Below are 65,262 nucleotides of genomic sequence, written 5' to 3'. Positions count from 1 at the left end.
ATTTTCCTGATTAAGGATAAAATAGCAATATTTTAGTTCTTAAGCAATAGTTAAAGGGTCAGAAATCCAAATCAGTTGGGAAAAAGGTATATTTTTCGGAAAGAAATACGCTTTCGAATCTAATTTTGCAATTTAAATTATCGTCTGCACAGTCTATTTAAAGCTAGGTTCTCGAATCATTAAGTTGAGTCTTTATGCGTAAAAATTCTATCATTAGGTCAAAAGTTAATCAGGGTGCTCACTTTTACGTACCATTTTTTCCCCTTTGGAAAAAGACGGTGGATGCTTTCCAGTTGAAGAAAAAGAGGAAATATAAAGATATGAAGATTGGTTGGGGGTTTCAGGTACAAGTAACAAAACGCTTTACTCTAAAAAGCGCCAAAAAAAAAGATAGTACTACCTCCTCTTAGTACTTAGTCACATGGTTCAAAAGTAAAAAGTTACAGACTGAGGAAAGGGAAAAAATAAGAGATTTCAAAAGGTATTATTTTAAGCGGGAATTTTATTCCAAGCAGTACCAGTTTGGAAGATCTCCATTACCTTTAGTTTTATTTATGTTCCATCACTTCAGGGTAGTTTTGGCTACGAGTCTGAATTTTTCCTGGCTGCTTGCATTCATGAAGCTACAATGATCAACAAAAAGGCTGTAATTAACAAAGATATTCGATTTACCCTCCAGTTAGGTAAGTATAAATTCGCCTTAGTTGTGCAGTTGTTGTAAATCTCCGGCTGTCATAGGACCAATACTCGAGAATATTTTATTTTATAATCAGCGTTGAACAGCCCACTAAATTTTGAGTTTACGGCTAGCAATGGTCAACTCTGTAGTTTTATAATTTTGATTCAAACCAGAAGACTAGATATTTCCTGGATCAAACATTGGAACAACTTCGTCTTTTCATTAGGATGCTAGAGATCTATTCCATGAACCACCGGTGCTCCTGTGAATGTTTGGTACATGTAAAATCGGGCTAAATATGAATGCGTCCAAAAATGAGTGGACTGTTCAACACTGGTTACAAAGCCTAGCATTATTTGAGATGACATGTAAAAAAATAATGATATTGAAGCCATTTGACCATTTTGCCTAGATAGGGATTATTTTGAACAAGATAGTACTAGTAGAAGCTTTGTTTTGAATTTAAGGTACATGAACTGTAATTATTTTTCTTTTTGTCAAAACCGCTTCAAAGAATTCCTTTAAAAAATCACTAATTTAGCAAAGTTTTTCCTCGTAGGTAAAAATTGTGACTATAAACGAACAATTCTCAATTTATTATTATTTTTTTGAAAGAACTGCATAATAGAATTATTTTTTAGTTACTAAAATTCAAATAAGAAATACATTTCATTTGAAAATACTATGAATTTTCTTAAGGTTGAAATTTTGTGCCATTTTGATTGATTTTTTTCTTTTTTTGAATTTTTGTGTCAGACTTGCACTTGCTAGAGATGAATCAAGCGTAGCCTCTTGTGAATAACTGTTACGAACTCATAACCAGTTTTATATATAGCACGTTATTCGCTAAACGCGTTATTTCATAAAACGGAAACAAAACCTTCGAAAAGTAGACTTAAGTGGACGCTATAACGGGGGAGATACTTTTCATGGCAAATTCTCTTTTAACTACTTTAGCAATTTAAAATTAAGTATAAAAAAAGATAAATCAGATAAACCCAGAGTAAACAACGAAGTTTCACATGCTATGCATTACGTTTTTCAAAATATTTAAATGCATGCAAATTATGTCTTTTATTATTCAAGTTTACACAGTGAGGAATTCTGGCATTATTTGCTTCCGATACTTTGAAGAAAAAAAAGATATTTTTTCAGCATTTAAAAATTCATAATTTACATTGAGTCTACTTTAACTCACTCTTTTGTATTTTTAATGCATAACTTAAAAGCCATTAGCATATTTGAATAATAAAAGAATTATATTAAAAAAAAAGAGACAGAAGGTATTTATTGATATTAATTTCTAACCCTTAACACGTTGCATTTGAGTCCTTTTATTGTGTGTTTCAGGAAACTATGGCAGGAACGTATGTGATGTAGGAGAAATTGCTAGTCACTGCTGTGATTCTCAAAAACCGATGTCCATCGACAAGTATATTAAATACAATCTGCTTTTCTCTTTTTTTTCCAGCTGGCATTAAAACGATATACAGAGTGTCCCTAAATTTGTGAAAAAGTTGTCAATATTTTGTGTTAGAAATATTGCGCCAATTGTGAAATATCAGCAAAAAAAGGACATAGTTTCAGTTGAAAGTTCAGGTTTGAGGCAGCCCACAAATGTCATGTTTGGAGGTGAGGGAGGGGTTTCTTTAAAATGTGACAGTTTCAGACAAGGGAGAGGGAAGGGTTCTATATTTTGGTTAAAATGAAAATATTTAAATCACCAAATAATTTTTTTTTACATAATTTCTTACATTCACCCTCATATTTTTCATCAAAATAAATACACATCTATATTGTTATGCTCACAAATTTAAATAAAAAAACGTAGCTCAAGTTTAAAAATAAAATGTAAGTATTATCTAGAACATGTAAATAAAAGTATTATCTGGAACATGTGTTTTATTTCTGAGCTGCTAGAATATGTTTATAGGATATTGAGCGACATGCGGTGAAGTGTGACATTTGGTGAAAAGGGGATGAGGAGGTGGTCAAAAATATTGGGGAAAAAATGTGACATCATTCAAGGAAGGCCTCTTAATGTATATGTTACCGTTATAGTGTATAATTCAGTTATTTAATAGAATAATTCTAGAAGTATTCTATGAATTAACTAGACAAGTCAGTTAAAGTGTATAATAGGTGAAAGATGTTTACTTTACGTAGTTATTCTATGAAATGACTAATGATAGACCATTAAAGTGAAAAATAAGCAATTTCAAAGTTATTTCATGAATTAATTGATCATAAATAACTAAAATGCCTAGAATACCTTCTTTTTTCTCATTTTTTTTCTCTCAGAGGGTGTACTAACATAAATACACCGTCCAAATTCAACGTCTAAAAGCAACGTAATGAAGCGTACACACGTCATTGCAACACACGTCATTGCAACACACGTCATTGCAAAGCAGCACTAAGCGGTTCAAAACTTACTAAAAGCAGGTAGAACCGGTTTAAAGTACTTTCGAGTGCCATATTTCGTATTTTAACAATCAAGTAATCATTATTTCATTATTCTAAGGTACACCTAGTTAAATTGTAGAATTACATAATTTTATATACTTTAATTGTTTAATGTCTAGTTATTTCGTTAAATACCAAGTAATTCTATGAAATAACGGATTTCACACTTTAACAGTAACATATACATTGAAATGAACAACATACTAAAAAAGTTTCAATAATTTGCATCACTTGTATAACTCATTTGTTTGTAAATGGGACTAGTGAATTAATACCTCTTAATCATAAATTCCTTTTTAACAACGGCACATTAAGAGCTGTCATTGGAAAATACTTTGAACCCATCACTTCAAAACGTCAGCATGCATTCAACGTAAAAGAGATAAGTCACGTGATCCTCGATTCATTAATCGAATTCGTAAAGGATAGTTTAATAAAACTTAACATGCGATAATTGCATATTTCTGCTTAAGCGTAATTTTATTTTGACAGGAAATACATGTATTTGCCATTTGACGTTTGTAAGCCATTCCTTTCTATGGAAATAACCTGGCCTGACAACAGCAGAAGATTGTATGCGTCCAACATTCTTCTCAAGATTGTGCAGCGAATAGTAAGTAATCACTTTTCTGATACATTTTCTGATACTTATTTACTCACTTACTTACTTTACTTACTTACTTACTTACTCATTCATTTACTTACTCACTTACTTACTTACTCACTCACTCACTTACTTACTTACTCACTCACTCACTCACTTACTTACTCACTTACTTACTTACTTACTCACTATAATAATTCGCACATAATATATCTATCTATCTATCTATAATAATTCGCACATAATATATCCATCTATCCATCTATAATAATTCGCACATAATATATCTATCTATAATAATTCGCTTATTTACTTACTTACATATGGCAGCATCATGATAAGCTATCATTTTCATTATCATGTAGGTTATTTAAAAATGAACTTGTACAAACAACGAACCAAAATAAATAAATAAAAACTTTCTCTAAATTAAAGATTCCGTTTCCTGATAACCTTTTGCTCACGGCTGGTACAACTGATGGTCCAGAATAGGTGTTATCATGCACCGTAGGCAAAATATTAAAAAGAACTTTTGTGCATTTCTTAGAAATAATTATCATGAGAAGAGCAGAAATACTCGAAAGTGTTTATCTTCCCCTCTTTATCGCGAGATTATGACATAATTGGGGGTCGTCTAACATTTCCCTCAAAATAATTCTTACTGCAAAAAAGTAAGCATTTAAGATATTGGACGGATTTGTTGCTCTTCTACAATATTAAAATGCTAAAATAAGGCATCGTGATTTAACTTCATTGTTGCCTGCATCATGGCTTCGATCTGTTATGATATGCACACAATAATTGTTTATCGTTATCTCATATTTATTCAGGAGAGAATTTTTAGTGAAAAAAATCACGATTTCTAGGTGGGCAGAATGATATTTCTGTATTCTGCACTGTCAACTAATTTTAATTCCAGAAATTTATGAACCATCGATCTAAAAACAATACCACATGACAATTTGATGTAAAAATGTTATTTTGGGGGGAAAGTTTAGATTATCATCACTATATTGACCCATACTCTAGGGGTAGAAACTGGTCATACTAGTAATATCTTTTAGGCCAGTGACTAAAAGATATTACTAATCCGTTTACTTGTCTTTATTAGAATTTTTGTTAAAATGAAGTTTATTTAAATGAAAAAGTACAATATTAAAAATCTTTAATGCTCTCAATTATAAAGAAACATGTTATTTTGTGGCAATAACACAGATCAAAGAAGAAAACTCATAGCTGCCAACTCTTCCGGTTTTCCCGGAAGATTTTATTTTCATATTTAAAGTGCTAGCGAAATTCATGTTATTTCACTAAACTTTTTGAATTATAATAATAATTTTAAATCAGTTTGACCACCACTACATATAAATAATTACAACAAATATATAAAAGCATATTATTCCTTATGATAGCGAATATCAACCTGATTAAAATCTAAATATATTTTTGAGGAAGATAGTTTTTCGATAATTGTTTTACTACCACTTGGAAAATTCATTCTCGAAAATAGTGAATGTTGGCAGATATGGAAAACTGAAGAAAAAAAAATCTAATCATCATACTATGTATTAACATCGATTGCTGCATTGTTGGTCCACTGAACAACTGTTAATTGTTTGATAGTGGTCCAACTCAAATGTTAGTGGCCTTTAATATTATTAATTTTGAACGTCGCAAGCTCTTTATTTTATTATCAAAGGTTTACTGTTAATTTTCTTGTGTTCTATAGAACTTAAAAGTTTTTCACCTCCTCTTCTCACTTCACTAAAGTCGAAAGATAAAATGGTTTTTGATGCCTTTTATTCTATATTAATTGAAATAATCCTCGTTAATGATTCGTCAGATTTTGATATTATTTTTTCTTTCTTATTTGAATATTAATTTGCAACCACTTTGGCGTAAGTTGTTAGTTTTCAATCTTTGAGAAGGATTCTTAAAATGCATAAAAGAAGGTGTGGTTATTTTAGATATATTTACTGTATATTATTATTAATTTTTTAAATTCTAATTCTTAAGTAATATTCCCCGCAGACAGAATTAACAGAAAATGCAAAAGCTGATCAAAGGAGTCTTGATCTGAATGATTTGGCAGAAATGACTAAGTGAGTATTGAGATTCATCTAAACTTACAAAATATTACAAAAAAAAAAATGCGATAACATGGTAGTATTTATTTAAAAAAGTTTGAACATACACTCCTTTATTATTTTCATTTCTATTTTCTAATTTGATAACTTAAATATGAAATGTTTCCAATAATTCTACGTCTAGACATTGTGAAACGTTTTTGAAAATGAAATTTTTAGGAAATAAATAAAAGAATTGGAAAAATTGAAGATTTAGGATTTACCTCGATGCAAAATAAGCTTTTATTGTCGATTTAAAATACAGTACAAATTCTAACAATGACATTGAAAATCATAGCGAAAAGGTGATGCACTTTACTAAATACAAGTGATACTACAGCGTAATAGAAAAATCAACGTAAGTGAGGAAAAACTCAAAATTGTGATTTTTATATATTTTTACATTTTTCTATAATAAGCTACATATTGCAATTTTTTCTTATAAAAAAAATTACTTTATCAATTTTTGGAAATTTTATTTTAGTGTTCATAGTATTAGCAAGGGAACGAAAATAGTTGTTAAGCCACTTTCTCGAAATCTATCGGGAAGCATTTAGGTTTGTTTTCTGAAATTCATGGCAGAATGCAGGTTGATTGAAGTTAAATTGACGGTATTAAAAGATTACTGACTCTGGACCTACAGAAAGGATTCGAAGGAAACTTCAAATGTTATGTAGACCATGCGGTTGAGATTTCCGTGAGGAAAAAGATTTTGTCAGTGTAGAGCGTTATACCACTAAAAGCATATACAAATATGTATTAAAAATAATGAGTTAGCATGGTTACTAGATCCGAACCCTCCTCACTGGGGTTTTTCTTGAAGATCGCGAAAATCAAGGACGTATAAGGAAATATTCGTTTGCCATGATATAACTGTACATACGTATGGAAATATTGTATGCTGTATTCGACAACTTCTTTCCTCTGAATTGAATGAATCAAAACGCACGTCTGGCAGCCCGTATTCTTCTATGGGAAAGTGATTTCCAAACAGAAATTTCATCGGCCACAGGAACATTTGGAGAAGATTCAACTTTTGGAGCAAGGACATGCGTATTGTTGCAAAATAGCACTCGCCTCCAAGCAGTGAATTGCACATTAAAAAAAAAACTCTCTGCCCAAGTACCATTGTGAGGTATTTTACAATCTCCCCTATATACCCGATGCTGATCTCTTCAACTCCCACCTATTCTTGCACATGAAGAAATACTTGTCAAGGCATGAATTTCCCACAGATGACGACACTCAGGTTGCATAAACACATTGGCTCCATTTTCAGACGCCAGGCTTCTATGATACAAGTCTATAAAAATTATCCCCGGGTATAGTAAGAGCTGCAATTCTGGTGGCTCTTATATTGTGAATTAGCTGCCCTATCTATTCCAGACCACCATGTTTCGTTTCTTTTTATTTGTTAAGATAAACTCAAACTTACTTACTAGATGCTCTTCATATCAGTTACATTCGATCTTCGAATGTTCTTCAATCATTTTTCTACCACCTTCCTTTTTTGGGAAGTGCCTTCAGTTTAATGTTTATTTCCTTTTCATAGTCTATACCAGTGGTTTTCAAACTTTTTTCAGTCTTAGAAATTGGAATTGCGTCCCGTAGCATTAAACTTCGTCTCGCAGCTATGCATTGTATTGAGTAAGTTGAACGACATAATAGCATTAATAATGGAAGGCTACTTCGCCTGCAGAAACTCTAAATATCGCTGTCTAATTTTTATTTTCGGACAAATTTTTCATCAATGACAGTACAAAGATATATGAAAAAGAAGCCAAAGCAAATACTGCTTATATTCAAAAGCATAGAATATAGTTTTTACTACATACACTATAGTGAAAGACAACGTGAATACTGCCCAAATTAAGCACAACGGACATGGTATATAGTTTCGGTTCACTAGACAAAAGACTTCCTCAGTGTCTGAACACCACATGACATTAAGAAAGTAAAGAAATAAACACGTGCAAAGTAGTTTAACCAAAATGTTTTCCTCCTTTTTGATTGGTTAAATCACTTTGAACGTGATTCACAATAGTTCTAGAGAAATCGAATTTCAAAGAAGTCGCATTTTTAAAACTTGATTTCTCAGAAACTATTCAACCAGTTTGACTCAATTTTTGTATTTTGCCATGCAAAATGACGTAAAAATTGTATACCTTACAAGTCAAAATTTTCTCGACTATTTATTAATGAAATAATAAATATTTACTAAAACTAATTGTTTACTTGTAATTATCTTTGAATAAACGAGTTCTATAATTGTGTGCAAAATTTTTTCAATTCGCTTAAAAAATTCTCGAGGTATGGCGAAATACGCTAAAAGTAAAATTAACAATAAGGGGTTCAAACTTTGGATCGCTCTTCTGAGCTAACTATGGGGACCATATTTCCCAGATTGCGGCTCTTCCTAATATTTTGAGGGTCAGAAATCCGAATCCAGCTAAAAAAGGTATGTTTATTCGGTGAAAGTGCGTTTTTGTGCCTGAATTCGTAACTTAAATTGTCGTCTTCACTACTTAATTGACATATTTAAGGTCAAGCCCTCGAACCATTAGCAATGGGTCCTAGAACTTAAAGATTCGATCATTAGATTTAAATTATTCATGGTGGTACCTTTTTTTTGCGCACTGCACATATGCACAATGTCTGTATGTCCAAGGCTTGTGTGCATACGTGCAATCTAAATATGCACCACAATGCAATACAGTACAATATACACAACACAATCATCAAATTTCAACTGTAGCAGCTCTAAGCAATATCTTTCAACGCATGTGCTGATTGTTTGATATTAGTAACTTGATTTCTTTTTATATCGACAAATAAATAACGGTATGTTAATTTAAGCGTTAAGAAAAAATGTCGTTTTTCCTGCAAAGATACTATTTTTACTTGAACGAGTACCTAAGTATAGCTCGTTCACCAGGAGTTGACACTTGGCTCCGCCTTCATCACGTGGTATGCGACGATACTATTTCGCTATTTTTGGGAGAAGGTTGTGAGCGATCCTGAACAAGGTTGCTATTTGGCGATCATATGGCAAAAACATTTATTTCCCAAACTTTATCTGCATTTTTTAACATTAAATATTTCATAAATTTGATGATATTTCTTTCTTTTGATTGAATAGTATGTCCTTTTTGAGACACATTTTCTGGGAAAACAGCAGTTTTTAAATATAAAATATATTTAATTAGATAGAGAAACGAAAGGTATAATAGCAGATGATAAAGCGAAGTAAGTGACTGAAAAAGAATTCACTGTTTGTGTTTGGCGCGCATTAAGGGTTGTCTCAATTTCAATCGCGGAGATGTTTCTCTTCTTACTCCGCGCTGAAATGCACTCTGCGTCCGAGTAGGTGGAGCCAAGTGCCAACTCCTGGTGCATGAACTATAGGTAATGTGTAGAAGGAAATTTGGAGATCAGCAAGGGAATACCAGAAACGAAACAATTTTTGTAATTTTAATGAATCTCCCTAGTTAATTTGTACCTTAACTAGATTATCTGTTTAATAACAAATTTCTACACTTTAGCCCTAATATATGTGGTTTTATGTCGTTCTAATTTTAGAGATTGTTTAAAAATTTTGAAGGAGTACGAAGAGATGTATTCAGCTACTACAGAATTGGATAAAGAACGATTTCGAACTTATGAAAGTGATATTGTAGTAAGTACTCATATTTTCCTACTTTTTATTGAAAAAAGTATTTAATGCTTACGTTTGCTGGCAATGTTTTCATTCACCCATTGTCTGAAATATGATTATATCAAAACTGGAATAGATTCTGATCATTTTCTAAAACTTTTCATTCCTAAGAGCTATTCAACTATTCCCACTTATGTTGTGCACTATATACGAGTAGAATACATATGAAATAAAAAAAAATTACACGGTTGCCATCTTATACAGTATTTTTAAATGGATATATTAAACATAGGTAAGAAGGCTAGAATCGACTATGCTGCGCTTAACAAAAACGATATTTTACATAGCTCAAACAGATAATACGAAGCAATTAAAAAGGAGCCCCGAAAAAAACAAACAAACATGGAAGATCAGTGGGATACCAGAGAGGCAACACATGTATTGCCGAATAATTTAAGCATATATTTTAGTTACTTATTTATTTATTTTAAGCTTCTAAGTTTCCATATAATTTTAACAGCACTAAACCTAATGAGTATTACTTAACCAAATTTTCGGGTAGCACCAGTTTTTCAAACTGATCTAAAATGTAGGCTCCATGCAATTGCTGCTTCCACGGCGATTTAATTTAAGAATGTTTGAAAAAAAAGTTTTGTTTATTTCTATAGGAATCCTTCAAGTATATTTGTGGGACATCTTCAAGTGAGGAGACACCGGAAGGGATTATGAATGAGTTGGATCTTTTAAAAGAAAAGCTTAAATTATTGGCAGAAAATGTAAGTCACTTTCTATTATTTTATTAATGATTTATATTGTAAGAAGTTCAAAAGAAAAATATTGTAAATTAAAAAAAAAAATTTTTTTTTTCGCTTTTACCAAAAGTATCAATTTTTTAAAAATTGAACAAACGTTTTTTTTTTTTTTTTTTTTTTAACAAAGCTGCACAATTTTTTTTTCTTTTGAGTTGCGTGATTATATATTTTGCATTTTATTTTATCAGGTGCTTTTCTTCTTTTGAGTTACTTTAAGGAAGCGATTTTTATCTGATTTTGTAATTTAAGTAATAACTTGTACCCTGATAGCAAAATATTCGGAGTGAATTTGCAGTCAACGCAATCTGCATGATCTCAACTCAGTCAGACAGATTATTATTGTAAAAATTCAGCTTTATCAGCATTCAATAAAATTTGAAAACCTAAGATCCTTAAAAATCATACATAAGAAATTTAAGATGTTTAAACTTACGCTGAATTTTATGCAATGATTTAAAAGAAATAAAATGGAAAAAATTCAAGTACGGAAAAGCCTGTAATCAATTAACAGAAAAAAAAATTCTTGGCATTTTGTTTGTGACGGTATTCTCTTCATTCAGCCCTTTTTCACTTTTATTAGAAGCAAGTTTAAAGATGTTCTTTTTCAAAATAAAGTCTTACGAGGGTTGCTATTTATATTTCTGGCCTAATAATGAAAAAACAAATATGTAGGATCGAAATTGGTTTTATTGTTTTTCAAAATATTCTCCATGATGATCAATACACTTTTGCATGCGTTTGAACCAATTTTCAAAGCACTTTTTCCAGTCCGATTGAGGTAACTCCAAAACATGCGTTTTGAATGCATCAACCGCTTCTTCGGGGGTCGAAAATCGTTGTCCACGTAATTTATTTTTGATGTGTGGGAATAAGAAGAAGTCATTGGGTGCCAAATCAGGGCTGTACGGCGGATGACCCATCAGTTCGATCTTTCGCTCCGTCAGAAATGCCTTTGTTTGAGTCGATGTGTGAGAGCTCGCATTATCATGATGAAGAATGATTCGCCTGTTCTGCTTTTTTCGAATTTCTCTGATGACTTCTGGCAAACAAATGGTCGTGTACCATTCAGAATTGACCGTCCTGCTTTGCTCTAACGCCACTGTTGCCACATGACCGTTAATGCCGCAGAAACAGGCAATCATTTGTTTCGATGTGCTTCTTCCTCGAACAACTTTTGTTGGTTTTGCCTCGTCTTGGAAGACCCATACAGTTGATTGCCAATTTGTTTCCTGCTCATATGCATAGATCCATGATTCGTCACCTGTGTAGATGTTATACACAGCCTTTGATGTACCTTGAACGTATTTTTCCAACATTTCCTTGCACCAATCGACACGAGCCTTTTTTTGAGCGTTTGTCAGATTATGCGGGATCCAACGCGAAAAAAATCTTTTTACGCTCAAATGTTCATGCAATATTTTATTGATGCTAGTCATACTAATGTCCAAAGACGCCTCTATCTCACGGTATGTCACATGACGATCTTGCTTTATCAGTTCACGCACAGCATTGATCTTTTCTGGCACAACAACGGATTTTGGACGACCTGCACGGGATTCGTTCTGAATCGAACATCGACCACGATTAAATTCGTTATACCAATTTTTTACAGTGCTGTAGGATGGCGCTTTATTGCTGAATAAAGAATTAAGTTTATCGAAGCACTCTTGTCTTGACAATCACGTCGAAAGTTATGAAAAATAATGGCACGAAAATGTTCACCATTCAATTCCATTTTTTGAAAGAGAAGAACTTTTCAATTTACTGTCAACAACACAAATGAAGCTATAATGGTAAATCGTCCGCTGAATTTATGTTTAAAAATATCAAACTTTCGATTAAAATCGTCTGCGGTCGCCTAGCAACACTTACTGTTGCCAAGGCCAGAAATATAAATAGCAACCCTCGTAATAACTTTCCAACTTTTGTTTTCTTTTTATAATTAAAAACTATTAGGATAAATAATCTGCAGATGTTGTAATAATCTTCAGCGCCCGCTGCCGTGCTAGAGGGCTTCTGCTACAGCGGTTATCACTAACACAACAATAATTTGGCTTAAGTAGAAATAACTGGCTTATGTGCAACTCATTCAAATTTTTAAATAGTCTGAATAATGCACTTATCAGTTATAGGGGCTAAGTTGGCGACTGCTTTTCGAGTTGTCGCCAAAACAAACATAACTTCTATATGCCGATAAGTATGAATTTGAGTATTGTGGTGTATCTTCAAAAGTAACCGATAATTATCAATTCACCGATCTATTTTCACATTGACTAATATATTCGTTACTAATAATAATAATTCGTAATACTAATAATTCGCTTCTAATAATAAAGTTTTTTTTAATCAAAACTTACTATAATATTGTATTCAATAAAATTTGTTTTGTATAATATTCGAGAAATTATCTTTTTGAAAATTTAAATATTCGATAATGATCGCTATATTGTCATATTCAATATGCCTTGTTATCTTTAATGATCGTGAAATCATCGTAGTTGATATGCTTATGCGTTATTATTGGTAACTGGTTATCTATGTAAACCAGAATCTGGCGTTTTTCCTGTTAGCAAACTTGGCTTCATGGTCCCAACCTGTTCAAGTACTCTGTATAGTTATTTGTAGGACAAGATACGAAGGTTTTACTTCTGGGAAACAATGATATGCGTCGCGATTGCATAGTTGAAGATTTAAGCAATTGGTCTCAATACCTTTCCTGTTATTGGCTTACGAGGGACTTCTCTGAGTAGAGAGATATCTTTCCTTTTGCAAGTTCGTATCCCACAGTGAACCTATCGTACAGACACGGTTCTCAGTCGATCACTGAAGTCAAGCGCCTCTGGCTGTGGTCAGTGAGCTGGTGGGTGACTACTTTAATCAGTCTATGATGGGACCATCGGACCTCCTTAAACCGTAAAGTACTCGATTTCCTCCTCATGTCATCGGGCTATCAAAGTGGGAGAGACCTCCCTTTTGCAGAGGATCAAAATTATGATAGCATGTCTTCGAATCAACTTTTGGATGTTTCACAGATGGATCATGGGTTATATTCCCCTTGCCGTCAGGCTAGCCTTTCCTCCACGAAGACAAATTTCTCCCAATGCCTGATCTAGGATTTCCCTTGCTTTCCGGATTTTGTGCAAAATCACAAGGATACGGAGTTGAACAATAGTAGTCACAAACCCAAAAAATTGATTTAGCTGTTCAACGACAATTATAAGATAAAAAAAAATTAAATGACTAAGCAGAAATAGAAAAAGTTTTTGCTTTTTCGCATTTAAATGTTAAACTGTACTCTTAGATATGAAGGACTTTCATCTTCACTTTTTATTGGCCTTCTAAACGGAATTTATACATATCTATGATCACTCTATCCCTTGACCTTCACGCGGGCGACTTTACACATTGTCGACTCCCGGGCACTTCTTTGGCACCGTATTTTGAAATTCGCCAATGTTACATTCGCCAAGTCGGGTTTCAAATTTTCTCGCGAAAATCTTCGAATATTAATTCGCGCATGTTTCACTTGCGACATACGATTTAAAAAACGCATGAGTGAACATGAGGTGTGAATAAATTTAGCTGCTTTAAAAGTTTTTGTGTATTATCATTCTCTTTTTATTCGGACTTCCTGAAACACATATTTATTTCTTACTTTTTTATATCCTTTTTAGGATAAAGTTTTGTTGTGGGTATAGGATATATGAGTAGAATATAGCTTTATAATTATTTTTATAAATTTATTGCAAATAATTTATGGTGTCTTTATCAAGCATGTGGACGCAATATTCAATAATACAGCAGGGTTTTGTACCTTATTGTTTAGTTTTTAAAACCTTTAATTTAAGTAACTACACAATTTATGAGTTTTAAGCATTTTCATTTTATATACGTGTAATAATGAGGAGATTGTTGCTGTCAGCTTTATACATGAATTTATTCTTTTTTACTTTTCTGACATTGATATCTATGATTAAATTTGATGTAATGATTTGCAGTGCGAATAATATTTGCTTCCAAACAATTGTACTTAGATTTGACACTTTCTTGTAAATGTTATGTCCCAAACTATAAATTCCTTCATACGTATTAGCCAACTCCACAGCTTTGGTAGCCAGGACTTAAACATTTGTAGCAGTTAAAGTGTATTTATGAGGTGAACACAATTTTGATTAAAGAAAACTTTTTATGATTTGTAAAATAAAAATATAATGTAAACAGTAAGCATCAACTTTGACATTCTCATATCATGTTCTTGAAAGTGCTTGAAAAACTTGATAGGTCCTTGAATTTGTCCAATACTGCCGGCGGCCCTTTTTATAAAACACCGGCGGATCATTCTGTTTTGTTCCCGAGCTCTCTCACGTGGTTTTTAAAACTCATATCATATAAGGACAATCTGTTTATTTATTTCTGATTCATTAAAGACAAGATATTGAGTCAAATAAGAGAATCTTAACAATTTTTAAATTTAATAATTTACTTTAAATAAATAAAGTAGTTTTAAAGCAATATGGTTGAAAGGCTGAGGACTTACACTTTTCTCAAAAAAATAATCGATGTTATGATAATAAAACAAAACTCTTGCGATCTCAGCAAAAGTAAGATTTTTATTACCAAATAAGAAACAATTATTACCATTCTGCAAGGAACAAATAAAATAAAATAGGTCATACAGTTTTCAGACACACAGACTGCATGACAATCTAAGAATAAATGTTTGAACTTTTAAAGCAAATTACATACAATAAAAGCTATTGTGTGAAAAAAAATTAAAAAACAAGTTGTTACAAATGAGACTATTGTATGATTCCAGCAACTTAAAAATTCTTTTGGAATTTTAAAGACTAATGAATACTATTAAATAATAACAGAAAAGTTTTCTGTGTCTCTTTTGTCTCATTTTTGAAGCAGAATATAAATTAAAATACACATTTCACTTTTACTGATCCTGCTTTTCTCTGAATCGTTCTTATTAAGAAAGATGAATCGTGTTAAATTACGTTACATTAAGTTAGTAAATGTGTTTTCGCACTTAGGAGGAAAAAAGGCCTAATTTTAGATTGACAATAAATGTAATAATTTTCATAGTATTTTTTTCATATCTTATTTAGAAGCCCAAAAATTGAATAAAGAAATTATAAAATATGTATACCAATTGTTGAGTTATAGAATCTAATGAGCTAAAGTTGTTATAAAATTATGAATAAAAAGTTACAAGATGGATAAGTTATGAAATTAATGAAGCATAGAATGAAAGGATAAATATATGTAGCAAAATATATGATAAAATTAATTAGGAAACAATTAAAACGAAGGTGAGTAATTTCAGATATATACAAATAATAGTGATAGAAGCAAGAAAAATGGAAAATATCGGAATTTTCACTGACAAACTTAAGAAACATTAAAAAAAGTTGATCAGCCACAACTTTAAGTTTTAATAAATATGATTTGATGTTATAAAAAATAAATTATCTATACGAAAATAGTAGTGAATATGTCATAGATTTGTTTCTTTATGTCATGACTTTACTAAAAATATTTTTTCTCCTTGTTTTCATAATAGCACGCATTTTACAGAAAATATTTGAACAAATTTAATGAAAATATTTTCAAATTTTTTAAGGACTCTCTTATGAAGAAAATATTGTCAATCAAAAGTTGTTCAGTATAAAATATATGCAATGTTTTTAAGATATTGTAAGCATTTTGAAGAATACATATTTTTTCCAAAATAGAAACAATTGAAAACACATCGTAAAAATGAAGGAAATAAAAATAATTATTTTTCAAACTGCGTAAATTTTTTTTAATACTTTTATCTTCAAAAATATGTGCACTTAATAATGCGATGATTTATATAGGGGATTATTTTTTTAAACTTTGTTTATTAATTAAGATATTCAAAAGAAATTGAATATTCTGAAGATATAAATATTTTATTACTCCAGATTAATTTGCAAGAATAGTTTCTATTTGAAATTTTTTTTAACCGCAATATGTATGTAATTAACTGAAATAATTGTGTGTATGTAGCTTTTTCTTTATAGAAGGACGAAGTATTTTGATCTCGTTATTTGAATTTTCTAGTCTTAAACGAGGATAAAATTTTAACTTAATTCAACAAGCAACTTTTAAAAATATCCATGAGTGCGAAGATTCGCTTATGACTTTTGCGAGTGCTGTATTGCGGCGAGCGTAGGGTTGCCTCTGAGTGAGGGTTACTAGATAAGGCGGTGAAACAGTTGACTAATAAAACCGCGGCGAGTGGAGGTGCCCGGGAGCTTTCCGGATTTTGTGCAAAATCACAAGGATACGGAGTTGAACAATAGTAGTCACAAACCCAAAAAATTGATTTAGCTGTTCAACGACAATTATAAGATAAAAAAAAATTAAATGACTAAGCAGAAATAGAAAAAGTTTTTGCTTTTTCGCATTTAAATGTTAAACTGTACTCTTAGATATGAAGGACTTTCATCTTCACTTTTTATTGGCCTTCTAAACGGAATTTATACATATCTATGATCACTCTATCCCTTGACCTTCACGCGGTCCCCAGGGCATTGACCCCTGTTCGAATCCTGGTGACAGCTGGTCAGACGCATAATGCTCCCCGATCGCACAAACCTCGGTACTAGTATAAAATAATAGTAGAGGGAACATGGATCCAAATTCTCTCGCCGTCTGGTTAATCAGGAAAGGTTTTTAGGCTTTTTTTGTTTCCATATAAGGGGACGAGGGCAAGTTCCATCTAAAAGTTCGCTTGTCTTCTTGGTTGCGTTCAAAATTACAAAGCTACCGAGTTGACCATTGCAATTCACCAACTCGAAATGAATGGAATGTTCAACACCGATTATAAATTAAAATAAAATAAAACGTTCTAAACTTCTAACTAAATGACGGTTACTACGGCGTATCTTGTATTAATCTTATTATTGATTATTACTTATTAGTTTCTTATTAGTTAGTTCAATTTGTTCAATAGTAATCTCATTACTATGTACACTGCACCAAAGAGTTATAGTTATTTTTCTGTGTCTTTATGTTTGAATTTTTGATCAAATCTTCTATTTGGTGAATTGTATTATTTATGTAGCCACAAGTGATGTTTCCAGACATTGTGTTATGGATGGAATGCAATTCGAAACGAATTGGTTATGTTACTGTACCTGCCAATGAAATTTTGTTTGCTGTCAGAGACCATGAAAGAGGGCAAAGTTGTGGGAAAAGGCAGACTTTTTTCTTGTCCGTAAGTAAATTTGCTAAAAGTGATAATTTCTTCCTTTCTAAAGGATATCATTTAAAAATTTGAAACCAAAGACGTATAAACTTAATTTTAAAACCTAAAACACTAAAACTAATTTTTTACGAAATCTTTTATCCAAAATTAAAATGGGGAAAAATTGTGGGATATGAAATAAAAACAAATACTGTTCTAACTTATGTCCTTAAATATAAATCTCTGTTAAAAATCTAAAAGTATACTATATATATATATATATATATATATATATATATATATATATATATATATATATATATATATATATACACATAGCTTTGAAAAACTTAAATATCTACTGACCCAGTGGCGAATATAAGTTAAAATTTTGGAGGGGGCCCAACATTTAATTTTATTTTTAGTCTAAAAAAAACTTAAGTGTTGGAACTAAACAATCTCGTTATCATTTTTTTTATGCTTTCAGTTTATAAACTATGAGTAAACAAAATTGAACGTAACAGATTTTATTTGGATTGACGACTGTACATACATATATATATATATATATATATATATATATATATATATATATATATTTATATATAAGAAGTTTGTCTTTTTAAGTAAAATTTACAAAACAAAGTTCAGATTTCTTGGTACACTTGCAAACTTATCAAGTACTTCTTCATCGCTTATTTTAACGTCTCTATGGATGGAAAGTAATGCAAGTCCATTAAGTCTATTTTCCGAAGTGGTGTTTCTTAAGTAAGACTTCAGTCTTCTTAAACTTGAGAAGCTTCTTTCCACAGTCGCAACAGAAACAGGTAGAACTGCTAGTAATTTTAAAAGAATATAAATGTTAGGGAAGAAAGTCTTGTCACATTTTTCTAAACAACAAATTGCTGTTTTGGGAAGATCTTCAGATTTATCCCGACTCCACTTTTCTCTCCATAACGTAAATTCACTTTTCACGATCTCTTTATGGGACAAATCGTCTTCGTAGAAATTGAAAGCAGCTTCCAGAGAACTGAAATCTGTTTTTATACAAAATTCTGGAAGTATGTGTTGTAAGGATGCAACTGTTTCCTTGTGAGATTGAAAGCGTTCCTTTAGGGAATTACAAAAATCGTCAAGGTAAGGTACATAAACAATTCGTCGATAGTACTCTTCCTTTGTGCTGTAAGGTACGTTGTTGCGGGCTGTTTGAAGACGACAAATTCTTGGAATCTCTTCTTTAATGTCGAGTTTTTCAGCAAATTCCTTTACTTCAACATACAGGGTTTTAAAGTTGTCTTCAGCATTTGCCCTTTGCTTCGATAGCAGATCTAAGACGCTTGTAACATTTGCCATGGCTTGAGAAAGATCTATGTTTCTTTTTTGAAGCGTCTCGGATAAGTTATGTGTAGTTGACAGCATGCGGCTCAAAAGAAAAAGATTGACAAGAAATTGAAATTGACTGATAGAACTACCTAGAGCATGTGCCTTAGGTGCTGAGTCACTTGATTCTTCTTCTATTTTCAAAAGAGAGAGAATGATTGGTTCTAAAATATCTTTAAACAAAAACACAGAGTCGTGCCTATCCACCCATCGTGTTTCACAGAGTGAAATAAGTTTCTTTTTTTTCTGTTCAGGACAGCAGTCAGATATCGTCGATTTCAGTATTTCAGTTCTTTTGGCTGACTTGTGGAAAAATCCGCAGACTTCTTTGATAACGCCCATGCAATTTCTTATAGAAGGGATGTTACTTGCATCTGACAAACACAAATTTAGACTATGTGATGAACAATGTGTATACAAGGCCAGTGGAAGTTTTTCTCTGATAAAAGCTTGTACCCCTCTGAATTGCCCTCTCATCGCGGAAGCACCGTCGTATCCTTGACCTCTCATTTTCTTTAAGTCAAATCCTAAACTTGACAAGGTCTCCAACACTGTGTTAGCTAAGCCTGCACCAGTAACGTCATGAACGGGGACGAAAGTTAAAAAATCTTCTCTAATTTCGTATGATTGGTCTTCAACATACCGTACGCAAAGAGAAAACTGCTCTACTTGGCTAATGTCAGTGGTTTCATCTGCTAAAATGGAATAAAAAATAGACCTCCTGACATTTGTCACAATTTGAGATTGGATTAAATGACCAAACGTGTCAATGATTTCGTTTTGTATAAAAGAACTGGTGTACATACTCTTCCCACCACTGTTCATTAATTGATCTTTAAGGTCTTTATCTCCACTGTTAGCTCGGTATCTCAGCAATGATCGAAAATTTCCGTCATTTTTTTCGGGTTCTTCTAGGCCTATTCGTCCACCATCACGATGACCTCTCACTGCTATTTGTTGCCTTCCACAAAATCTTATAGTTTGTATAATAGGAATCAATCTTTTTCTGTTTTTTTCAATATCCAATTTTCTTTGAGAATTGACTTGATTGATAACACTGTCAGCTTTTTTTTTTACAATGGATTTTGTGTCTTCAGCAATCAAAACTGATGTTTTATGATAAATGCAATTTTCATGTTTACGAAATATTTCCTTGGCTTTTTTCAAATTATTAAATGCCCGTGTTACTAATGCCCCTGTTACTTGATGATCTCCTTTTCCTACAGTATTGGAAGGTGAAAATATTACGCAATATTTACAAAAAGATCCGGATTTTTCTTCAGAATAAGCTAACCACTCAAATTCTTCTAACCATTTCATTTGAAAAGTTCTAGTATGGGTTGAAGTAGAACAACTGGAATTAGAAGGAAATTTGTATGCAGGTTGTGGTTTCCAAACATTTTCTACAAGCGAAATTTTTTCTTCATTTGTTAACGAACGAACGGAATCGTTTTGACAATAGTTTCCAATATCATAGATATTTCTTTTTACCTGGCTGAAGTCCTCTGTAAGTGGGGCTGGATGTGGATCAACCGTACCAATACCTTCGAAACCAGAAGAAACATTCTTAGTAGCACAGCCAACTTCAGTACTGTCGCTAATAGACTTATTTACAATCTGTTTTTTTGCAAAAAAATTTATAATAGAAGCTTGTCTCTTCATTATGAATGCAATTGACTTAACAACAAATGTTTCACGCTTATATAGATTGAGTTAGAGCTCATGAATTCGAGAAGCTTTGATTTCTGGAACAGTCTAAAATCTTCGAAAAGGAACCTATTCAAAATCTCGATTGGGTCTTCAAAATAGGCCACGCCTTCATTGTAAGCCTTCATTTTAGATTTACGATACTCTTAGCGCCATCTATACTTTTTTTCGGAAACTATTTGCTAGCAAAGCCATCCGAATATCAACAAATTATACGTGTATATATATAATTTTTTTCCTTCGGATTTCGGGAGGGGCCCTGGCCCCCTCGGCACCCCCCATATATACGCCCCTGTACTGACCAGATATTTATAAAACCCTTTAGTCAATTTTTTGCCGACCGGCCTGTGTAGGGGGCAGGGAACTGTCATTGCATCAGAAAGGTGCTGGGTCCGAATCCGGGGCAAGGCATGGATGTTTCTTTCTCTCTTAACTGTGTTCTATGTCCTTTCTCCTTTGTGGGTGAATGTGACCCGCCCTATAAATGGGCTGTGGTTGTGTGAATGGCGTGGCAGAAGTCGAATTCCTGGCCATAGATGGCGCCACTGAAAAATAGGAACAATTGCACCTCCACTGCCTAAACAGGTATATGACAAAAAAAATCTATTTTTTAATTGTGTTGTTTAGTTGCAAACCAGCCTTCTCCAAAACGTTCAAGAAAAGTTGATTTTTTGCAATACTATCCAAAATCAGATTTGAACCAAAACTCTTTGATAGAGGGAACACCTAAACCTAATAAAGAGGGAAAGAAGCATATGAAGGTGGGTTTTGCAATTCATTTTGGAGCTGGATGGGTTTTTAAAAACAGAAATTTAAATTTCGTGCAATTCAATGTAAATACTTTATTTTTAAGAGTGGGAATGAGCAAACAATTTTTGTTCAATTAAAATGTGCTAACCAAACGTTAAAACTTTAATTTACGTAAACTATATCTGAAATTACTTTTACGCAATAGGACTACAACTTTAGAAAGCTGAGCAAATAAAAAATAATTTCGAATATAACGGCATTTATCATTAAACTCATAATATTAGATAATGTAACCTTGTAGAATTAAATACCATGATTTATCATAAAGTAGTATTTATGCAACAGGTTCATATAACAGTATTAACATCATTACTTCTTAAACTATTATTGTATTTTCCCATTATTAGCCAATCAGCAGGAAAAGAAAAACAGAGATCTCCCTCATGGCCAAAATTGAGTGTTCTTTGTGGCTGGGGCCATGCAGGCATCAGAATTATTCCTTCGAATTATTAGCTAAAGGAATGTCAAAGATACAGGGTGGAGATGGTGACCACGATGAACCAGTAGTTCTTCAATCAACAGGTATGAATCTGGAAAAGAAAGAAAAGAAACACTGAATGTTCCGTAATAATCACCCTTAATATAGATTTTAATATCTTCGTAAAAAAAAAGTACGCATGCTTGAGTTTGCAGATGGAAAGTTAAAAGAGGAAAAAAATAAAAACTCAATCGAAATTTGGCAAATCACGATCAAGAAAACAAGTGTACAAAACAGGTTCAATTTTAATTTAATCTATAGACGGAGTATTGAACATCTAACCCTTTCTTGGGTTCAAAGCTTTCAAAGCCAAGACATCCATAATCTTGTAATATTAAACCAAACTCGCAAGGCAAGAGGACACCTGGATCAAGCTTAAAGGCAAAATTTTCTTCGTGGAGGACTTTTTATTGGAACTTATTCAAATTTACGTTAAATGGAAGACAAAACCTCGAAAACCTCTCGCAGTTTGCCCAATCGCTAGGAGAATCTAACTCATAATCCCATTGCAGACATTTTACGCCAGCGTTGTGGTCGGGGCGAGCCGGATGCGCCAACACTATAACCGATAAGTATTCTGTTTTCTTTTCTTATGGCAGAATGTAATATTAATTTCTATTCTTACAGATGAAGATCAAGAAATGTATGAGGTTAGAGCACATCTATATCAGGCTCGATCTCTTTCCTACTCTAATTTAAGTCGTCGGAATCCTGATTGTTTTGCAAAGGTGTATGTGAAAAACACTGCCCTCACAACACAGGTAAATTAAATCTCACATTCAAATTTTTCCTTTCATCAGTAGATACAAAAAAAGTGAAGCAAAATAAGGAAAAGTCACATATTCAAGAGAGCGTTTTTGGTGAAAAGCATCACAATTTCTATGCAGGCAATAAGTTGCTTCCGTGCATTGTGCTACCATCTAGTAGCCATTTCAAAAACTGTTGTAAAGTATCTATCTCGAATAATACTAAGGAACAGTTTGATGTGAAAATGCTATTTTTGGAAACGGTATGGCTTATAGTCATATAACTCTAGCACCTTGAACTAGGAGCAACTTTTAAAGAACGTCGTGATGACGTCAGAGTGGATTTTTCTTAACGTTATATAACGTGGAACAACATGCAAACTCAATAACAAACTCAAAAACGACACCGAATTATTTATTTAAAAACCATATGAAGCAACACGTTTATTTTGCAATTACTTCCTTAAAAATAATTTCTAAATAAAATAATTGAAAATTAACAATAATTGGAGTGAAATAAACTTAAGTGCAAAATTAATGACGAAATCGCTTAGTTATCATCTCGATGACCGATGCTATAAGCTCTGCAAGAATATTAAGAATGTATTTAATCTGTATAGGGAATCATTGACAGTATGAAACGTTGTTTGTTGTTTAACATTAAATTCATATACAGAACAAAAAAAAAGCTGGAGCATTTTTTTTAATTTTGCGAATTACTATTTGTAATATGTAATAATTTCAAAAGAGTATTTATATTTCAAATCCACTTTTTAAACCATCTAGGTTGTATAATATTTTAAATAATAAGTTCTTACTTTAGCATAGGATTTTATCTCTTATTTTTTAATCTTTTAGTATTGCTGGAATAAAATTTAATATCTAGCTATGAATAGTTTTGATGAAAGAGGTTTTGATCATAAATATCATGGTTTTTACCTTGCATTTTGCCATGGTTTCAAAAACCTTTCGATTTCTGGTTGTTTTGGGTTTTATGGTAGAGTGGTATCCTCACAATTTAAGCGTTGTTTAACTGCTTCAGGTATCAGAGAACACATTAAGTCCCGTCTGGGATGAAACACTGATATTTCCCGGACTTTTGCTGGAGAAAACGGTGTCTGAAGTAGCAATTATCGTCGAAATATTGGCATTGGTAAGTACATATTCGTATTCTTTAAAAAAACATTGCATACTTTCTTAAAACATTAGTTAAATAATCATCCACCGAATCTCACGAATTAGTATAGAGATTATAGATTTTACAGTTAGTTTTCACATTATATATATATTGGATTTCACAGTTAAAGTATTAAAAAGGAACATATGCAAGGTGTTCTCCATATATCTTCCCTTGCCATATAATTTTACACTCCTTGTAATGATCCTCGCTTTCTTTTCGAAATAAATGGGAAAAAGTAGTAGGGTTTCAAAATTTTTTAGAAAATTTCAATATCTTAGCTCAACGTAAATTACTTTTTAAGGTTGCCATAAAACCTAAACACATAAGGTGAAAGTTGCCGATCATTAGGTAACACGAGTGAATATTTGATATTTGGTATTAACTACATAAAGCTTATTATCCAGTTTTTCAATTCAAAGTTTATTTAATTTTTCAGAAATTTCCCTTGCTTAATCCTTACTATGGATATCAAAATAGTGCAAAATAATTTTGACATTTTCACAAAAAGCAGGAATCTTTTCGCCTAATGATTATCGATTTAGGAAAGGAAGGTTAAGGAAGTTTCTTGAACTTTGCTCTAAATTTCAAACGTCTAAGTGTTCAGTTTAATGAGACTTCTTCCTGATCAACGATTATATACTAGCTCTTCTTCAACGGTGTAAGTGGTTATCTGTCTATTTAATAGGGTATTTGTTAGTTCCGCAAGGTTAACTTAACAAAGAGAAATACTTTTTTCATTACTAATTCTGATTACTCCGTTTTTAAGGAAAAGCCAAGATTTTTGGGAAGAATGGTAACTACATTACATCTTTCTCAGCATCCCAGACGTCTTCGGTGGCATGAAGTTGAATTGATGGGTTCAGCAGATGATGCAAATTTGCTTGCATCCTTTGAAATTTTTAAAGTAAGTTTTATGAACACGTTTTTTGAAGGCTGTATTTAAATAGGGATTTATATTAATTAAGCAAAAAGATGGAGTTAACTTTTATTAAAAACAATTACTAAATTCCTGGCCATTTCTGCTACCAAACAAATGCCACCACAAATATGACAAGAAATACAACATATTCGTTAGACTTTAAGGCTCTGTATCTCAGAATGATTTGAAGTGAAACTTTTATACGAAAAACACATTCGTTAAACTTGAAGGCTTTATGTCTCAGAATGAATTAAAGTGGATCTGCAATGGGAAAAAACACATTTGTTCGACTTGAAGGCTCTATAACTCAGAAAGTAGAACTGCATTAAGAAAAACACATTCGTTAGAGTTAAAGGCGTTATATCTCGGAATGAATTAAAGTGGATCTGCAATAGGTAAAAACAATTCATTTGTTAGACTTTATTTAAGACTCAGAATGCATGAATTAATTAAAATGACTCTCAGAAGGAAATAAAGTGGAGCTGCCTCACTGTTCAGAAATGGCCATAAATTATTTTTTTTTCAATCTTGCTGGAGTAAATATTTCTACTGTAAAATCCTCTCTACGCTTCATTCTTTTAATTAAAACTCTTGCAATTTATAGTTTGCTATTACCTTATTTTTGTTTCAAATATTTTGATGAAAGTGATTTTAAATAAGAGCCATGAGAAAAATATTGAAGGAAAAAGAAAAGATAGAAGTAAAATATAAATTTTTTTTCGGAAAGCTTACATGAATGAATAAATTTAAAAAAAACGAAAAAAAAAAAAAAACGTATTACTTTTTATTTCCATTGCATAAAAACTAAGTTAATTAGAACAAAAAATATTTTTTCCAAATTAAAGAGACGACTTGTGTCTACTTTTTAAGGGAAGAAAACTTAAGTTATCTTCTGAAAAACAACTCTTTTTTACATTAATTCTTAGCTTCTAATAAAAACGAAGGTTGCGGCGAAAAGAGTGACGTTTAGCTAGACTAATATGCTTGTGCTAGGTAATCCAGGGCGTTAATTGGAATCTAAGCTGTTACAGATTGTGGTTAATCAAAATCCGAAGACAAAATGGCATTTTTATTGAAAGGAAATGTGTTTTTTATGTCGGATTTACTAATTTAAATTATTGTCTACGCTAATTAAGTATCCTTTTTTAAGATTAGTTCCTCAAATCATTAAAATAGAGCTCTAGTACTCAAATATTTGAGCATTAGATCAAAAGATGTTCGTTTCTTATGCAATTATCTGTATTTGAGAATGTAATTTTTGTCTCTAGTAATTATTTTTTGCTTCATCTCTTCATTTAGAGCGATCAAAGTGTGGTTGCTTTGGAAACGGGCATATTACCGATACCTGACGATATAAGACCTCATTTCTCCAAGTACAGATTAGAAGTAAGAAGTCATTTTTTTTTAAATACTCGCAGTTTTTAATTATTTTTTAAAATTTGACATTGTTTTTATTTTGGAACTGCTCCGAAATTAACATTTTATTCATGAAAAAGTTACGAGATCGCAATCAAAATATATAATTAGATGCGGTTATAAAAAAAAATAACTATAGTTTGTCTACGTTAAGAACTCCCCCAGCCACGATGTCGTAGACCGTCTGCTGCTATAAAAACGTAACTAGTGCATTTCAGGGAGGGTAGCTTGTCTTCACTCTAGGGCTAACACAATAGACCGAAGAAAAAGATTACCTTTCTCTGTTCGACCCGAGCCAAAATCTGTCCTAAACAATGACCCCACACCCCTACTTGAAGTAGTTATATTTCGTTACCATAGTCACCACCAAGGATCTAGACGAATGGCTAGGGGAGTTCTTACTTTAGGTAAACTGTATTAATACGTGTTTATTAATTGGCTTTCGTGAACGTCACAGTGAACCTTTGCATTTGTAATTTCGGACACCTTCCAATTAGCTGGAGCATTCAAATCTTCACAGGAGTTTTGAATTTTATAACAATGTATAGTTCAATAAATTCTTGATCATTGTTAGCAGAATTTTTTCCCAAATTTGATTTCTTTTGTTAATGAAAAATCCAACTTTTTTTTGCTATCTGGAGTGCTCGAATACCAATTTAAGTGTAATGAAAAAAATTCTGTTCATAATGTTTTAATCAAACTTAATCTCCATTTTATCGATGTCACCTTTCCGATCTAAAGCAACCTAAGCTGATACGAAACTAATGTGACGAAAGGAGCACAGTAAAAATTTTAAAAATACTGTTCTTCAGTGGTAAAAAAGAAGAAAATAATTTTATTTTCTTCACACCTAAAACGAAATATTAGGGATCATCATTTTTGCCTTTTTGCAATAAATTTCTAACCCCAACGTAAATCCTACTATTTCCTGACTTTCAAAAATAATGTACAATGCTAAAAAAAAAAAAAATAAAAAAAAATTACCATCTTGAATAACTTTTGATCAAAGGAAATTAAATTATAATAACTAATGAACATTAAACTTCTTTAAAACTCAATTTCTCAGGAACTATTTAACTGATTTTGTTCAAATTTTTTATTTTGCAATGTTAATTTACAGACTAACTACAGACATGACGTAAAAATTTGTATTACCCTACACTTTAAATTTTTTTCGACTATTATTTAATAAAATAATAATAATAAAAAATAAATATTTACTAAAATTTATTTTTTTGCATAGTGTTATCTTTGGACGCCCGGTGGCTGAGTGGTAGCGCTTCACGCTGTCGTGCCATTGGTTCGCTGTCGTCTTTGGTTCGATCCTCGGGCCGGGCAAGGTTGACTCAGTCTTTCATTCCTTCAGTGGGTCGATCAAATGAGTACCAAGCATGCTTGGAAACTAAACACTGAGGGTTCCACGTTGGGCTGACCATTCAGGCGGAACTTCTGCTCTTGCACCCCAGAGCCCAAAGGTCTGAAAACTGAGATGGGCGCAATAGGCCTTGGCCCTCTATGGGCTGTCACGCCACTGAGTTAAAGTTAGTTATCTTTGGAAAAACGAATTTTATAATTGTGTACAAAATTTTTTCAATTCGCGTAAGAAAGCTTTCGAGATTGGCGAAATATGCGAAAAGTAAAATTAACATTATAGGGTCCTAACTTTGGATCACCCTCTTGACTAAACTATAGGAGCATATTTCCCAGATTGCGGCTACCACCTACACATTTGGGGGTTAGAAATCCAAATCTATCAAAAAAAAATTTTATTCAGAGAAAGTAAGTTTTTGTATCTTATTTCGTAACTTAAAATATCGTCTGCCTTAATTAATTTGCATACTTAAGGTCACCCTCTGGAACCATTAAGATTTAGTCCTATATCGTTCAGATCCGATCATTACGCCAAAAGTTAGTGATATACATAAGTTAGTGGTTAAAAGTTATTCAGGGTGCTGCGTTTTTATTTATTTATTTATTTATTTTTTTGATGTGATGAAAATTGTAATAATTTTTTTCTTTTTTAGCTCATCTTAAAAACTTAGTTTTAAATATGTTTATTCGATTTTATTTTTACTTTTACTTAAATTTTCTGTACTTTATGAGTCAGTTAATGTATTGTTTTGTATCAAGCAAATTGTTTCTTTCCTTCTTTTTTTCTGAATATGAGATGCCATTTTCTGTTTCTGATTTATTACTGAGGCAGAACTTTACGAACTTAATAGTTACTTTACAAATTGATACCACATAACTTTATAAGTCTGCGACTTAACTTGTCTATAAAATCTACTGCTTACTTACGAATCGGTGCAACTAAAATTTTTATTCAATTTTTTTTAAAAATTATGACTTATATTAAATTTATTTATTAAAATTAATTAAAAACAATTTATAGTTTTCTTTTTAAATTCTATCAATGATTTAGACGTATATTTCCTTAATGACATGCAGTATAGCTAGAAAATAGAAAATGGTAAATGATGGATAGAAAAAAAAAAGCAGAAAAACAACGATTTTAGTGCCTCCACCTATCGATCCGTAAAGTAACTACTCAGAAAAGTAAGGTGGATCGCGTATTGGGTTGTTACCGAAGGAAAGTTTGTAGGTGAATGCCTTCTTGGTCTTCACCTGGATTCGAATCATGAGATTCTGTTTCAGAAATAAGCACTCTTTCTCTCTCATCAATCATTCATATAAGAAATAAATAAAATTGTTTGTTTTAAGGAAAAAGGATAGTGTCTCATCCTTCCCAACTCTTTCATGCTGTTAGATCACATTTTATTTTCTGACTGGAGCTGAACAATCGACCCAGTTTTGGATTTACGACTATGAGCATTCAACTCCGTAGCCTTGTAATTTTGAACCCAACTCAGTAGACAAGGAATTTCTTTGATCAAGCACTGGGAAAAACTACGTTTTGTGAAGGATTTTTTTAATGGAACCCTCATTTGCCTTTTATGGCGAGGAAAACAACGAAAACCAACCACATTCAGTTTAATGGCAAGGGCGTTTTCATGCCTATGCATTCTAATGTTTCGAATTTATGTTTAGATTCTGTTTTGGGGATTGAGGAAAATGAAACGTGTCCACCTATTGGAAATAACCCGACCCTGCATCGAAGTTGAATGCAAGGATCACTTCATCAGATCGGATGCCATTTTCGACTACAAGAAACATTCCAATTTCAGCCGCATGGTGCAGTACTTAGATATTGTAAGTCTTATTTAACTTTTTAACATTTAAACTAGTTTGTTGTATTTGATTTGTTACACCCCCTTACATATTCCTCTTCACTCCGAATCGCAGCATAGGGCGTCGATCATAGCTGCTCTTGTGGAGATAATTTGCTTCGCTCCATGTCTTCTTGCTTATTCCTTTGAATTCATTTATAATCGTCCTTCGCCAAGTATTTTTTAGGTCTTCCTCTTTTTCTATTGTCCTCAGGTTTCCAATCAAAAAATTATTTTACTATAAATTTTTAAGGGTTACTTAGAACACGACCAATCCATTTCTATTCATGGTTTTTAATTTCCTGTTTATTTGGTTTCTGTTTTGATTTTCCAAGAATTTCTGCCTTACAAATTTTATGGGATTATTTGATATGTAAGATTCTTTTTAAAATGTTGCTAACAAATGTTTTTTCATGTTATTTTGATTTCAGTACCATTTAGTAAGACAGATTTAATATTAGTATTACGATCCGATAGCAAGTCAATAAAAAGTGTACTAAAATATATAACTTTAAGACGCCTATATTTACAAAGATTATGGTATCATCATAACCCAGTATCATCATATGGTATTATTAAACCCAGATAGTTACAGGAGTTAGTTCTTTTTATCTATATTCCATTAGCTTAAACTTGGTTTTGGTTACAGTTATTAATTTTCATTACTTTTCTTTTCATTAATATAACTACCAATATTTTTAGCATTTTCTACAAGTCTGGTGGTTTTCCATCAGCATGTTTAGAGGACATCAAAGCTATATCTCCAGCATGCTATTTATTTCCCAATTCGATCAAAAAATGATCTTTAAGAAGAAACCATCGAGTTTTTTTCCCATATAATAAAAAATACTTATTTTTTTTACAATTCTATTTTGAAATGTATTATAATAATGACTGGAAAAAACTTCGTATTGTACAAAAAATGTAGGCAAGCTACTTAAGCTGTGCGTCTATATATAAAACAAGATATGAAATTTAAGTTAAATAGATTAAAAAGCTTCTGAGACATAAAAATTTGAAAAATATTTATATATAATTTGATTTTATTCATATAATTTTGTTTTCATTCTCTGACTCCTGTTTCATCTCTTAAAATGTCTTTCTTTGCGTCTTTTCTGAACTTCTATGTATTGTAACTCGTTGTTTATAACAACTTCATATGAAAAATATTCATGAAAGGATTGGGAGACATAGTGTTAAGAATATTCTTCGTAAGGGGACATTTTTACATCCAGCTACTTCTTAGGAGGACGCCATACTACGGGAGAAACGTTTCGTTGCAAATTCTCTTTCACCTCCATTACTAAGTTAAAGTATAGAAAAAGTGAGTTCACATAAATCTAGAGTAAGCCATCAAGTTTCAAACACTGAAAAGAAATTTTTTAAATATCAATATGAAAAAATTTTTTGAAAAGATAACTTAGAATTGCCCAATGAAGAAGTTCTCTTCCAATGATTTGTTTGCGTTTTCAAATTTTTTTTCTGCAACTGAAACTTCATGGCTTAATCTAGATTTGACTGAATTTACTTTTTCTGTCTTTTAAATTAGCCATGAAGGTGAAAGAGAATTTATTACGAAATATTTCTCGTGGTAAGGCATTATCTTAACATTGTTTTCAGATAGGTCTTTTACAGCTTACTGGAGTTTTATTTTAACTGTTTCGAAGATTCAAATATTTTTTCCAGAGAGATTATTTTGCTTTTTCAACTATTTTGCTTTTTTCAATTATTTTGTCTTTTTTTTCAACTGTAAAAGTTTATTTTGAAATAATTATTTTAATTGCAGTTGCTGATTGGACTCAATTTTTCATAAGTTTTATCACAAAAGAAGATATAGATTTTTATAAGACTAATATAGCTTATTTACCGTTTAACTGTTGCAAAACGGTTGACTAAATATGTATTTAACTGAGGGGAGAGTCGGGTAGCCCCGCTCACTTAAGGAGTATCGCTTATATTTCTGTATAATATTGAGTAATAATCAATATTTTTGTATGTTTCTATTCTTTTATCATCTAATTAAATAATGCAAAAAGAATAAACCGAAAAAAGAACAGTTTAACTTAAAAAATTAGAAATTTAGAAAAACATGTTTTTCAGCTCTTTTCAAAATGTGTCGGGTAGCCCCGCCCAGTTACAAAAATTATGTTTTTTGACTGTTTTTTCAGGTGCAAATGAAAATGACCAATGCATTGACAATACGTAAACCTCGTTTATCATTTTTATCACGAAATTATTTTATTTATTACATATTTTTGTACTTTTACTGAATTCTATCATTTAATAACAACAATATTTGTTGTTAAAAATGCATATAACATTCAAATTTGAAGCAATAAAATAATAATCTTTGCAACCGTAAATTTATCGACGAAATAAAATTGGTCGTTGATACCCGACATTCATGTGAGCGGGGCTACCCGAAATCCAATTTTTCTGTAAATTTGTAATTACTCGAACAATTTTTCACATATAGACTTCTTTCTTCGTGCAAATTAAACTTAAGACTACATAGTTTAATGCTGTATGTATAGAGAAAAATTATTTTTTTAGTATTAAAATGAAGTTTAATCGAAACATTCAACCAATGTTTCTTAATTTCATGACTACTGTATTCAACATATTTTCAAAACTATTTTTTACCATGTTAACAGCTGCATAAATACTTGAAACTTAGAAAATGATCTTTTTTTAATATAACAATTAATGTCCGATGGCCCATTGACTTGAAAAAAATTTCTATACATATGAAATTGCATTGGGCGGGGGTACCCGCTGGGCGGGGCTACCCGACTCTCCCCTAAATATTGCTCAATTAGGTAAGGAATTTCAATAAAAAATATATTGAATGAATGCATTTTATCTCTGATATGTAATGAAATGAGAATACTCTTTAGGATTTGGCTGACCAGGAAGATTATTTTCCGCCTCTAACTATCAAATTGCTGTCTTCAAGTGGTTTCGGTCGAATAGATATCGTTGCCACTCATGTCGTAGCATCTCTTCAAACATACTCATTCAGAGGACAAAGTTCGTATTTTTTTATACTGGTTGTGACATTTTTTTAACATACAGAGTGTTCTTTAATATCTGCTCTTAATATACATTTCCAAAAACTTTACAGGAAAATAAATTCAAAAATATTACCATTTTAGGAGTTATAAATTAATACTTAGCTGACAGAAATTGTTACGAAACTTGAACGATGAATTCGATCTTAATGTATTCGACTGGGTAGAAAATGACAATCTCGACCAAAATTATAAAATAAAAAAAGTATGAACGTAATAAGAATTAGAAGAAAATGCTCATTTGGGAGAGTTCAGTTAGAATAAGAAGAAACTGGCAAAATTTTTAAATTTTTAAATTCATAACCGCTAAAATTTTTCTTTGTAATGAATGAACTATCAATAGCTAACTTTTAAGAAATCAGCATGTTATAGTCAAACATTAAGCTGTAGTATTTGATACTAACAGTTTATTTTGTATATTGGTACTAATGTGCACTTCCTAACGTCTGCCATCCATTTTCTAAGAAATCTTTATTTTTATTGGTGGCCTTAACTGTTTCGTTTATGTAACATATGAAAAAATAATTTTTATTTCTTTGTTTTCTTAGTTCATTCCTCATCGCATGAAGTTGTGCAGATAGAACTAGATGAAAATCCAGATTCCTATTACATTCAAAAAATAGTGAGATATATACTCAACACTTCTGTTAACAATGAAATAATTTAACTTTTTACGCATACAACATTAGTTTAACAGTTTTTATACGTGGTAAAAATGTTATCTGGTTCAAAAATTTGAGGGTTATTTTCTCACTGTATTAAAAAATTTAAAAAATCCACATTCAAATTGTTTTTGTTAAAAAAATGTATTGAATGTTTTTGATTTATTACAAAAATGTTTAATGTTTTTGAATTAGACTTAGCTTACACATTATTTTACTGTTATTTCACACTATTACTGCTAAATAATTAGTTAAAATTAATTTTTAAATTATACACAATTAACGAATTATTGTTTAAAATTGTATGGAAAAATAACTTTTTTTAGAACATGCAAAACTTGCGAATTATATTTCTGTATAATAATAATTTGATTGATTTGCTTATATTAAATGAAGTGTAATTCACGATCTACTTCAGTAAAATTACGGGTGAAAATTACATTTTTAATTCGACATAATTTACAAACTGTTGTTAGATAATTATCTGTTATTCCATATTTTTCTTGTTTAACCATAAAAAAAACTGTTTTGCCTTCAAAGTTGCTATCTCTTGTAAATACATAATTGTGTTTCCTAGACTTTTCCTTGGACTCTTAATAATGTAGTGAAGAATACGGAAAATGAAGAGGAAGAAGAGGAAAATATTGATTGGTGGGCCAGATTTTACATTTCAATGAACTTGTGCTTCTTGGTAAGCAGCGTTTTACAGCTTATGATTATAGTAATAAAATGAATGAGACGCGTAAATTCCACCGCAATACCTAAGATAAGACGGAATCAATGACTAAGTTCTTGACAAAAAAATTTCTCAATCTTCCGGCATAGTACAACTCAAATCCACATTTTTTCTGTTTTAAATTATTCCTAAACCTTCACTTTTTGATAGTACAATAAAGATGGCCCTAAAAATGTCTAAATCCATTGATGGTATACCATCATATTGCCTACTTAGTCTCAATTCAACGTTCCAAAACTTCAAAGAGAGAAAGAAAACGCTCCGACGTGTCACGAAATCAAATAGCAAAACCATATAGCAATGCTGGACACGACAGTCCAGGATGGGTTAAGGTTTTCCTTTTAAGGGATTTCCTAGCAATCTTCTGGCTAATGATGGATTGCCAGTTAGGATTCTAAAATCTCTGAATTCACATCTTTAAAATTCCAAAATAAAGTGGTTAGAAAAGGAGGAGTAGTATTTAGTGGCAAATTGTTATGTTCCTTCCTTACATAAAGTGGAAAAATCTTGAACTGCGCCACAAACAAACTGTTTTGAAAGTTCACTTGGCAGCTACGTCTGCTAAATGAATATAAGCTCTACCTACAGATAAGGTGAATCACCTCGTTTTCTAGATAAACAAATCGATCCGAAATTTTTTCCGCATCGCTACGTCTGCTAACGAAAATAAACTTCACCTACAGTTAGGCTCGTTTTCTAAACAAGCAAAACGTTCCGGAAGCTCTTTCAGATTACTATATACGTCAGTATGTTTTTATATACTTCTGCTATCAAAAATGAGCTCCGCCCACAGCTAAGGTGAATCTCCTCGTTTTCTAGATAAACAAACAAACCATTCTATAAGTTCACTCAGATCGCTACGTTTTCGAACTGAAATAATATAGATAAGGTAAATCACCTCTTTTTTAATAAACAAATGTACCGTTCTGTAAGTTCACTCTTATCGCTACGTCTGCTAATGAAAATAAGCTCCATCTACTCCTTCCGATATTTTTTTCCGAACGTCGTTGAACAGCCGATTCAATTTTGAGTTCAACTACCAATGTTAAAATCCGTTGTCTTGTAATTTCGATTTCCTGTTTTCTATATAAACAAACAAACCTTTCTGGAAGTACACTCAGATCGCTACGGCTGCTTCCAAAAATAATCAACGCCCACAGATAAGGTGAATCACCTCTTTTTCTAGATAAAAAAAAACCATTCTGGGAGCTCACCTGAACCGTTACGTGTACTAATGAAAATAAACTTCCCTTATAGATAGATCAGGTGAAAATTAAGGTGGTGCTACATATTAAGGGAGCATTACAAAACATTACTTACAGTTATATATTTTCTTTTATTATGCATTCATATCGTATTTAATTGGGTACATATGTTCTCTATCTCATCTAATTGATGAAATTTTGTTTCAGTCTGAAGAAACGCAGTCATTTGGTAAGTTCTTCATTTCTTATGTTTATTTATTGCGCCGAATATATAATTGAAGCGTTGTAGGGAGAAATCTAAATAAAAAAACCATTTTCTGCTTTTTTATTATGACTGCGGTTCTAAAAGACTTTTTTCTAATCAAGGGCCTAAGCCAGCTGCTCATAACCATGTGCCTGGCCCCTCAGATATATTTATTCCCCAGATGGATCAAAGTGCAAGAAAGTTATTTGCTGTAAAATACTGTAAAAGTCTTCTATAACGACAGTTCATAATAGCAAACAAAATTATCACTAAAGCGTGCTTGTTATTATAAGGAAACACAAATATTTAGTGATAAAGTAGCTATATTAATAATTAAAATATTAAATCGAAACTTTTTTCGTTTTTTCGATTCTGTTGCCTTCCGCCAGGCCAGCAAGCCTGTTTCGGAAACCAAGCAGAGGATTCATTTCCTGTTTTTCAGAGGCGCCACCTATGGCCGAGAATACGATTTCAGCCACACACACGTCACACCCCGTTTCACAGGATGGACTCATTCATTCATCCTCAGATCGTAATTTTAACCTGAACCAGAGAACGATCAATCTCTTATTCAGTACCTCCAATAGGTATTGGTTTGCTATGGGAACTTGGAGGAATTTGTCCTCCAAGATTTAACGTGCACCAGTCACCATCTTCAGCCAGCGTGATTCAAACTCCCGTTCTCACGAACACGAGTATAATGTCCTACCAACTAGCCTATCCCGGCCAATTTACTTCTTTACCTTCCTTCAGCTGCGCAAGGTTGATTCAGCCTTTCATTCTTTCAGTGGGTCGATAAAATGAGTACCATGCATACTGCGTACGGCATTCTGCGTACGACTGACCATCCAACCGGATCCTCTGCTCCTATGATCCAAGGCCCTAGTTCAAGAAAACTGAGATGTATGCAATAGGCCTTGACCATTTATGGGTTGTCGTGACACTGAGTTTAGTCCTTTTATAATAGACAACTATTTTGATTTAAAATACATATCTACCAAAGACAGTTTTTGTTTAAATATTGTAGACTGATAAATTGTCGCTACTAGGCCGGGATAGCCTGGTCGGTGGAGTGCCGGGCCCATGTCCAAGAATTCGTGGGTTCGGTCCCCGCCGGGCGAAGACCCCCTGTTTAGTAAATGGTGACTGATGCACGTTAAATCTGTTGAGTCTCAAAGTCCTCCATGTTCCCATAACAAATCAATACCTCTGGGGGTACTGATCCAGGAGTTTCCTTGTCTTCTGGATTGGTTCAAAATTACAAGGCTACGGCGTAGAGCATTAGTAGTCGTAAACCCAAAAATTGGGTCGGCTGTTCAACGGCGGTCGTAAAATAAAATAAAATTACCAAAACAGAGCCGCGATACAACTTAGGGGATAGAGCGTTCGCCTTCCAATAAGGTGAACCGGGGTTCGATCCCGGCGATGGCTGGTCGATACGAATTCTGTATCCGGCTTGCGCTGACAACAGTGCTGACGTGAAATATCCGCAGTGGTGGACGGATCATGGGTTGAAGTGGGCTGACCGTGGGATGTTCTCGTGGTCTTCCTCTCCGTGTGGAGCAAGTGCTGGTTGGTTCCATCAAAAAGCCCTCCACGGAGGCAAATTTCTCCCAATACTTGATCCAGGAGTTTCCTTGTCTTCCGGATTGGGTTCAAAATGACAAGGCTACGGAGTTGAACATGAGTAGCCGTAAACCCAAAAATTGGGTCGACTGTTCAACGACGGTTATAAAATAAAATAAAATAAAATATTGTAGACTGAATTATTTGGTTTAATACTTTAGGAAAAGCAAAAAAATTTTCAACAAGAATTTTTAAACAACAAGTTTTTAAATCTTAACAAGTTTTTGAAAGAAGAAAATGAAATGTACAATACTTTTAAAAAAAATCATTGACAATGATAACAGTGAATGTTGATTTTAACAATAATGTTGATTTTAACCATGATTACTTAATAATAATTAACATTAAGTAGTCATGAAGGAGAATAAAGAGCGTGATAGATGAAATTTAGGGAAAAGTTTCTATACAAATTATTTTAATTTTACTATAGACAGTTTTATATTTTTTCCAGATCGAAAATCAGGAGAGGGAATAACCAAAAAACCATTGGAATTAAACAAAGCTTCTAGACTATCATCTTTCAGTCAGCATGTTTTCAGAGTTGCAGCGTTAGATAATGGATTTCAAAAACCAATTTTAAATTCTCAAAATGCAAGAGCATTCACTGTAAGTAAAATTAAAAGGTAGAACATCACTATTGATTCTTTTTTTTCACCTTAATTTTTATTTCATACATCTATTTATTTATTTTGCAAGCTTCGACAGATATTGTCCTAAAAGAGATAAACTTGAACTTTATAGTATTGATCTAAGAAATCTTAAAAAATCAGTTTGTTAAGAAAATTCTTTGAAATTCTGAGTTTATTATTACTCTATATATGAAAATTGTAAACGCCTCATTCGCTGTTTTGGGTGTTTTTACATTTGTTACATTACATTTCGCTTTACATTACATTTTATAATGTTAAAGCTAAAGACAAATGCAAAAACTATAAGATTTAGAAGTTTGAAAATACGAAAGTGTGTCGAACCCATGACCTTTTGTACATGGGCCCAGTGTTCTACCAACCTGGCTATCCCGGCCTAAACTATATATTTCGCCAATCTCTTACATGCACATTATATTAACTCCGGATAGGGCTTCTATCATATCTTTGAACCATTTGTGGTCAAATATTTTGCCTCTATGTCTTTCTTATTGTTCCGTATTGTATTCGTTTACAACCGTCCTGCGGTCAGTATTTTTTGGATCTTCCTCTTTTTCAATTGCCTTGAGGGTGCCAATCAAAAACTTGTTTTGTTTTAATTTTTCAGGTTTATGTAGAACATTACCAATTAATTTTCATTTCCTTTTTTTTAAATTTCCAGATCAATTGGTTTCTGTCTTGCTAATTATCTCTGTCTTTAAATTAATTATCGTAGATAATTATCTTAATTATTAGATCTTAAATCTTATTTAACTAATTATCTTTATTACACTAGTTCTTTAAAAAAATTAACGCATGAGTGAAAGAAGAAATTTTATAAAAAATTTTTTTTTTTAATTTTTTGTATGCAAGCCTTATAAACAAACACTTTGTTTTTATTTTTTATAAATATGGCGAAATTTTAGTTAGCAGGTCTGCTTGTTAAATGAAGTTACACACGAGTTTTATTCTAATAGTGAATTTTGTTTAGGTGTATGATTGTGAATTGGAAAACGTGGCTGAATTCGGTGGACTCAAACAGTGGCTGCATTCATTTGATTTGAAGAGAGGGAAACGGTTTTCTCGTTTGAAGGACAACATTATTGCTATATTCAAAGTGAGAATTTCTTTAATATATAGCTGAGCTACGGAGCTAATATATAGCTACGGAGTTGAACATTAGAAGTCGTAAAATTGGGTTGGCTGTTCAACGACGGTTATAAAAAAAATACATAGCTGAAGTGATTTGCAGAAAATAAATGCTGGAGCTCACAGCTTTTACTAACCAGTAGCAAATTAGTTAAATTTGATCTGGGAGATTTTGCAAGATACAAGGAAAAATGAAATAACGGTCAATAGCTTTGATATATAATACTGAATATTGATTAATCAACAACACTGAATATTGATTTAAACAGAAAGCTTTCAAGATAAGAAATAAGGAGGCATTATATAAGGTCAACAAAGGCTCTTTATTTTGAGGAGTCTTAAAAATAGCAGAAGAATTCTTTTTATGTTGGAAGGAAGACAACTTAGCTGGTGGTAGTTCAGACATAATTTTTTTTAAACGTTAAGATAAAATGATATTGGTTTTTCTATTTTCTGTTTTAACACCAGAAAATAATAAAAATGTTTCCCACTTTGTCCTTTTTTGTATAATAATCCTCACTTAAACCGTAGAAAAATATGTTTCTTTTAAAGAAAGAAAAAATGCAGCTGGAGGCTAGTTATTTTCAGCTATAATTTTCGGCTATCATTTTGTAAACATCAAATTTTTACATTTTCCCTACAGTTTGAAGATAAAAAAATAAGATGTATTAGGCATTATATTGGCATTTTGGCGACTTGGAATCTTGTAATAGTGGACTTAGTCGTGAATGTCCCTTCGAGCTCTTATTATATTTATATTACTTATTATATTATTAACGATGCAGCATTTATCTAGGAAGGGTATTTTCTAATTACCACCCTCATTACATATATTTTTAATAATCCTCACCCAAAGGGAAGTCAATAGCACTTCAACATAAGGTGTGTAATAATATTTCAGTAATATAAATTCAAAACTAGCTTCTCAAATCGCAAATTAGCATAAGCACAGTGTTGGTGAAAGAATCTTTGCAATTGTAGTTGTATTAAAAAAGAAGTTTTAAATCTTTTATTTCCAAAATATAATCTGAGACACTATACATTTGTAAAAGCATTTCGTGTAACTTTTCTTCCAGATGATATTTAAGAACAATATTAAATACCTTAAAGTAAATTTTTAAAATATGTAGATTAAGAATCATTTTTAATTGACTGTCATTAAAAAAGGTATTTTTAAAATTCAATAACAATATTAAATTTCTTAAAGTAAATTTTTAAAATATGTAGCTTAAGAATCATTTTTAATTGACTGTCATTGAAAGAAGTATTTTTTAAATTCAATAACAATATTCAATAACAATATTAAATATCTTAAAGTAAATTTTTAAAATATGTAGCTTAAGAATCATTTTTAATTGACTGTCATTAAAAGAAGTATTTTTTAAATTCGATAACAATATTCAATAACAATATTAAATATCTTAAAGTAAATTTTTAAAATGTGTAGCTTAAGAATCATTTTTAATTGACTGTCATTAAAAAAAGTATTTTTTAAATTCAATAACAATATTCAATAACAATATTAAAGTAAATTTTTAAAATATGCAGCTTAAGAATAATTTTTAATTAACTTTTTTTGATGAAATTTTGGAACATAAATTATCTTGCTTCCGATAGTTTTAATAAGTTTTTTTTCAAGTTATTGAACTCTCATAATTTAATTAGTACTATAACTTATTATTCCAAAATTTAATTCGTGTGATAATTATCTGTTCTATAATTTGATGTCATAGTTAACCGTCCGATACTTTAATGTACGCTTCCTTGTTAGTAAACAAAATCTTCATTCTTGCCTTGCTATCGACGTTGTCACGATATTCATGTCGATTTATTAGATTTTAAATAAATTTTTTTTTAAAACCTCCCTATCAGTTTCCATAATTTATTATATTAAAAGCTTATATTAATGTTGAATTTTAGCATTTTTTTACATGCTATAGGATAATTTTCAGTTTGAATCAACGTAAATATGTAAAATAGACAAATAAAAAATAATAATAAAGTTTAGCATTTGACTGAAAATTCAAAGCTGACCAGAGGTTCGCTTATTGAATATTTGAGGAAGAGATATTTCTTCATCAGCTAAATTAAAATTTGTTGATGTATTGATATATATTTAATTTTTTATAAGTATTCCTATACCCACGGGAGATTGTGACACATCCTGCATGCAATATTTAAATTAGCATGCTCGTAAAATGTTTTAAGTCATCACTTTTTTTATATTTGTAGATACCAGGTGTGCCAAAAATACCTAAAAATTTTCAAAATCTAATTTGTTTAAAACAAATAGGGTAGAGTTGTTACGTTCTGCTTAGAAAGCATGTTTTTGTTCCAATTAAGATTCAAAGTTAGTTACTAAGTGAGACAACAGCTGGGGCTTCTAAATTCCGACTTGTTCAAATATTACAGTTCAAATGGCCTGACATGCCAAAAAAAAAATTTCTTTTAGAGTTTTGTTTTTCACTCAGAAGTGCCATGACCTAATGAACTTTGTAACTAATTTTAAAGCTTGTTAAGCAAAACATCTCATTTTTTGAGCAGAACACAGCAAACCGTATATTTTCTTTTTCCATTATTTTTTTAAGCTGCTTTTTGAAGAAGTCCGTAATTTTTGGAGCACTTGGTATTTTGCATGATAAGTTAGTGTATTTCTAATAAAATTTAATTTTTTTCATATTTTAGGGATGTTTTCGTGTCTATAAATTGCCTCTTCCACCTCGTGCTTTTGATTATGAATTAGGCTTACCTGGTACAGTAAATGGATTTTTCGAGAATGTGCCTTTAAACAATCCGGTTAAAGTTCTAGTTAGAGCTTACTTTATACAGGTCAGAAATCTACATGAATTTTTTTTTAACATGATCTGCTGCAGTATATTAAGTATGTGTTTTATGTAATCCAGTTAAGGTTCTCATTAGAGCTTAGTTAGTACAGGTCAGTAATCTTCATAAATATATTCAGATGAAGTATATCAATTATTTTTTTTAAATTTTATCCAGTTAAGGTTCTAATTAAAACTTTCTTTAAATGGATTAGTAACATGACTAAAATTTCTCATAACATGTTCCAATACAGTATATTAATTATATGTATTTAAGTTGACTAGGCTTCTAATCTGAGCTTAGTCAGTACAGGTCGCTAATCTGTATAAAAATGTTCTGATGCAGTATATTAAATATATTCTTTATATTTAATCCAGTTAAGTTTCAAATTAGAGTTTACAGGTCAATATTCTGCAAAGAAAATTTGGTTTAACATGTTCTGATAGAGTTTGTTAATTATATTCCTTTTATATTAAATTCGGTGAGGGTTCTAGTTAGAGTTTACTTCATACAGGTCAATAATCTGCAACGAAAATTCGTTTTAATATGTACTGATAGAGTATATTAACTATATTCCTTTAATATTTAATTCTGCAAGATTCTTATTAGACATAATACAAATCAGTAATCTGCATAAAATTATTCTGATACAGTATATTAAATATATTCGTTTTATCAACCCCTCGCTAGGTACCGGTTTCACAGTGAAACTAATTATTTTTTACAATACTAAATATAGTTTTTAATATGCAAAATGTAACATTATTTGAGCTCTTGTTACGTTGCTTTAGCTTTTTTCAACAAAAGATATTGTTTAAACTTTAAGTATATGAAAGAACAATATTTAACCAATTATTAAATTTTAATTTAAAAAATCCTAATTTCTGTCGTCGAAAGCCAGTTTTTTAAGACTTTTTAGAAAAAAATAACCTTGCAGTTGTTGGGATACCTCACTGTTAATTTTATACGAAATTAAAAAACAAATGAAATATTTTTGTTGCTAGTTTTTTTTAATGAATTTCGAATGTTTATTAGAATCAAAGGCAAAGGAAAAGAAATCAGTCAAATCTAGACTATAACAAATCTAGACTATTCAAATCTAAACAGAAAGATAATCGCGGAAAATACAATGCTATCAAAGAAAGTCTTTCTATTAATCACAAAAATTCAGTTTTATGAAGAAGAATGCAGAATTTCAATAAGATTAGTTTATAGTTCACGCCCACCGACAACAAAACCAGAGTATTATAGGAACAATTCCGTTTTTTATCGCTCACAGCTGCCAATGTATAATACAGAAAGTATTTATTCTTAATAGGAAAATCGCCTTTCATTTTTATTAAAAAAATTATTGTTATATAAAAATTAAAAAAAAATCAAGAAATTTTTTTAATGAAATTATTTTCCGAATTATATTCTAATATTTGAAAATGTTTCTTAAAAAATAAATAATTTTCAATTTCAAATTGAATTTAAAATTTTTTTAAAACGAATTTAAAATTTAATTTATAATTGCTAGTTGAATAAGTATGCTGTTTCATAGGAGAAACTTTTCATGGCAAACTTTTATTTCACCCCCATTGGTATTCCAAAATTTGAAGTTCAGTGAAAATTGAGTTCATCTAAACCGTGAAGCTTCAAATTAAATTCGAAATGCAAACTAATTGTGGCAAGATAACTTCCCCTTGGCGAAATTGTGTGTAATCCTGCCATTTATTTTCATTTTCATAATTTTAAAGCATTTTTTCAGCATTTGAAACTTCAGGGTTTGCCTAAACTCAGTTTCCACTGAACTTTAAATTTTATATTACTCATATAGGTGAAAGAGAATATTCCATGAAGGGTTTCTCCCACGCTATAGTGCTCGCTTAAGCAAACAAAGTAAGCAATTTCTAAAAAAAAAATTTAAAAAAAATCACTCGATGTTTGGAGCACCAGAAACTTTCGAACATCTTTCATATAAGGAAGCTTTATACGTATAAATGCTGATTGAAAACTGCATTTTTAGGCAATGGGCTTGCAGCCTTCGGACTTTACAAACACAACGGATGCCTACATAGTTTTACGAATGGAGAAACACAAGATAAGCAACAGGAGTCATTACGTCTCCAAACTTTTGAATCCAGTCTTCGGAGAGTAAGAATTTCAGTTTGCATTTGATAAAGCTTAAACCTATATTTCACAGTTCAAACGTTACTCATCTCAGTCAGTTTAAGTCCAAAGCCACTGTATACAATACAATTATTATCTCACCAATGGTCCTTGACAGTAAAAAATAATAATAAATAAAATTGCTTCAGTGTGGGGAATTTTCCGGGCAATGGTCCTTAACTTTAAAAAAATTATCAGTATTCGGAATGGCGGACAATGGCCCTTAACATTAAAAAGCATTAGTGTACGAAATAGCTTTCGACAATGGCCTTTAACCTTAAGGAAACATCAGTGTTTGGAATAGCCAGCAATGGTTCCTAGCCTTAAAAAAACATTAGTGTTCGCAATAGCATTTAACAGAGGCCCTTAACCTGAAAAAAGTGTACGGAATAGCAGACAATGACCTTTAACCTTAAAAAACATTAGTGTACGAGATGGCTATCATTAGTTTCCTAAATCGTCGCCAATAGCCCATTGTGTAGCCCTAGTGCGACGTAAATGAACTACAACTACAACAACAACCGTAAAAAAAAAAAAAAACATGAAGTAGGAAAGCCTAACTTCGATCAGTAAGCACAACACTGCTCTAGGGTTGTTTATTACTCTTTATTAAATTACTTAATACCTAATAATGTATTGCTTTATCAAAAATCCATGGTGGCCAAGAGAGTGGAGATGGCTGAAGGAGACAAATCGGGGCAATATAATTTTTCGTGTGTGAAATTAAGGGAGAGAATGTGCATTATAGTACTATTTTAGTGTTAACAATATAATTCTAGAAGTGTACTGTTGTCATACTTTAAAGGTGTTTCGAGTTTGTGGCCAGTTTTCCTGCTGAATCCATACTCAACATTCAAGTGTGTGACTGGGATCTTATGGGCTCGGATGATCTGATAGGAGAAACAACCATTGATTTGGAAAATAGATTCTACAGTAAACACCGCGCCACTTGCGGACTTCCTAGGTTTTATGAAAAGTAAGCATTTTTTTATGTCTTTGCATGATTCTTAAAATTGTTACTGGGATTATTAAAAAATGAACGACAATTTCAAAAATCAAACAAAGAATAATAAAAGATGATGCTGTCTCATTCTTAGAGTCCTATACTTAATATTTTTTTTCTTCACAAATTTATATATTAGTTAAGAAATTTGTCAACAGACTACGCTAGTGATTGGAAAAATAAAAAAACAATGGTTTCTACTGCACATTAAGCCATTCTAACTGATGCATTTTCTCGGGCGTCGAGTAATGTGTTCATTTTGAAAACAATGCTTTATACTTCTGCTCAGTTAACATCATCATCCTATGCCGAATCCCTCTATCTAATTTTTGAACTTACTGAGAAAAAACCTAATTTTCTAAACAGAATGCAGCAAACTGTACATTCGTATCTCCTGGCTCTTTTATTTTATTGATTTGTTTTTAAATCATCGGTCATTTTATGGACAACCAATTCTTTAAATTTGAATTACTAGATGAAAAGATTTTTTGCTCTTAATGAGAAGAAAATATACTGTGTCAGCTGCTCACTTTTTGTATTTTCTTAATTTAAAAACGTGTGATTCTTTATTCTCGAAATTGCCGTGAAGATATTGTTATACTTGCGAATGTAAATATATATATATATATATATATATATATATATATATATATATATATATATATATATATATATATATATATATATATATATATATATATATATATATATATATATATATATATATATATATATATATATATATATATATATATATATATATATATATATATATATATATATATAGATATATTATATATATAAATTCAATTTTCTGAATGGCAGTACGTTTGGATTGCGCTTACGTGAGGGTGAAACATGATTCGCTGAAACAATGATAAGGAAAAGGGTTAAAATGTGAAGAATAGTGAAATCGCGAAACCTTAAGACTATTCTTTTTGTTATAAAGAGCATAAAAATGAATTCAGACTGTTGTGTCATTAATAACCCATTAGTGTAGCTCTAATTTGACTTGATGGATCAAATCATTTAGTTGTTAACATTATATATGAAAAGAAATATATAAAATCTCTATTGAATTGAGCAACCTTACATGTTGCCATCAGAAGAAGTCATTGTATTTAATTATAAATAAATCTATAATCTGTATATGTATTGGATTTATGTTTACAGAGAAGGAGCGAATGCTTGGAGAGATGCTTTAACACCTTTAGAGATATTGAAAGTGCAATGCCAGCGGAACCAATTAAACGGACCTCACATACGAGACTGTGAAATTCGAATAGGAAATAGAATTTTCGAATTCGATAATGCATTGATGGGTAAAATTTGTTTGGTAGTTTTCTTGAGCGAAAATTGTGATTTCAAAACTTATTTTAATCAAAACATCCTTGTGAATATTATCTTCAGTAATAAATAACTTCCAGTATTTTTTGCAGCTTGCAATCTGGTTTAAAAAAATCTTTTTAAACTTAACAGCTAAAATAAGCTCACAGCATAAATATTTTCAATTAAATTTTATTGAAAGAAATTAAACCATTATTTTCAACAGAAAATTACCTTTAAAGATAGCTTGTTTAAAGTAAAATATACAGTGCGAAAAAAAATAAACAAAACATCCTTTTGATTTAATGATGGGATTTTTCTCATACTGGGACTCAATCTCAATGGCTCAAGGTTTAACCTCAAATTTGCTATTAATTGCAGCAAAGTACCTTGTTTTTTTAAACCTATTTCCGTTATTCAATTAATAGTTGGCTCTAATAATTTAGTATATTTGAGGTAGATTCTGTAAATCATTAAAGTTTGCACTTATTACCTGAAAATCCGACTATTGGAACAAAAGTTGCTCAAGATAATTTTTTTTAACCTTACGGTACAAAGATTTCTAACTATGTAATAAATGCGTCAAGCATTATTCCAATTACACAGTTTATTTATTTAAATGAGATGTAAATGTTTTACTGCCCAGTAATCCCATATGAAGTATAACCACACATTTAGTACAGGCTTGAAGAGAAGCTTCACGTTCGATCTCTTTTTTCACTCTAAACAGTTCAGCATTTCATCCTTTTAACTATGAAACAAAAGAATTTTTATTTTATTTTCACCCATTTAACTATGAAACAAAAGAATTTGTATTTTATTTTCACCCATTTAACTATGAAACAAAAGAATTTTTATTTTATTTTCACCCATTTAACTATGAAACAAAAGAATTTTTATTTTATTTTCACCCATTTAACTATGAAACAAAAGAATTTTTATTTTATTTTCACCCATTTAACTATGAAACAAAAGAATTTTTATTTTATTTTCACCCATTTAACTATGAAACAAAAGAATTTTTATTTTATTTTCACCCATTTAACTATGAAACAAAAGAATTTTTATTTTATTTTCACCCATTTAACTATGTAGCAAAAGAATTTTTATTTTATTTTCACCCATTTAACTATGAAGCAAAAGAATTTTTATTTTATTTTCAAGCATATTGTTCACTTAAAATCTCTTGGGATAATTCTTTTCTCTCTAACTACTATTTTAATATTACCGTGCACATTTGTATTATTAAGACATTAAATATAGCCATGTTTTTGATCAAGTTTTGCTGCGACAATGTGTATTTAAGCATAAAAAGGAATTACTTACAACAAAATATAGTTTAACAGGGCATGTTCTCACGGTCGTAGCGAAATCGCACTATAATGAAGTTCCAATTTGCTCCGAATTTAATTAGGGTATGAATTTTTTTCCTAACTTCGTCTCTTTTTTTTCTTCCTTACTTTAAATGCTAAAGTTATTTATATCTCAACCTCATAAACAATGTTTCATGTACAATGATTTTTTTAAAAATATCTTCTTGTATAGGTAAAGATGGGAATTTAGAAAACTTCGCTCTCTGCTTGCTTCACCGTTGGGGTGAAATATGTCCTAAGAACGGATGTCTAGTACCAGAGCATGTCGAGACACGTACATTATACCATCCAAAAAGATCGGGAAAGTCACAGGTATGTTTCACTTCCTCCTCTATCGAATACAGTATTTTTTATTACAGTATTAATAATATTTTTCCCCGAGATTAAGAGAACGTGTATAGCTCAGTATAAATTAGAGCACCCCTGACATTATAGGACAAAATTTGGAAAATTTTATTACCGGCAAGTAGCCAATAATAACAATTAGATTTCATGCGGTTAAACTGTCAATTCTCAACTATTGATCTTATTAATGTAAAAGCATTCCTTTTGAAGCATTTCTCAAAAATATAGTAAACATTCCGGGGTTTATTTCTAAAATGTTGAAAAATTTCCTTGACCAATCCAGGTAGGTTTGTTGAAAATTTAAGTATTGTATTTAACTTTTTCAACTAATAAAATTTAGGTTCTGAGTTCTTGAACCAATAGTACAACATAAATTTGTGTTTATTAACAAACATAAAATTTATTCGTTACAAAATAAATCTTGAATAATTATAATCATAAGGATGAACTTATACTAATTTGATTATTTTATTCATTAAAATGTGTTCGAATGATTTCGTTGGTTGATTGTTGTAGGGACGATTGCTGATGTGGTTGGATATGTTTGCCGAAGATCAGACTCCATCTTCGGATCCCAGAGAGGTAGCCAAACGCAGACCAGACAGGTGATGTCAACCCCAAAGCTTTGCAATATTTTCTTTCTTTGCTTTATTTTTAATTAAAAAGAAATCAATAAAGTTTATTTAGGTAAAAAATAGTGTGTAAGCATCATAGAAACTGCAGACACTGTTCTTTAGTGATGTTGTTTCGAAAGCCACTTGCCAATACTAGTGAGCCTGCTTGGTGAAACCTAGCGAATTTAAGACAGAGGGTACGTTTCTCGTTTTTCAATGGTGCCATCTATAGCTAAGGACATGGCTTCTGCCACACACACGTCACAGCGCGTTTGCAGGGTGGACTCATTCATACATCCATTCATTCATCCAGAGATCGCAATTTTGACTTGAACCAGAGATCTATTAATCTCCGATTAAGTACCTTCAGAGGTATGGTGTACTATGGGAACATGGAGGACTTTGTGACTCGACAGATTTAACGTGCACCAGTAATCATTTTCTACACGGGAAGTCATCGCCGGCGTAGACAAAACTCTCGACTTCTTGGACATGGGCCTAACACTTAACCAACCAGGCTATCGTGGCTCTTTAGTGCTCCATCCATAAAAAGAGACGCTAGTCATTAATGGATTAATAGCACAAAATTGCCCGAAAAGATTATTCTACGTTTCAAAGTAAATTAAGAAATATTACCTGTTTTACGAAAGAAATTAAAAAATGTTAATCAAAATAGTAACTTTGCCTTTTTTTATTATCTTTTTCTAGTTATGAACTGCGAGTCATAATTTGGAACACAGATTCTGTGAAACTAGCTGATGACGCTTTTTTAACAGGAGAAAAAATGTCAGATATCTATGTTAAAGGGTATGTTTTCTTTCAGTATTTGAATAGGATTATTTGAGTATTAAAAATCTCTACATAAGTGTTCTTAGCTTCAATATTAACATCAAACAAACACGGTAATCAGTGAAGGTATACAATGTCAGCGACTCTCTAAAACACATTATAAGCCTAAGAGATCAAGATACTTTTTTTTCAATGATGATGAAAAAGTGGGTGTCTCAAATTATTTAAAAAAAAAAAATAGAAGAAATAGAATTAAAAAATAGACCTAAGAAAAAATTAAAGCCTTGTAATGTTAGATGTTGCATGGACATGATAACCATGAAAGCCTCCCAAAGTTAGTCTGATCTAACCCATGATCAATCAACCGCTGAGTAATTTATGTTGCTGTGATCGGTATGAGCTGGAAGCAAACTTCTGTCTTTGTGTTAAATAAGAAATATATAGTGAAAAAATTGAAATGATTGTGAAAGAATATAGAATGTACTAAATACTTATTATTTAAGACTTATTACCTTTACTTAAGAGAATTTTATCGTAAAAGACTAGGCTTATCGAAATAGACTTACTCGAAATAGAATGGAAATAACAGTAGCTAAAGTAAACAAGTGCCGCGTTTTAATTACCAATCAGAATCGAGATACCCACATTACGTCACTTGCAGGTATCCCATCACATGTTCTGATGCTTTTTTCCCCTACATATTTTCAATTCGAAAAAAAAACATATTTACACATCTTTTCATTCTATTACACTCATGTCCATAAATTAAGGATAATTCAGAATCACACAGAAATCAAACTCTAAAATTAAAATTTCACCTGTAGAATTATCACACTCATCCTGAAGAAGAATATGAAAATTACAGGAAACCACAAGATGACGCTGGTAGTACGTCACAATGACGAGAGTGTAAGAGAGGGGTATATAAGGAATGGTGGCAAAGAAGTAAAATTGTTCACAAGCGCTTTAAAAGCCTTTCAGTGCAATAACCGCATAGTTATGGCACAAAGGAAGCATTTGGATGATTTTTTACGTGTCAGAATCATCGGACGACTGTTATGTGGACGTACCCAGCTGGAAGTATCCGAGGAACTTGGAATCACCCAGAGTGTCATCTCCAGGCTTTGGCAACAATTCAAAGATGATGGTAATGTGAGTAGACGTTACAGCACAGGTCGCCCCCGAGTTACAACGCCGAATGAAGACGCCGTATTTGGCAGTTACTGCCAAAAGAAATAGACGGAGCACAGCATCAGATCTGTCTTGTCAGCTCTCTTCAGCTACCGGTACGACAGTTTCAAGGCAGACCGTGTACAGACGCTTAGGACACATTGGTCTATATGCTCGTATGCCTGTCAGATGTGTTCCACTTACCGCAACTCACTGTCACCTGCGATTAGCCTGGAGTAGAGAGCATGCATTGTGGACACCGCAACAGTGGTCTTGTGTGATGTTTTCCGACGAGTCCAGGTTTAGTTTGCAGTCTGATTCTCGCCGGACTTTCATATGGAGAGCACCTGGTACCCGTTACCACCAAGACAACACCATTGAACGACACCGTTACGGTGGTGCAGGAGAGCTCGTTTGGGGAGGAATTATTCTTGGTTCCAGAACTGACCTGCATGTTCAGAGTGTAACGAAGACAAGCCACATCTATAGGGATGTCATTCTGGAACAACATATACGTTTGTTTCGGGGTGCCATGGGTGCTGAATTTCTTTTTATGGACGACAACGTCCGTCCTCACCGTGCAAACATTGTAGACGAATGCCTTCAATCGGAGGATATCACCCGTATGGATTGGCCAGCATACTCACCGGACTTGAATCCAATAGAGCATGTGTGGGATATGCTTGACCGACGAATTGCAGCCCGTCAACCCCCTCCCACCCGTCTACCAGACTTTCGGAGGGCATTGCTTGATGAGTGGTGTAATATTCCCCAAGATCAGATTGATAATTTGATACTCAGCATGCCTAAGCGCTGTACGGCCTGTATTGCATCGTCCGGGAGACATACTCCGTATTAACCATCATAATAACCATGTTATACTGTTTTTTGTAAATAGGTTCTTTTTTGAAATTTGCTCCAGGGAGTAAAAATTGCAATTTTTATTAATTATGTCAAACATATAGCATCTTTTTTGCTCTTTACCTTTTGTTTAATACATAGACTTTACAAATAAGTCAAATTTGTTTGGCTTCTGTCTCTTTCTGTGCCTGAACTTCATTATCCTTAATTTATGGACATGAGTGTAAAATGCATGTTAAACATAAAATATTGCTATTTTAGGTGGCTGACTGGAAAAGATGTTCAAACAACAGACGTTCATTACAGGTAAACAAATGAAGTGCCCAAAAAATAAAAAAACAGAAAATCGTAATAACTTTTGATCCAGTTATAAGATTTTTGCTTTTCACAACGCAAACTTAACATTTAAAAAGATTCCTTTTAATATTCTACTTAATATTTATTTTCCCAGTTGAGTAATTTTAAAATTTCATTTCGCAAAAACTATCCCACTTATTTTTTTGAAATTTTGTATCTTACTTTGCTAAATTACATTCTTTAAAATGATGTAAAAATTGTCTACCTTATAATTCCAAATTTCTTCGATTATTATCAAATAAAATAGTAAAAAATAATAAATATTTGCTAAAAGTTATTTTTTTCATGGAATTATCTCTAAATGTACGAATTTTATAATTGTGGACAAAAGTGTTTCAATTCGCTTAAATAGTTCTCGAGATGTGGCGAAATATGCAAAAAGTAAAAATAGTATTAAAGGATCCGAACTTAGGACCTTCTTTCCTGATCAAACTGTTGGGACCATATTTCCTAGACTGTGGCTAACCTCTAGATTTTGGGAGTCATACATCCGAATCCGTCCAAAAAGAAAGGTATATTTATTAAGAGGAAGTACGTTTTTGTGTCTGATTTTGTAACTTAAAATATCGGCTGAGCTAATTAATTAACATGTTTGAGGTAACTCATTTGAACCATTAAGATTGAGTGAAGATCCCATCATTAGACCAAAAGTCTTTCAGTGTGGTTTGTTTTTTATTTAGCGCATATATTATATATTACACTTTCGGTACAAATAGAAAAAAGAATAAAACTTTTTATTTTTTTTTAAATTTAGGAAATGGGAAAAGTATGGCACCTAACCAAAATGGAACAAAAAATATAATATTTGAAATAAATTTTTTAAATGTGCTGCCTCAGCCATGTCTAAATAAAATGCATAGTATCTTGCTGTTGTTGTTGATGTTGTTACTTTACGTCGCACTAGAGCTGCACAATGGGCTATTGGCGACGGTCTGGGAAACATCCTGGAGGATGATCCGAAGACATGCCATCACAATTTTGATCCTCTGCGGAAGGGATGGCACCCCCGCTTCGGTAGCCCGACGACCTGCGCGCGAAGTCGAGCACTTCACGGTAGCACAGTTTAACGAGGACCAATACCGCACACCCTTGGTCCCTACGCAGACTGATCCAAGTGGTCACCCACCCGCACACTGACCGCAGCTAGTGATGCTTGACTTCGGTGATCTGCTGGGAACCGTGTCTTAACGATCAGTCCACTGCGGGACCATAGTATCTTGCATTTACCTGGACCCTAAATAGGAAACGAAAGATAGGGAAACTCAGACTTTCAATTTAGAACAATTTAAAACGAGGAAGGGATCTCTTGGTGGGAAAAGACAAATTCTGTTGCTAAGGGCAGGAGATTTTATATGCTCAATAGTATAAAGGAGGTTAAGTAAGTAAATGCCGTATTAAATGATCTGCGATTTGCTAACTAAAGTTTTTCTTCGGTCCCTGAATGGCGTGGTTAATTTTCATTGTCGTTAACTAATTGGTGAGGATAAATATAATTTGCAATTGATGGTAGTTATTGGTTATAGAGGCCATGTGCTGACGGCTGCATTTCCGAGTTTTTGCATATACGAACATTGGTTCCTATAATAGATAAGTGTCGGCTTTTAACATCACATTTTACTGTAAAAAATACCGATATTTAGTTATATATCACGATATTTTTCTAGTTTGATAACTTTATATTATTTTTCCATCAGTCAAAAGTTTCGTTACCCTAATAAAATTAATCATTTCTCACAATAATAGTATGTTCAATGATTATCGCTACGTATAATATTTTATTTTATTATCGTCATTGAACAGCCGATCCAATTTTTGGGTTTACGACTACTAGTGTTCAACTCCGTAGTCTTGAAACTTTGAAACCAATCCAGAAGACAAGGGAACTGCTGGATCAAGTATTGGGAGAAATTTTGCCTTCGTGGAGGACTTTTTTGATGGAACTAACCCTCATTTCCGTTACATGGAGAAGAAGACCACGAGAGCCTCCCACGGTTAGCCTGACAGCAAGAGGACTCTAACCCATGATCTATCTAGCACTGAGGATATTTCATGTCAGAGCTGTGGTCGATGCAAGCCGGATGCGAATTCGTCTCTACCAGCCATCACAGGGATTCGAACCCGGTTCACTTCATCGAATGCGAACGCTCTTTGATCTGTTACGTCATCAATAATGATCACGATATTTTCGTATTCGAAATAGGCTGCCACCATTTAGATGGCTATATTGCTGTATTTGATATACTTAAGTGTATTAGTGGTCACTTGTGCCCGTGTAAATTAAAATTAGGCAATGTTATGGCTGCAAACTTGGCTTCAGAGTCCTTATAATCGATAAGTACACAATTAATTAAATGTTTATTCTTAGATCTTTGACTGGAGAGGGTAACTTTAATTGGCGCTTCATTTTCCCCTTCGATTACCTTGCCACCGAGCGACAAATAATGGTGATGAGAAAGATGCACGTCCTGTCAATAGATGAGACTGAGTACAAGTTGGCAGCTTACCTTCATCTGGAGGCATGGGATGCTGATCGTTTCTCATCTGATGACCCTCTAGGTAAGTTCTAAATTAATCATCTGCTTATTCCATGAACTATGCGGCGAATGTTCATCAATTAAGAACAAAAAAGAGCAATTAAAAATAGAACAAGTTTGAGGTTTATTAAGAAAATAAATAAAAACTATTAGTATCTCTATATGGTATTTCCTGTTGTATCTATCTCGTAGTATATAGTGCATCGATATTTCACGATTAACGAAAGTCTGACTTTATTATGGGTTGCCAATCACAAAATCAATACAATTTACTTGGTCTATAATGATAACTAAGAGGGAAAAAAACACACTGAAACTTTACTTTATTAATTCAAATTGGAAAAGCGCACAAGGCATCTGAAACCAAATTTGTATTATATAAACTATAAATAAGACATAAATTCTTAATAATTAAAAAAATTATTATTAAAATTAATTATTAAGAATTTATGTCTTATTTATAGTTTATTATGGGTTGATAAATCGACCTCAGATTTTCGTAAAACTATGGAAGTTCCAAAAGTCGACTTATACACTGGCAGACATCTTTACTTTTTTATAGTTTCTCTTATTTGGACTAACAATTTTAATTTAAAATACTTATCGAGAAGTAGACTGTTTTTGCCAACAGATTGTAGATTGAATTACAAATCTCTGTACTTTATGAAAGGCAAAAATGTCTTCGACAAGGATGTTTGAACTACAAGTTTTCAAAACGTAGTAAGTTTTCTCTGGGAAAAATGGAATGAAATGCTGCTGTTTTCTTCATTCTTTTGACGTCATTAATGACAGCGAATGTTGATTTCAATGGCAAATTGTTAAGAAGAGAAACAAGGAGGTATGACAGGTATGAGGTCAGCAAAAGGTGTATTCCTCTGAAGTGCACTGTAGATTTTCCAAATATAGCGGAAGAACTTTAATTTTGTTTGGAAGTAGATAATTTAGCTAGTGGTGCTTTATAAAAACGTTTTCCATTTAAATTTTTATATATATAATAATATTGCTCTCTCAAATAGCAGAAAAATGCAGTTCCCGAAATGATTTTATCGTTTAACGCGGAAGGCTTGTAAAGTTTCACTTATTATATCCATAAAGATTTTCGTATCTTTGATATTAGTATTTTGACGATGACTTGAAAACTTACCGTAATAGCTGACTCCTCGTAATGTGGCTTTAAGAGCTTTACTTATTATTTTGTTTTGCTTTAATTTAGGAGCCCTGACCATCAATTTGAATCGTGTTCCTAGAGGTGCAAGGACCGCGAAGTTGTGCAATCTCTCGATACTTCAGGACGCTACTACTCCCAAAGTGTCACTCTTTAAACAAAAACGTGTTAAAGGATGGTGGCCACTGACAGAATCACTCAGAGATGGTAAAAGGGAACAAACGGTAAGCATTTCTTTGTTTCAAGAATGGTTAAAGCTTATAGAAAATTAATATACACTCGCATGTTTTGAGTAAAAAGGTTCACTATATTGTCATTATTTAGAGTGTAAATATTTTATTCGAATATTTATTAATGGCTGTTTGATAGTAAAAGTATATTACAAATTATATACCTAGAAACATAAAAACATTCCGCCCTTCACAGATTCTTTAAACCACCGCATCCCTGATGCGTATATTTTTCGCGGGGAGATGATAAAAGCGAATGAAAAGATGAAATGATGCAGTTTAGATGTTATGGGCAATGTAATTAATCAGTTAGTATTAATAATAGCTGGTTATAATTGATAATAATTTAGTAAGTCAGTTAAAGTATCTAGGAATATATCCCGGGCAGTGGAAATTAACTTTACAAAAATTGTCAGTGTAGGGTATATCAGGCGAATATATACCGGTAATGGTACTTATTTTTTAAAAAAAACATCAATTTGATGCTTCTCATGTTGGCAGAGCATGCGCAGTGGATGGTTAATGAATGTAGCAACTCATATGATGAAAACTTGTAGACTGATAAATTTTTTTTGTTGTTAAATGCAGTACCATCTCTATACAGCACACAACGGAAAAAATAATTACTTATAATAACAACATAAACATATAAGGGTAACATCGTACATCAGCCGGATACAACGTCATAGTTACGTGAATTATTTAAGTGACTTATTGAAGTGACCACTATTTTCAACAATGCGTACCTTTTATACAAATTAAGAAATGACACGTCCATGTCACCCATGTTCTCTGTAAAAGAAAATATACCGGTTGCCAGCTCACGATCGAAACTTTATTCTGTTAATTCAATATGCTCAGAGGTGTAACGTACCACTCCAACAGTATGGTATACTGGGCTCTATTTTACAATTCACCAGCCTTTAACTTATGTATTTGTGTTCGCGTGTTAATGATAACTATTACAGAACGCCCTGCATAATTATGTGATATTTATATTTTTTAGGGTAAAATTGAAATAGAACTCCTTCTTCTTACGGCTGAAGAAGCACAAAACTCCCCTGCTGGTCTAGGCAGAAAGGAACCCGACGCACTACCAGAGCCCAAGTAAATATTGATTATTTTGTAATTAATCCTTCTTTAAGAAATACAGAAATCAATAACAATAGATTCACAATCTTTTCTTTACTAGTCTTTTAAAAATCTCTAACTATAGATTTTTTTTATGTTAAAACATTACCATTATTTTAACTTTTTTGATTTTTCACCCTCATTGGCACAGCCAAGGAGTTTTAAGAGTATAAAATCCCACCCAGAAATCAGACCCATTAATTAAATAAAACAGTTACTGATTGATCGATCAGAAATTAAATTTTATTCATAAAAAACTGCAACATTTTTGAATAGCGGACAACTCGTAATATGCCGAACTCTTTATATTGAACTTTTACTGTTCTCTGTTTTTATACGATACTTTACTTTTTTTGCAATAAGTATTCTAGAGACATGCGTTAAAATTATTGATTAAATAAACTAATTATTGATTTAATTAACAGGTAAATTAACTAATTGGGGTTGCTGATAATAGTACCTACAGTTTGATTAAATAAATGTCTGTTTTATTGTTTTTTTCCAGGCGACCTGAAACTTCTTTCATCAACTTCGTACATCCACTGAAAACCTTTCGTTATGCTTTCTGGAAGCGATACAAGTGGGGGACGGTAAAATTTTTAATAATTGGCACTTTAATTCTTCTTATTGTACTTTTTTTCTTTGCTATTCCGGGATATGCTGTCAAAAGACTCCTTGGAGTCTGAATGCTTTCTTATTAAAAGTACTTTACTCACGTAAGTTGTTGTTTGATAATTGACGTTCTGCATATTAATTCCGTCCCTTAAACATTAATTTAGGACCTCTAATACGCACATATATGTATGTTTTTACCTTGTGCTTGCATCGTTAAAGGGCAGTCATTCTAAAACAGACTCGGTGGCTGCTCAAAATTATGTCAGCATATTTTTGACAAATTTTGACCACCCTATTACCCCCTTTTCAGCAAAAAATAAGCAAATGTCGGACTCCTCCCATGTTTACGTAAGAAAATCGTTTCAACCAAGGGCGCCGGCAGAATAATATAAAAAGGGGTGCAACCCTTTAACAAACTACCCCCCCCCAAAAAAAAAGAAAAAGTGAAAATATTCTGTTATTACATTTTGTTTTATTATTACATATACTTTCATCTGTTAATTTTTTTAAGATACATTTCTTCATTGTTAGCAAGATATTTTTAAAAAAATACGAATTTCTTGTACTTGCAAATTTTGCCACTAGAAACTGTACTGATGGCGCTGGCATAGCCACTGACTTTGAAACACAAATAACTACAAACAGTAGTTTCGTATACTAACATGTTTGTGCACGCTTAACATTGGTATTTATTGTGTTGATGAAGTTTTACAGTTGCGAGAAGTCAGTTTGTGTTCTACACCTTTGTTAAACTAAATAACTTATAGAAAATATAATGTTATTTATATTTCATTAAATGAAATTTGAAAATATGGCTCAGTGAGAGAACAATCAATTTCTCAGTCTCAGAACAATCAATTTCAACGTTGAATATTTTACAGTGATATTTTAAATACATCAACATTATATTTTTATTATATTGATATTACATTTGTATTTTCGGTTATTTCATTTAACTTATAATCGGAGCAAAAATAAATATAGAACTCTTTTGAAAAATGATTTAAAATTTTCTTTATATCGAATTTTTTTTATTTACTGTGACTTCATAGCTTAAAAGTTGGGGAAAAGATTCAGTTGAAAATTATTTATTTAATATTATTTTTTTTTTGTTAAATAAAATTAAATGCGTTCGGTTATTTTAAATTTATTACATTTCTGATAAAAAATAGATAAAAAAAAGTTTTTCTATAACTTATTGGCAATTTCTACTGATTTATCATTTACTTTAACTAAAACTCTTCATAGAAAATGTAGAAAAAACTTTACAAAATGCTTATTATTAATTATATTAAATGAAGGTCGTAGTTTTATTAGTTTGAACCGTTGTAGCTTTGGGAAAGCAGTTTTTTGAAAACATATATTTAAAATTGTTGTAGAAAAAGTACTAGATTGCGCTTTACTTTATCGCTCCATTTAAGATACATATTCTATGAATTATTCCAATATATGTTATATTTATTTTCAAATTGTGGGATAGCTTGATTGGCTGGGTGCTGGACTCACGTTCATGAGAACAGGAGTTCAAATCCAGCTGGCTGAAAACTCCCCGTGTAGTAAATAGTGACTGGTACATGCTAAATTTGTCGGTTCATAAAGTCCTCCATGTTCCAATAACAAATTAAACCTCTAAGCGTACTGAATTGGAGATGGATCGTTCTCTGGTTCAGGTCAAAATTACGATCTGAGGACAGAGCCGGATTATTTATTTATGCCGGATTATTATTAGCCGGATTATTTAACTTTCGTAGGCCCTAGGCATAGCCGTTTCAGTGCCCTCCCCTCCTTCCCCCACTCCTCCCCTCTCTTCAAAATATATGCTAAAATTTTCTTGCATATTTTTTTTTACATTTTTATTAATATGGATTTTAATTTACGAATTTGTTTATCGAACTTTATCTGCAATACCGACATATTGCCGATATTGCTTTTGGTATCGATAATACCGTTATGATTAGTTCGATAGATAACTATGTAAACACTTCACGTCAACAATACAACAACAAACCAGCAAAGAAAACAGTGAAATTGATAGTGAGATTAATTACAAGAAATATTTATACTGCAAATAGCTTCATAGTTTTCATGATACTACTATGATAACTAAGTCTATCATAGTAGTATCATGAAAACTAGCGCCATTTTAGATGTATTAATTCAGAAATGACTAAAAGGCGTAAAGCTTACAGTGATTTGTACGATAATTTCGGTTTTCTTGTTCACAAAAATTTGTCAGAATCTGAGATTAAACTAAAAGCGCAAAATTTGGTGAAAATTTGCTCATTCGATTTAGAGGAAAACTTTGTACATGAATTTTTACTATTTTCAAATTTTTATGAACATAAATCTGCACAAGAAATGTTGAAGGCTCAAATTAAAGATAAACTTGTGAATACTTTTCCTAACGTTCACATTGCATTAAGAATATATTTGTCGATTCTTGGATCAAATGCAGAAGGAGAAAGATCTTTCTCCAGATTAAAATTGATCAAAAATTATTTGCGTTCAGCAATGAATTAAGATCGTTTGGCATCGCTCGCACTTATGTCTATTGAATACGACATTTTGCGTAGTTTGGAATTCGCCTGGTCCAGAAATTCTATTATTTTTTAGGTTGGGTTCCAAATTACAAAATTTTTAACATTTGTTGTCTTAAACTCAAAACTGGGTAGTCTGTCCAACGCTGGTTATAAAATATTTTGCCTAATGTTATGAAACCTTAAACTTAATTTTTCAAATATTAGGCTTGAAGCATTTCGAGGAATTTTTTTTTTTGTTTTTTTGTTTTTTTGAAGTTGCTAGTTTTGCTGAAGTTCATATTTCTTTTATTGACTGCGCATACCAATCGTCGAATGCAATGGTTAATTTATGACAATTATTTTTTAAACAACTTTTATGTCCTCAAAATGAAATAAACTATTTTTCCTTAAAACAATTAGGTACCAAATTTAAAAAAGAATCGAGCTAAGCAATTTTAAGATTTATTAATTTAAAGCTGCCGTTTTACAGAAATTAAGCTTTTTCAATGATTTCCTACAATAAAGTATTCACTTCTGAATTTATGAAATGTGATATCTGACTGTTATTAAATTTTCCATCGAAAATTGCATCATTGCTAAGGAATTAAATTATTTTTAAATTTAAGATACTTGAAAACTTATTTAAAAACTCGGGGATCTATTTATTTCAATATAATAAATGAGAGAATAAAATAGTTAACATTTACAGATTTATATAAAATTGCCATTTTTCAGAAATATATTTTATTGATTTTCTATAATAACATCTTCACATTTGATTTTATAGAATACGATATTACTTTTTTTAATTAATCTTTCGAATAAAATTGTATCATCACGAAATAATTAAAATATTTTTAAATAAAAACTTCAGGATCTATTTTTCATTTTTTTTTGGCAATTATATAATAACTCAAAAAATTAAGTAGTAAATATTTTAAGATTTAGTAATTTACAATTACCATTTTGCAGAAATATTTAACTATTTTATGGAATTCCTATAACGTAATTACATCTTAAGGGCTGAAATATTTAATCTTATTAATTTTTATTATTTTTTATTATTTTTATTAATTTTATGGAACGTATTTATACAAATATTGCTAATTAGTCAACTGGTTTATTGATTTCCTACAATTACTTACCTATATTGATTTCCTATATATAAATTTATTGGAAGTGATATTAAATTTATACTAATTTTCTCACATTTTCCGCTAAATAATTATTTTATCTATCAATAAGTAAATTTTCTTTTTTTTCGCGTTTCTTTTTTTGCGTATATGTCATCAATTTTTATCTTCTGCGTTTCTTTTTTTATCGTTCAATAGTTTTTTTCGAATCCTTTTTCTCCGTTTAAAGGTGAATTAGAAAGTACAAAGTTCTAGATTAATGCACAATTTGAATTTTTTGGTGACGTTCGGTTATAACCTTTGAATTCTAATTTCTTTTCTAATGATATCAAATATATTCACAATTCCGGTCTAAAGATAGCATCCTGAAAAACCAACCTTCGCCCACTTACTATATTAAGGGATAATTAGAATGATAAGGAAGTGATTTTAATAATTTTCAGATCTCAGGGGGCACTTCAGAATCTCATATAAATATACCTGAATATTTACCTCGTTCCTTACAATCCTTGCAATTTTTTACTTCTTGCAATTCTTCATTCTTTGCAAACAATATTCATACCTTAAGTTCTTGCATACATTTTGTTGATATTTCTTCCACCTTATTTTTATGTGTAAATTTGAGTAAAATTAAATACTGTTCAAATTTTAATTTTTCTAAAAATTTACCGTTTTGTAGCAATTTAATTTCGATGGATAGTTTCACAATAGGAGATAAGAAAATAAAATTATTAAATATCAGTAAAATATACTTATACATTTGTTGATAATTTCTCTTCTTTATTTAGCTATTTATTGTGTTTATTAACTATTGCGTGGAATTATTTAGGTAATTGTTTTGCGAATTATTGAATTCAAACTAAATTAAATTTCATTCGAGTACATTTTTACGATAAAATAAAACTCAGATTTAATTCTGATGCAACTATATTTTAATATTATTAAACTCTATTCAAGTTTTAATTTTCTCAGAATTTTGTTTTCATTTTGGGGCATTTTTTCTACATTAGCCTATCTATACATAATAATAAACGCGGCTGTGTGTCTGTAATCACAATATATCGCCCCAGAAGCCTCGCCCAGGCACGAAACTCGGCACATAATTGTGTTTTGACATAATGAAGAAGTATTTTTTTTCTTTTTCAAAAATTTGGATTAGTTTCTTAGTTATCAGTCATTTTGTAAGAAAATCTATGCTTTTTCGTCTTCAAAGAGCCATATTCAAGAAACTATTAAAAAATGCATATAGTTTTCTCCACTCTTATAAATGTATGCTAATGCGAACCTTACAATTGAAATATTAATTTTCGACAACTTAAACCAATAATATACGAAGGAATTGATAATTTAATTGTAAGGTTCGCATTAGTTTACATTTATCAAAGTGGATAAAACTTTAACTTTTGTACTAAAAATGTGGCAACATATTAGATACGTAAATAGAACGCTACGCTTTGATATATTTATCGCTGTTCATAATTGTTATAATAAGTTTTTCTTCTTCTTTCCACGCTCTTTTTTTTCTTAAGCGAAGACCATAAGGGAAAATTATACATGAGGATGACCCTTGGCGAAATTGGTGACTTATGTTTGACGCTATTCCTGTTTGCGCGGAACACCGTGGTAACAGAAATAACGGCCAAAACATAATGATATTTCAAAAAACATTGGAAAATTTCAACAAAACATCGGATAAAGCTTGCAATGAACCCAATATAAGCAAAATTAATAAATCCAATAAAAAGGATTTTGAATCGAAGCAAAAATTAACGGAGTAGGTGCAGAAAGAAAAGGTGTGGTGCGCAAGAGCAATAACATAACAAACATTTATATTTAGTTTTATGAAAAATAAAAATAACGTTGCTAAGACAACTCAATAATAATAATTACTATATTGACGTTCCAGACATTGGGATGTAAAAGTATTAATGGATTTATATATTTTATATTAACTTGTAAATAACTGTGTATATTAAATGTTGTGATGTCTCCAATTTACTTCGTTTTTATTTATCCAAAATCGCACATAGTAGGAAGATAGAAAACCTTCCCTTACAAAGGAAAAAAACAATAACTCACTTCTTCATTAAGCTTGAATATACTCAGATTTAGGTGCACAGAATTATCTAATAACAGTTAGATACTGTCTAAATTTATCGTGAATAGAATCTGTGTACCTCCATCGTCACATAAATTCGGCGAAATATGAATCGAAAATGGCGTTTGTGGTACCGAACTGGTGATGACATTTTTTTATAAAGTCCCTTTTTATGACTGCCCACATACCTTCGATCTTATTGACCAGAAGTAAAAGTAATCTTACCAGCCGGTATCTAACGAAGAACTAATGGACCGCTGAAATTACGTATACCGTTGAACATTAATAACGCTAAAATCTAAACCGTTGAGAATCACGATTGGGTTTCAACATCGCCCAGCTTGGCGATCAACCGCGATCACAACTTGGCGAGAATCAAGGGGCACCCTCAAATATAGTCTACCCGAAGTTAATTTTTGTAGCGATATAGAAATAGAAATTGATACCATAAAAAAATTATAGAGAAATAGATACCATAAAAAATTAATTCGTTTTCGTGTTCTTTTCATGTATTTAAAGCAACTTTTGTATGCTTTTACAATTTCTGAGGCCTTTTTTTAAGAAAAAAAAAACAAGTCTCCACCTGATAGTTATATTATAGGTTAGGTTACCATAGCAAAGTTACATCTTCAAACATCCTCAAGAGCTATAACACATCTGCAGCAGAACTGGATATGAAGACAAAATTGCTGGACAGAAACACTTTAACTGTCCACTAATCTTCAGATTTCCTGCTATGTTTTAAAAAACTTTATTTGTGGAAACCTTTAGCGTGGCGGACAGCTGGCCGCCTTAGGCGGCTAGTAGTAAATAAAATAAACTTACATAGTAAATGATTAGTTAATATCAGGCATATATTTCTTGTCAGAATTTTCCTCTCTCTATATAACTAACAGCGTGTAAATTTTATTTATTTATAACATTATTTTGATAAAATAAACTTTATTCTTAGATAATTATTTTTCGCTGATTATTGTTTACATAGTAAGTTATAATTTATCCGAATATATTTTTACGATAAAATGAAACTCAGATTTAATTCTGATGCAATTATATTTTAATATTATTAAGCACTATTCAAGTCTTAATTTTCTCAGATTTTTTTTTCATTTTGGGGTACATGTTCTTACATTAGCCGATAGTAAATTAAAAAAAAATAGTAAATGATTAGTCAATATCAGGCAAATATTTTTTTTGTCAAAGTTTTTCTTTCTCTGTATAACTAACTATTGCGTGTAGATTTTATTTACTTACAGCATATAATTATGATAAAATAAACTTAAGTTCATTATCTGATTAATATTTGAATACTATTAAATGTTATTCAAAGTTTGTAGTTTTTAATAAATTGTTTATTTGGAAGAAAAAAATACTATTCTAAACTTCATATTTAGATCCTAATTTTATTATAGTTAATCGAAGTATTGGAATTGTAGATTGTTTTTCTAGGATTTAGTTATCATATTTAAATAATGATGATTTCTTTTCAGAAAAATAATTATAAAAATGAAGACTTCATTGATTCTGATTGCTTCCATTACGGTTGTGGCTAGTAGTCCTCTTGGTAATCTGCATTCTCTTTTTTAAAATAAAAATAGTAAATTGCAGTTTTCTTTCTTTAAAACTAAGTTGTTTTAAAATTGCATGCTTATTCATTGTTCTGTTGAAATATTAAAAAAATAATATTTTAACTTTGATTGCAACTAATATCTTTTTTAAGTAAATTTTTTTCCAAAAGCATTTTAAAGGGAGAGCATCAAGATTGATGCAAAGTTAAATTAAAATTGGGAGATTTCTCTGTTTTCGAATTGTTGGTTTATTTTGGTAGAATATATCGGGACTAAGTTCATTAAGAGTGAGAAATATTTTAGCTTTTATAATTGTGAGGATATTTTTTTCTTTAAAATTTCACATAATTAAATTTTTTTTTTTTAATTTTTACTTTACGTCGCAAAATTGTACGAGTTCTAAGACTTTTAATTTTTAAAAAAATTGTTCTTTTCCTTGTTGGGCTTGAAAGTTGAACAAGTATTCTTAATAAATAAATATTTTTCACTGAAATTTAGGAAATGCAATTGTAGGAATGCTTTTTCAATAGAATCTAATATAATTATAAACTTTAATGCTTTTAATCTTTTATTTTTGGGTTCCAAAATTGTAAAATTGAGCTAATTTTATGACTTTTAAACAGAAATATTTTCTTTATTTAGGTCTAAAGTTAAATAATTATTATTAATTAACTAATTCGATATTATTTATAATATATAATTGTAGGGATA

General features: G+C 31.4%; 4 protein-coding genes across 4 annotated transcripts in view; 3 read left to right on the top strand and 1 right to left on the bottom strand.

Moving 5' to 3' along the window:
• Window positions 1-18,197: 18,197 nt before the first annotated feature.
• LOC147811840 (52 kDa repressor of the inhibitor of the protein kinase-like) lies at window positions 18,198-20,606 on the bottom strand. The gene has a single exon (XM_087162240.1). It carries the CDS (start codon window positions 20,604-20,606, stop codon window positions 18,198-18,200), a length of 2,409 nt encoding a protein of 802 aa, XP_087018366.1.
• Window positions 20,607-21,844: 1,238 nt separating this feature from the next.
• LOC139425838 (fer-1-like protein 6) lies at window positions 21,845-27,470 on the top strand. Its single transcript, XM_087162239.1, has 6 exons — window positions 21,845-21,983; window positions 22,567-22,700; window positions 23,728-23,838; window positions 24,632-24,769; window positions 26,084-26,170; window positions 27,444-27,470. The coding sequence occupies exons 1-6, from the start codon at window positions 21,845-21,847 to the stop codon at window positions 27,468-27,470; spliced, it is 636 nt and encodes a 211-aa protein (XP_087018365.1).
• A 1,784-nt stretch (window positions 27,471-29,254) lies between these two features.
• On the top strand, window positions 29,255-57,328 carry LOC107446254 (otoferlin). Its single transcript, XM_043052279.2, has 19 exons — window positions 29,255-29,410; window positions 32,325-32,457; window positions 33,047-33,120; window positions 33,738-33,851; window positions 35,309-35,330; window positions 37,423-37,577; window positions 38,589-38,714; window positions 41,432-41,575; window positions 43,578-43,705; window positions 44,526-44,696; window positions 45,897-46,045; window positions 47,595-47,734; window positions 48,284-48,372; window positions 49,090-49,188; window positions 51,463-51,507; window positions 53,924-54,114; window positions 55,306-55,481; window positions 56,494-56,594; window positions 57,124-57,328. Exons 1-19 carry the CDS (start codon window positions 29,273-29,275, stop codon window positions 57,302-57,304), a joined length of 2,376 nt encoding a protein of 791 aa, XP_042908213.2. The 5' UTR covers window positions 29,255-29,272; the 3' UTR covers window positions 57,305-57,328.
• Window positions 57,329-61,331: 4,003 nt separating this feature from the next.
• LOC110283000 (uncharacterized) overlaps window positions 61,332-65,262 on the top strand; it is an 11,837-nt gene continuing 7,906 nt past the window's right edge. The window contains exons 1-2 of the mRNA XM_021147438.4: window positions 61,332-61,452; window positions 64,474-64,547. Coding sequence (XP_021003097.1) covers window positions 64,490-64,547 — 58 coding nt within the window. The 5' untranslated portion in view covers window positions 61,332-61,452; window positions 64,474-64,489. The remainder of the gene's footprint in view (window positions 61,453-64,473; window positions 64,548-65,262) is intronic.

The sequence above is a fragment of the Parasteatoda tepidariorum genome, chromosome 4 (assembly GCF_982258835.1).
Source record: "Parasteatoda tepidariorum strain Cologne lab strain chromosome 4, Ptep-v5.0, whole genome shotgun sequence".
Classification (NCBI taxonomy): Eukaryota; Metazoa; Arthropoda; class Arachnida; order Araneae; family Theridiidae; genus Parasteatoda; species Parasteatoda tepidariorum.
The sequence above is the reverse complement of the archived record's forward strand: the minus strand, read 5'-3'. Positions and strand labels throughout refer to the sequence as shown.

Bases quoted from the DNA above. Each gene is read 5' to 3' on its own strand.
- LOC147811840 (XM_087162240.1), bottom strand. From the start codon at position 20,606: ATGAAGAGACAAGCTTCTATTATAAATTTTTTTGCAAAAAAACAGATT.
- LOC139425838 (XM_087162239.1), top strand. From the start codon at position 21,845: ATGGCCAAAATTGAGTGTTCTTTGTGGCTGGGGCCATGCAGGCATCAG. The intron at 21,984-22,566 runs GTATGAATCTGG...CTATTCTTACAG, and splicing joins AGTAGTTCTTCAATCAACAG to ATGAAGATCAAGAAATGTAT. The intron at 26,171-27,443 runs GTAAGAAGTCAT...TTTTTTGCATAG, and splicing joins TCTCCAAGTACAGATTAGAA to TGTTATCTTTGGACGCCCGG.
- LOC107446254 (XM_043052279.2), top strand. From the start codon at position 29,273: ATGAAACGTGTCCACCTATTGGAAATAACCCGACCCTGCATCGAAGTT. The intron at 38,715-41,431 runs GTGAGAATTTCT...TTCATATTTTAG, and splicing joins ACATTATTGCTATATTCAAA to GGATGTTTTCGTGTCTATAA. The intron at 48,373-49,089 runs GTGATGTCAACC...ATCTTTTTCTAG, and splicing joins GCCAAACGCAGACCAGACAG to TTATGAACTGCGAGTCATAA.